This window comes from Nyctereutes procyonoides, unplaced genomic scaffold (genome assembly GCF_905146905.1).
Source record: "Nyctereutes procyonoides isolate TBG_1078 unplaced genomic scaffold, NYPRO_anot_genome, whole genome shotgun sequence".
Lineage (NCBI taxonomy): Eukaryota > Metazoa > Chordata > Mammalia > Carnivora > Canidae > Nyctereutes > Nyctereutes procyonoides.
In genome coordinates, this window is record NW_026575141.1 from 8,690,825 (window position 1) to 8,762,913 (window position 72,089).

The 72,089-nt window shown below is 38.1% G+C and overlaps 1 protein-coding gene across 1 annotated transcript; it reads left to right on the forward strand.

Moving 5' to 3' along the window:
• Positions 1–17,606: 17,606 nt before the first annotated feature.
• Positions 17,607–37,582, forward strand: GPR37 (G protein-coupled receptor 37). Its single transcript, XM_055307296.1, has 2 exons — positions 17,607–18,697; positions 34,863–37,582. Exons 1-2 carry the CDS (start codon positions 17,675–17,677, stop codon positions 35,679–35,681), a joined length of 1,842 nt encoding a protein of 613 aa, XP_055163271.1. The 5' UTR covers positions 17,607–17,674; the 3' UTR covers positions 35,682–37,582.
• Positions 37,583–72,089: the final 34,507 nt, after the last annotated feature.

Consider the following 72,089-nt stretch of genomic DNA (forward strand, 5'->3'; position numbering starts at 1 on the left):
ACATTTGTTTATACATGAAACTTGGATTTCCAAGTGAAAGACTATAACTATAAATATCGAAAAAAATTCAGCCAAACTAAAGTGCAAACTTTGTGTAATCAAATTAACTAGTTTGGCTGCAAGAGGCAGTTAATGAACCTACCCTGGCAATCTCCCACACAGTGGCATTACCTTCTAGAGTCAGGCGAGGGAGCTCTTCCCCATGGTATTCTGGCCTAATGCTCTGGAGAAACAGGTGTGAGAAGCCAGCCTAGTCAGAGGAAACACCCCACAAGTCTGGGCAGCATCATGGCCGTGCTGTGTTTGGAGACCTTGAGAAACATAATTAGGCCTATCGCAGATTGGGGTGGGAGGACTTTTTTTTTTTATTATTCTGTTGAAGTTTTCAGAGATTCTAAATTGTTTTGGAGGAATAAGGAAATTACAGTGTCTACTCAGAGCTAAAAATGGAGGGCTTTCAACTCAGGAGGTTCAATCAAGTTCACTCCCAGCCTGTAGTCTGAAGTGGCTGGAGCCACACATTATACTATGTGGATAAGCACCTTCTGACATAGACAGTGGATTGTGACTTTGGATTCTGGATCCCTCTTTTTACATATCCTTTAAGAGTTCTGAAGTACAAAGAAGTTCATGATCTTTGGATGGTTGAAGTTTGAACTGCCATTGCTCTCTTTAAAGAATGGTTTTAGCTATATATTTTGGGAGCTTAACAGAATTCTTCATTCTTTTTATTCTGCTTTAATTTGCACTATGATTGTCACGAGCCTCATTTCTTTACTTAAAGTATTATGATAGCATGGGAACACTTATTTTTGTTAACAATGAGAGGGAACATTGGATACTTCCCATCTTTAAGGCTATCTATAGAGTGACTATCCTGATAATATTTAGGCCTATCTTTAAAGCCAAGTTGATATTGAATTGTGATAGGGTGAATTAAATAGTTCACATTAAATATGTTCTCAAAAATAAATAAAAACAATCTATAATTATAAGTTATTGTATTGTAATGATGACATCTTTCAATAGGTTTGTAACATTCAGAAATTAGTCAAGGGGGATTTGTATGTTTTCAAGAGACATTAAGAAAAATGGAACCCAAAATGCATTTTATTAACAAATGGACATCTAGCTGTTCTTCAACTAAAATCTTTGGCCAGGGATGCAATTTGGGCCATAGAGGAAAAAGCGAGAGAGTAAAGAAACTTGATCCTGGGTCTACCACTAAACTAGCTATATTAATTCAATGTCTGTTTTCTACTCTGAGTCTCAGACTACAGAGGTGTCAACTGGGCAGAATGATCGATAGCATGTGGAAAAGTCATTTGAGGAGTTAAAATTATTGACACTTATATGGTTTTAGAAGAAATGAAGGCCTATATTATATGTGCATATAGATATACACAGACAGCTATAAAGAAATAATAACTATGGTAGAGATAGATGGTAGATAGAGAGTAGATAGATAGTAGACAGATAGTAGATAGCTAGATAGAGATACACATAGACTGGCCAGATAAAGCAATATGGTTATATAAGAAGTAAAGCGTACAAAAGAAAGGAGAAGGATGATTTGTGGGTTATAATTCTTTTCTTTTTTTTTTATGGTAAAGTTGCTTCCAAGTTTCTTGAGTTAGAGAGAAAAGTAAAATAGTTCTATCCTATGGAAATTAGTCTTGTTTGCTTCCAAACTGAATGAATTACTTTAATTTAATTATTTAAGTCAGAAAGCTTTCTGGAAACTAATATATACATTTTTACGAAAAAAAAACCCATTCTTCACTGTACCCTCAGACGTGGGGCTATCATAGATGCTCAAGAAGTATTTGATGAATGAATAAATAGAAAAATATTAGATATGACCCCACCTTCATAGTTTGCACACCATTAAGGCTATCTATATTGAAATATTTATAACCTTAACAAGTTATGTTAATACTGACTGTATTAGTAAGTTTCTCTAGAAAAAAACAGAGATTTACTGATGAATTGGCTCACACAATTGTAGAGGTTGGGAAGTCCAAAATTTGCAGGATGGGCTGACAAACTGAAGACCTGAAGAAGAGCTGATGTTGCAGCTGAAGTCTGAAGGCAGTCCACTTAGTCCACTAAGTCCTTCTTGCTTAGGGAAGGTCAGTCTTTTGTTTTATTCAGGCCTTTCACTGATTGGATGAGGCCCACCCAAAGTATGGAGGTGCTTTACTGAAAGTCCACCAATTTAAATGTAAATCTCACCCAAAAAACCCCTCACAGAATCAGTACTTAAAATATATCCCCCAAAATAACCAAACAACATCTTTTCAACTTAATTAAAAAATGAAATAATTCAGGGGCGCCTCGGTGGCTCAGTCAGTTAAGCATCTGCCTTTGGCTTGAGTCATGATCCTGGGGTCCTGGGATCGAGCCCTGCATGGAACTCCCTGCTCAGTGGAGAGCCTACTTCTCCTTTTCCCTCTGCTACTCCCCCCCTGCTTGTCCTCACTCTCTCTCTGTCAAATAAATAACATCTTTTTTCAAAAAGTAATGGAAAAATTCAGCTCAAAGCCATCTTAAAAGTGTAAAATTTTAAGTATTTGTTCTGTGTCTATTACATGCATAGCCCTTTGCTTGATACTGGCCTTACACGGGTGAATAAAATAGATTTCCCAAACTCATAGATCTTAGTTTGATGGTAAGATAAACACAATGTCACATTATGATTTTCATGTGCAATATGAGAAAAAACAACCTAAATTACCCTTCCTTAGTGTCACAATTACACAATTATGTCACTTCTTTTCTCTTCATAATGCTCGCCCTGTGACTGTGCCATCAGCCTTCTCGCCTTTTCTAGGAGTTGCATCCATAAACGTCATGCTTGTGTTGATCAGGACCTTAACACTCTTGCTTGTTAATTCGGATGAGTTACTATAATGCTCAGAGCCTCTGTGTCTTCATTTCTAGAGTGTAATAATTTCCACGTTGTCACAATAGGACGGTAATGTCATCAACAGAGAGATAAAAGGTTTCAGTGGCAAATGGCTAGGAAATTTACAGAGATAGCAAAAACAGAGAACAGTTACATAAAGCAGCGGTTAACACAGGTTTTAGAGGTTCAGGTATGGTTTCTCATGTTCCTCCAGGATTCAGTGGAATTGTACAGCTTCCAAAGACACTGCCTGAATGCAGTAAGAATCCCACCATGTGGGAGAAGCTTTCTTTGCCATTTTCAAGGGGATTTTTAATAGCCTGTTGTTGGTATCAACCAGACTATTGTGGAGACTCTGGCTACATGCCTGCCTCCTCACTAGGTGCAAATAACTAGTGCAAAATAAAATTAGCACCTTCCCAAATATTTATATGGAGATGGGATGAAGTGAAGTTCTATTACCCACGATCAGGCTCCAGCAGGCCTGAGCTTCAAGCTCTGTGAGGGCCCTTCCTGCAACCAACTAGCTCACAAAGATTTAATATGGAAATGTTTAAAGCATCTAGCATATATAATATGCAATCAATTAAAAACTAGAATTCTGTGACATATATAATATTGTCCATCATTCTGTAGGTGTATTCCTGAATTATTAAATTAAATTGAAAACAATATTCTTAAGAGCTGCATTTTATTGCTAAAGTCAACCATAACAGCAAGTCATTATATTATTATTAATGTATTATTCTGTATATTGTCCTTCCGTGTACTAAGACTATATTCAGATTTTTCATATTCCAAACCTCTGTGCATTTACTATATTGTAAATTCTCTAAAAGAGGAACACTATTCATCTTTGAATGTAATCAGATATTTTATTCATTATTTTGCTCAGAAACAATGGTGTCTACGCTTAAAGGTGATTGTTCAGACATTTAATGGTTTTAGTAAGAAAGATTCTTTTTTTGTTAAGAATAGTGAATTATACTACTTTTGAATGCAAATTCTACATTTAAAGAGGCATTTAGTTGTGTTATGTTACAAGTGAAAAACATGCAAAACTTGTGGTATCTACTGATTTAATATTTTCTTTATATATGATGCTATATTTGTGTTTTCCACAATGTAGATATGAACCATTTTATATTCAACTCCAATTACTCTAACTATAGGAAACTGATAGCAAGGACAGTTGTCTGTTGGTAAAATTCAGGAGTGATTAAACAGAGTATGAAAGCAAACATGACTGTGCCACTCAAATAGCTTGACACTTGCCCCCCTCCAGCAGATACACACACACACACACACACACACACACACACACACACCTGAACACTCCATTGACTTTATATATCACTGCTGATGGAAGCGAGCCCTTTACATGCCGGTGAGTTTCATCTTCATGATTTGGCTCCTATATCTCTCTTCAGCCCCATTGCCAGCACAGCACATTGGCACCCTCTGCTTTAGCCACAGGGACCTCCTTTCAGTCTCTCAACTCTTTCTGCCACCATGCCTTAGGACATGGATGTTTCCTCTGCCTGGAGTATCCTTCCCTCCTCATGTTGAGTAGTTAACTTCTAAGAATCCTTCAGAACTTCTTTATAGAGGCCATTCTAGACCTTCTGAATTGAGTAAAATACTCCAATCATAGATTCTAAGCATCACATAGCTCTTCTTCATCAAATTTGTTTCTAGTAAAATTTCACACTTACTTGTGTGAACACTTAATTGCCCTGTCTGCCTCCCCATCCCCATCAAGCTGTGGTCTCTGTGAGGGAAAGTCCTTGTCAGTTTGTACTCACCATTACATTCCCCTAGTTCCCAGCACTGTGCCTTGGAATCATAGAAGCTTGGTGAAGACTCTTTGTAGAAAGAGTGAAAAATGAATATGAGTAGTGCATGAAAGCATATAATGTTGGCCAAATTTCAAGCTCATCTATTTGTGCAATGGAATATCAGGAAATATAATAGATGGTTTAATCTATTTGTTTGGAATTTTGAAATCAAAAGATTTCAGTGAATGAAGTGCTATTTATTTCTGTGCTTGCTTTTGATTCCTTAGGGCACCTGCTCATTTGTCAAATGCCTTTGATGAAACTGTTTGCATTTGGTTTAATTTTTATTTGTTTTCTTGTCATCCTCTGGGAGCAGAATGCCTGTCTGACTCACCCTGACAGATCAGCTATGGCAGGTCTGCCGTACAGAAAATTCTCCACCCCAAAGGCTCTCCTGCAGGGAAGGTTCATGAGCAAATGCTGTCATTAGCAACCATGCATTGCTGAAGACATGCAGTGTGAAAATATGTCAGGCATTGTTTCAATGTTTAGGTTTTAGTAGAAAACTATGAAGAATTTTCAAGATATTGAATATAGATTAAAGCAAAAATGACCTTTAACCTAAATCCCTTGCCATTTTTATTTTCTGATTTTTGTTGCCCATCTTTTTAAAATTAATGCATTAGCCCTTGTATTTTTCAGGGAAAAGCACTTTCATAAGAGAATGTGTTAGCTACACTATTGGATTTCCCTTTGCATTTTACATGGTCTATTTCATACTTCTTGGTTTAAAGTCATCAAAAGAAACCTTCCCTAAAGCTAGAACCACAGACATATCAAATTTCCTTATATAAGATCTTTTTTCTTTTTCTTTTTTTAATGCACACATGTAAGCACACTGCACTGTCTTGTGCATAACAGATAACCAGTGAGTATTTGTTGAATTAATATTTCTTCCCCTTACAAACCATTCTGGAAGATAGTAATTCTTCATTTAATTTAGTCAAGATTTAATGTCAATTTTTTAATTTTCAAAACTTTAAACTAAAGTAATAATCCCTGGTTCTCCATGGGACAATGAAGTTAGATGAATGGACTGACTTGACCAAGAATGAATTTTCTTAAAAAATAGCAGTAATTAGAATAATAGGATTACAAGCAGATTTTTTTTTAAGATTTTATTTATTTATTCATGAGAGACACAGAGACAGAGGCAGAGACATAGGCAGAGGGAGAAGTAGGCTTCTTGCAGGGAGTCCATGTGGGATTCGATCCTGGATCCCAGAATCATGCCCTGAGCCAAAGGCAGACGCTCAACAGCTGAGCCACCCAGGCATCCGTCCCTATAAGCAGATTATTAATGGTACTGCCAAGATAATTGTCTTAAGGCTGTTTTATTTCAGGTTGTTATAATTCAGAATGTATCTATACTTTGTTGATAATTAAGAAGGTTTAGAAAAGGAAGGAAGGGTTTGAGATTCACTTGTGAGATAGTAGGAAATGAGTCACAGAAGGATTATTTATCCTACTACAACTAAAAACATAATAGGAATTTTCTTATTTGACTCAAGTAGAACCTATAGTTGGTTATAGCATTGAAAAACAGAATGTGAGGAGTCATTAAAAAGTGATTCAGGCATGTGTAAAATATTTTATTCTGAAATATGAATTTATTATTTATTTAAATTTATTTCTGAATCTCCTTCATTCACCTTCCTAACTACAGATTGCTTTTCGGTGGGCCCTTATCCTCACTGGAAACACAGCTGCCAACAGCTCCTATCTAAAGTTCTATCTAAAATGAAGCTGCTCCCTAAACTTTTTTCTTTCTTTCTTAGTTGGCAAAATTCCAGGCTTGGGATTCCTTGGGTAAACTTTGGTTAATTTGACAGAGCCAGTACCAGGACAATAACCTGCGTGGGCGTATTTCCCAGAAGAGTGTGTGTGGCTGGTGGTAAGACAAAACAAGCAGTTCTTGTAAAACCTTCAATCTTTTCATTGATATTCAAGCAATTAAAATAAATCAACAGTTACTTACTGACTATGCGTGCATGTCAAAGTGCAGTCTAATTGTGTATGCATTACCTTTTCCATCATTACAACAACTTTGCTAGTCAATGAAGTGAAGACCCATGACTTCTTCCATTTAGAACCTCTCCTCTACTGGGAAATGCCCCCGCAATTTTTCTGTAATTTCACTTCGCCATTACACATCTAGCACACAAGGTGTAGTTAAGTAATAAATATTATTGAATAAATAAAGGTTAACATGTATTCAAATATTATTAGACTCAGAATAAGTAGATCTCTAAGTGGAACATCACCTAAGTATTGTACTAATTAAGCACTCCTCAAAAAATACAATTGACGTTAAGCTTTTTTTCTTTAAGAACACAAAATTCTCAAACATTATTCCTAGCAACACTGAACTACTTGTTGTACCCTACCCTTCATCCTTTCTCTCTTCTCCCCATCTTTGCTAGAATCAATCCCCTGCTTGCACCATGAATTCTTCTTTCTCCCACTTCAATAGCTAACTCCTACCCTCCTGCCCTTTTACCATCCACCTCCTTCAAGAAGCCTCTCTGAGCCACCACTGACTGGTGGCCCTTTCTCCTCACTCTCAAAGAACTTGGTTTTTAGTTCAAGTTCTATTCTACTGCACTGCGTGATATAGGGTAAGTTAACTCACCCATTTTGATCTCGTTTACCTTACTTTTTTTTTTCCTTTTATTTATTTATTTGAGGAGAGAGAGAGTGCAGGGGGAGGGACAGAAAGAGAGGAAGCAGACTCCGCACTGAGCACCGAACCAGACAGGGGGCTTGATCGCAGGACTCTGAGATCTTGACCTGAGCCCAAATCAAGAGTTGGCCACTTAATGAACTGAGCCATCTAGACGCCCCTTACTTTCCTTATTTCTAAAATAAAAGGGGTTGTACTAGATTATTGAGGTTTCTTTGTAGTAGCCAAGTCTCTTATTTTATAAGTGAAATTCCTTCATGAAGTTCAATATATACCTTAATGGAAGTCTTGTCAGAAGGTGAATGTATCATCTTTTCTCTCATGAGCTAAAAAACATCTTGAAATCATATAAACTACCACACTCTACACTTCCTAAAAAGGGCCACCCTAGTGGACACCTTGCTTTCACCAGGGGACACCTCCCTTAAAAAGTAGAGCACTGCAACAGGCCTCAGTCATATAACATTATGTCCTCTATCTAATACAAGAGGAGCTTGTATTAGAACCTCTTTGTTTTTTGAGAGTCAAAATGAAAGCCTTCCCTTCTCCAAAAGGTAGGTGCTCAGGGAAGGATATTGAGTTCATGACGGGGTGAACATAAAACCAATCCTAAGAAAACACTTGGTAGGGACACCTGTGTGGCTCAGTTGGTTGAATGGCCAACTCTTGATTTTAGCTCAGGTCATAATCTCAGGGTTCTGGGATCAGCCTCCGTGTGGGGCTCCATGCTCTGTGTAGAGTCCCTGGCCCTTTTACTCTGCTCATCCACCAACCTCTCTCTCTCTCTCTCTCTCTAAAAGTCAATGAATCAATTAGTTAAAAAAAAAAAAAAAGCACTCTGTGGACCAGCAGGGGCCTTGGAAGTGGCTGCAGGTAGTAGCCTGATAATGGGAACAGTAAAGAACGAGTAATCTCAAGTACAAATTTAATTACCTTGGACCAAATCTTAACATTTTATTAATTTGACCATTCAAAATTGTTATGTTATCAGATCAGTTTATTTAGTGATAATACCCAAACACTCTCCACATACTAAGTTAAAAATGGCTATAAAGGAGATCTTCTAGGGGCATCTGGCTGGCTTGGTTGGTAAAGCATGAGACTCTTGATCTCAGAGATGTGAGTTCAAGCTCCATGTTGGGTATAGAGAATACTTAAAAATAAAAACCTTTATTTATTTATATATATTTTTAATTTTTATTTATTTATGATAGTCACAGAGAGAGAGAGTGAGAGAGAGAGGCAGAGACACAGGCAGAGGGAGACGCAGGCTCCATGCACCGGGAGCCCGACGTGGGATTCGATCCCGGGTCTCCAGGATCACGCCCTGGGCCAAAGGCAGGCGCCAAACCGCTGCGCCACCCAGGGATCCCTATTTATTTATATTTTTTAAAAGATTTTATTTATTTATTCATGAGACACAGAGAGAGAGAGAAAGTCAGAGACACAGGCAGAGGGAGAAGCAGGCACCATGCAGGGAGCCCGGCGTGGGACTTGATCCCGGGTCTCCAGGACCACACCCTGGGCCGAAGGCAGTGTTAAACCGCTCAGCCACCCCGGCTGCCCCAAAAATAAAAACCTTTAAAGGAGATCTTTTAAAAAAGGGAACTTAAACAAGCTACAAAGATTATATGGAAAAGTTTATGGTTTCCCTTTTGTTGACCAATCTTTAGGGTAGTTTTATGACTCTCACAAAGCAAAGCTTGTTTTAGAACCATTTATATTTCAATTACTAATCAAGAAAATAATTGCTAAAAGTGCCAAGACTCAAGGCTTAGATGTATCCATTGAACTGATTTCTTTGCTGGAGCTAAGCTTAAAAGGTTGCTGAGAGACAGCCACTCGATGTATTCTCTTTTAAAACCCTTCTATCTCGGCTTTTCACTTTTCATATAGAAATACATGATCTTCCTTACTGATTTTGTATGGAAAAATTGCATTCTGGTCAAATTTACTAGCATTTTTAAGTTTTAAGCAAAGACAATGCTTCTGTAGTGTTGAAAGCTTGGCTTGACTTGCTTTTATACTTGAGTATTATTTAGTATCAATGTTACACAGAAAACTGATTTAAAGAATAATGCTTGGTCAGAGATGGAGCCACAATACAATAGGACAATTTGTTTTGGAGAGTCTTAGAAGGAATCTTATTGATACAATATATTTGGACCCAAACAATAGAAGAACGAAGTAAAATCTGTATCTTTGTAAGATTACATTTTCTTTGGATAACTATTGAAAAGTTCTGCCTACCATGATTATTTAGAAGAATAAAACTAAAGTATTACAACTGCTAGGGAAAATATATTATTTGAGAAGTTATAAGAGACTAAAGGCTGAGGTTCTCTGGTCTCCTGGGATATCATTATTGGCTCAGTGCCAACTAAGTATCATTGCTTCTCAATGGATTTTCATCAAAGGGTGGGTTGTATTTGATAAAACATTTACCCTGGCGAAGAGCTGTGAAAGGTTAGAATGTTTGATTGTATATGCATTAATTAATCTTTAACTTTAATCCCTTTCTGCATTCAAGTTTCTTTCCAATTAAAAAGGAAAGATTTAGGGTAGCCCCAGTGGCTTAGCGGTTTAGGGCCGCCATCAGCCCCGGGGTGTGATCCTGGAGACCCGGGATCGAGTCCCACGTCGGGCTCCCTGCGTGGAGCCTGCTTCTCCCTCTGCCTGTGTCTCTGCCTCTCTCTCTCTCTCTGTGTCTCTCATGAATAAATAAATAAAATCTTAAAAAAAAGATTTACATTTATATGCAATGTAGTGTAGTGGTATAAACATATTTTATGCAGACCAACAGATACATATTTTTTTCTGGCATAAATAAAGGACCATTTTATTTTATTTTATTTTATTAGATTTTATTTATTTATTAATGAGAGACACAGAGAGAGGCAGAGACACAGGCAGAGGGAGAAGCAGGGAGCCTGATGTAGGACTCGATCCCGGACCTTGGGATCACGCCCTGAGCCGAAGGCAGACCCTCAACCAGTGAGCCACCCAGGCATCCCAGGACCATTTTAATAATTGTTTCATTTTAAATTTTGAATACTTTTAATATTGATATTTTTAGATAGATATAATCATATTAGTGTTTTATCCCAAACAGTACATTTTTTTCATTAATTCTAATATGTGGCAAAGGGAGAGGATAGAGTAGGTAGTCAAGAAAAGCTAACAGTAATTTAGGGACAGAGTTTACAGTGACAAACTGTAAAAAAAAAGGCACATTTTGAATCTCAGAAAATAATGATCTATTGGTTGTATGTTATAATTTCTGTTAGAGAAATGATCCTTTTGAATTCTCTGAAGCCAAAATAAAAGAAATATTGGGAAGTGAATTGGATGCTGAATAAAACTTATGTTCAGTGATGTATCTTAAAAATTGAAGTAGTCATTTCTCTGACTTTTATAATGTGTCTTAACTTCACACTAAACACTAAACACAGTATAATAGATTGTACAGGAATGCCAAGACAGGTAATACTTTACATGTTCTGTTTTGTATATTAAAAAATCAATATTATATATTATAAACCCTGTGGAATGCTGACACAGAAAAATCCATGCTCAGATCAGTTCTTTTTTTTTTCAGATCAGTTCTTGTACAGATAAATGATCTCTGATGTACACCAGACAATAATTAGCCAACATATTTTCAGATCTATATTTCTATAGTAGAACTACAGAAATAGATGAGTTGTGACTACTCCTATTTCAAAACTATAGTTATAGGCGAGATGAGCTTTGGGAAAAGAGTTCAATGACATTTGTTTTTCTTTTTGCAGTGAATGCTTTCTCAATTTTCTTCTTTTATTTGGGATTTATTTATATATTTTTAGAGAAAGCGAGAGTGGGGGCATGGGCAAGGGAGAGACAGTCCTAAGCAAACTCCAGGCTGAGCCCAGAGCTTGGCTGTGGGTTCGATCTTAGGACCCTGAAGTCATGCAACCTGAGCTGAAACCAAGAGTCAGCCGCTTAACTGACTGTACCACCCAGGTACCCCTTTCTCAATTTTCTTATAAAATACATATATTACTTCAGACTTTCATTTATCAAGCATGATCTCCTTCACAGCTTATGTGTTCTCGATGTCATTTAAATTTTGCTAATAGCAACAAATAGTTGGATACTAAAAGGAGCAAAGATGAATATTGTACAATTTCTGAAGTCTTTTCATGTTGCCCAATCATCATAATGACTTGGGTGGGCAGAGCTGAGAGCAGGTATGAACATCGTTGTTTTACAGATAAGAAAATTATTTCCAAGAAGATAAATGATTTACGTTGTCCCAGGCTCCACCAGGGTGGCTGGAGCTCTCTGAGGTCTTATTCATGGCCACAACAAGCCTTCACTTAAGGAGCCAGAGCATGGCAGCCATCCTAATAGAAAGGCACTATTGTTCAGGTTAAGGAGGGGCCTACTTAGGAATAAGGAGGTATCATCTCAGAGAGGCAAAGGCAGCCTGTCCTCCAGGATTTTCCTAAGCAATTCCCCAAGCTGGATACCTTAGTTCTGCAGCTTCCCATTCTGAAAATGATGCCCTCCTCAGGGGAAGCATGTGTCAGTTACACTGGGTTTCTGGAAAGGGTTCAAAGGAATTTTTCCCTATTGAGTTTGGATTCCTTTCTAGGTAAAGGTGAAAATTAGTGACACATTATTATGATCAAGAGTAAAAAGGATATACAAATAGCTTACCACTGTAAACCCAAACTTTAAACTAATGAGGTAAAAGGGGAGGCAATATCTCTGGTTTTATTTCAGCAACTTTTTTTTTCTTGTTCCATAATAAAGCCAGATTACTCCCTCCTGAATAGTTTTTTTAAAAGAAACAGAATACAGGGCTGCCTGGGTGGCTCAGCGATTGAGCCTCTGCCTTTGGCTCAGGGTGTGATCCCCGGCTGGCGGGATCGAGTCCCGCATCAGGCTCCCTGTGAGGAGCCTGCCTCTCCCTCTGCCTATGTCTTTGCCTTGTCTCTCATGAATAAATAAATAAAATCTTAAAAAAAATAAAGTACAAAATACAACATTTAGAGTAGAAGCTCTCTCCCATTCCATTCCCATCCCCTCTATCCCCAGAGGTCAAGTAATATTCTGAAGTTGATGTGTATTTTTTCCTTCTATATATTATGATATATATATATATATATATTATGATATATCGTGTGCGGTTTGCCATAGTGTTTTATGTTCTTTTTGAAAGTTATATAAACAGCAGCATAGTATAGTTGACGTTGAATCTTGCTTTTTTATTCTGACATTTATATTTCTGAGATTCAGCCTTGCTGATATGTTTAAGTCTAGTTTCTCCTTTTTATGAATACACTACAATTAATTTTTCCATTCCTATATTGATTGACATTTGCAGTGTTTCCATTCTTTTTATTCTTAAAAACAAGTGTAAAGATTTTCTTATGCCCACATGCAAGAGCTCCTCTAGGGCTTATTCTTATGGGTACTATTTCATGTTCAGAAGGTATAAACATCATCAACTTTTAAGGTACTGACAAATTACTCTCTCTTCCAAGAGCAGGTTATAACAGCTTTCATTTTTTCCTATCCTCTCAAATAGTTGGATATTGGCATTCTTTTTTCTAGTCAAATAGAGGTAAATGGCATTCCATTGTTGTTATAATTTGCAGTTCTCTAATTACTAATTAGATTGACCATATTCCCACATTTTTAATGGACATTCGAGTTTCCTCCTTTGTGAAATTCCTGATCTCATCCTTTGCCCATCTTTTTAAAATTAATCTTTTTTCTTATCTTTGCAAGTGTTTTTGTAAATATTGGAGAGTAGTCCTTTTGTCCAGTATAGGAATAAAAGTAGATTCCAAAGATTTCAGTGCAATGTGGATTATTTGAGAGAAAATGATAAATGATAGTAAAGAAACTCAAGACCACAACATGTGTGAGTATTCCCATATTTGTTCCTCTTAGGCCCAGAGCAAAACTTTAATAATCCTCCCAGGGATACTGCTGGGAGGACCACCTTGGAAAGCCCTCTTAGAAGTTTTATCAATATACATGCATATTTACAGAAATTATATTACTTTTGTTATGATCACTTATGTAATAACTCAGCTTTGAGCAGGTGTGCTAGGTGGTTACTTTATACGATATTTCTAGTGAGCAGTTATAAACCTGTACCATAGCATGTTTGTGTCTTTAAAAGATCCACTGGAGCTAGACTATCCTCTCACTAGTAAGCAGCACTAGAGCTTACTACTTCTTCTTATCACAGTCTGCTTCCAATTTGTGGCTTGATTTAACTTTGCTGATGGCTTCCTTGTTGGTTCAGAAATGTAAAACTTTAAGAAAATCATATTTATCATTATTATATTTCATATTTTGTCTTCTTCCATCTTATGAACCCTTTCTACTCTTATGGCATAATGACATTTCCTGTATTTTCTTCTCAAAATTTTAAACACTTAGTTTTCATATTAAGATCTTTAATCTGAAATATATTTTATATATAGTATGAAGGAAGAAATATACCTTTATTTTTTCTTCTATGGATCATCAATTTTTTTTCAGTACCATTTATTGATTAGTTTAACCATCCATTTGCAATGGCAGTTCTCTTGCTATATCAAATTCTCACATAAGTTTATGCATATTTCTTTATTTTCTGTTCTCTTTCCTTGACCTCTTTGGCCCTCCCTGCACCAATATCATGCTATTTTTGTTACTATAGTCATATACGTCTTGATATCTGGTAAGTTACAACTGGTAGCTTTATAAGTATTAAATCATTTTAAATTTTGTATGCAGGCTTACCTAATCTGCAAATAGCACCAATTGTACTTCTTTACTACAACTATTTCTTTTTTCTTGTCTTATTTCATTGGTAAGTACGGTGCTGATTATAGAACAGGTGATCTGTGTCTTGTTTTCATTTTAGAGCGAATGTTTCTGTTATTTTAACATTAATGTTAGCTGTAATTTTAAGTTAACATTTGTTATATTAAAGAAGCTTTTTTCTGTTTCTAGATTGCTAATAGTTTTAATAATGAATGATGATTGACTTTAACCAAATGCTTCTCCTGCATCTGTTGAGATTAATATATCTTTGTCCTTAATTTCATAAATTGCTGGATTTCATAAATTATTTAAAAAATTTCTAAATGTTAAGCTATCCTGACATTTCTGCGATAAGACCTATTATATCCTATATATATTTTCAAAAACAGGTGATGTTGAATTTGTCTGGCTTTCATTTGGGACTATTGGATTATATGTCTGTAAGTATTCAAAAATCACCTTATTAGAAAGGCTTTCACTGACTATCCTTATAAAAGAACATATTTCCCCCACCCATTACTCTATTTCCTTACTCCCCATTCTTCTCTCTATAGCATTGGTCATCATCTGCCATATTGTGTATTTATTTGTTTATTACCTGTCTCCCCAAAGAGAATATAAATTCAGGGGGAGCGGACCTTCATTTTGTTCATTGCTCTTCCATATACACTGTGAGCAGAATATCTGTTTGATGAATTAATGCACTTGAGATAATTATTGTGTATAAATGAATAAATTGATGTATAAATGGGTGCTATTAGCCCTTTTTTTTTCTTTTTCTGTCATCTTCTGATTTTGATATTAAGGTTATTCTGGCTTCACAAAATGATCCAGCTAGCTATCAAACATTTCATTTAAGTATAATTACTCTTAGGACTTGATAATGTCTAGTGCTGTCTGATAGGTAGAACATGATGAATGACTTGATTTCTTTAACGTTATGGTTATCTTTAGGTTTCAAAAAAATTCTTGCCAACTATTTTTGGTAGTTAATATTTTTCAATAAAATGTTGCCGTCTACATTTTCAGGTTAATTGGTATATCAGTTTATTATTGCTGCTGCAACCACCTCCCACAAACTCAGTGACTTAAAGCAAGCCAAATTCATTGTTTTATAGTTCTGGAGGTCAGAAGTCTAAAACGAACAGGCAGGGACTTTTTCAGCTTCCAGAGATTGCTGCATTACTTGGCTCACTGACTCACTGTGATGGAAAGGAAGCCTGCCCCTGAACCTGCCCTCAAGTCCTACCTCCAACTGGACCTCCTAGAAGGCACCCTGTCAGAGCTGTCTCCAGTGGAGGGCTTGCCGGAGACCTCTCAGGGAGTAAGGGGGAGCCTTGCCCCCTAGCATGGCGGCCTTGCTTCTTCCTCAGACTGGAGACCGGTGTCCAGAAGGTACTCGAGAGGAGCCCCAGGACAGCTGCCACCCAGACTCCATTGCCAGTAAGTGCTGCCTCTGCTCTGCAAAAATAAAGATATCTCTGCCACCTGAAAAAAAAAAAAAAGAAAACAAACAAACATACAAACACCCCTCACTCTGACCCTGTAACCTCCCTCTTGTAAGGACTGTTGTGATCTCAGCGGACCCACCTGAATAATAATTCATGTTACTCTTCCCATCTCAAGATCTTTAACCGAATCGCATCTGCAAAGACCCTTTTGCAGAGTCAGATAACATCTTCACGTGTATTAGGAATCAGGATGTGGACCTCTTTTGGAGGGACAGTTTTCTATACCCGTCATAATTGGCATCACGGTTTTCATTGTATTTTCTCCTGTTTTTCTAGATGTTGCCCCTTTTCACTTCAAAACGCATTTGCTTCTTCCTCTATCACTTTCTCTTTTAGCCAATTTGCCTATTTTACATTCTATCCGCCTGTCTCATTAACTACACCCTCAAGAGCCGGGGCAGGAGCGCGAGGTGTCGTGCGAGGGCTGGAAGTTCAAGTTCACTCGCCCCCCTGTCATTTCCCACGAGGTCATCGGGCAGAGCTCCTTTCTTTCTCGCAGTCCGGGCATTCCAAGCCGCCCCCGTGAGCCCGCTTCCCCCGTCGGCGTCAGGGGTAACGGCGCAGCCTGAACGTGTTCCCGCCGCGTCCCACTCTCCCACTCTCGGAGCTGCTTTCTCTGCGCTGGAAACCTCTGAGCTCCCTCTTCCTCTGCGGCCCAGCGCTCGGAAATGCCGAGGGAGGTGAGCCGCTCGCCTCCCTACTCCCCCGGGCCCGAGGCCTGGGCATGCGCCCCGGGTCCCCGGGACCTGCCGAGCCGGTTCCGACGCCTGGGGAATTAACGGGGCCCGCCCGGCTCCAGCCCCGCGCCTCCGCCCCTGTTCCCTCTCCGCTCCCAGCTCCTACGAGTCAAAGCCGCTACAAAGGGCTTGAATGAGACGCGTGTGCGCTTCGTGAGTCGTCACCCGCAACCGCCAGGGGATCCAGCCTCCGCGCGCAGCATCTCTCGCAGGAGGCGGCCCGGGGCCGAGCGCTGGCTCCCGGCGGCGCGCGCAGACACTGGGGCGGCGGCGGGGCGAGGCCGGCCACCCCCCTCCCGGCCATGCGCCGCCTCGCCCGCGGCCGCTCCAGGCACCGCGCTCTCCGCCCGCCCGGCGCCCGCTGTCGCAGCGACGAGCTCCCTCGGCCGCGGGCACCGTCCCCACCCCCGCCACCGAGCGCCTTCCCCGCAGCCCGCGCCGCCCCCCGGTCAACTTTGAGCGGGAGGAGCAGCAACTTTGACAGTGGCCGCGGGTTCGGATCCCGCGTCTCCCCCGGCGGCAGAAGCCTCGCAAGTGGCTGGGGTTAGGCGGGGCGAGTTTCCCCGGGCGCATCCGCGCTGCGTGCAGCTGTTTGCAACCTGTTTCCAGCGGGCCGGGAGCGGGGTTGGGGCTGCCAGTCATCCGCGAAGGGGCAACTTGTTTTTCTCTCCCTTTAGCGACCTCGGCTTACAACTGGCTAAAGCGGTTACTGAAAGGCTGTAAAAAGGCAGCGCAACTGTTACCAACGGGATAAAGCGGTATGGAAAGGATGTAAATGGGCAGAGCAACTGTTACCAAGAAGGCAGCCACCCAAAGGCAGGGAGGAACGTGGGGCTTGGTTCGGGCTTCTCCCAGTCGCAGCATTAACCGACGACCAGGTGCTGGTTGCGACTTTTCAAGGTCGGCCTCCGGGGGCAGCGGTTCCCTCTCTGAACCGTGGGGATACGCGGCGCTCGGGTTGGATTTGGCTGCGAAACGCACGGGAAGCCGAAAGAGGAAGGATTGTAGAAGGGGAGGGTTTGTGACCCAAGACCCATCCCCCAACCTCTCCGTAATCTCCCGTCCCCCAACGCCGGGGCGGGGGCGGGGGTGAGTATGTGACATGTGTCCGACTCTCAGCAGCAATTTCGGCAGCAGGTGTCGGTGCTAATCGCGAGCCACGCCGCCGGGCGCGCCCTCACCGAGCCATGCGGGCCCCGGGCGCGCCTCTCGCCCGCACCTCGCGGCTGCTGCTTCTGCTACTGCTCAAGCTTTCCGCCTCGCCTGCCCTCGGGTCCGCTCCTTCGCCCGGGAACGAGACTTGCCGAGGACAAAACTGTTCGCCTGCACTGAGCCAGCGTCGCAGCAGGGACGCGTGGGGAGGAAGTTCTGCAGGGGACCTTCTGCCAACCCGAGCGCCCAGGGAGGAGGAGCGGCAGCCGGCGGCGCGCGCGGCGCCCTGGCGGGACCTTAGGGCCGCCCGGGGCGGTGCCCCAGGTGCGGGAAGAGGGCCGGAGGCGTCGGCCGCAGATCCCTCGGGACCTCCAGCCAGACCCTCTGGAGCCTGGAGGTGGAGAGGTGCCCGGGGCCAGGAGCCCCCCGGAACTTTGGGAAGAGGGAACCCCCCGGCTCTCCAACTCTTCCTTCGGAGCTCAGAGGGGGCAGAGAAGGGTCCTAGAGGCGCTGGCATTTCTGGGCACAGCCAGGAGCCGAGTGTGAGGACAGAACCTGCAGCCAGCGACCTTTATTACTGGCCAAGGAGAGGCGGGAAACACCAGGGTGCCCACCACGACACCCCACCCAAGACGGTCGATGGACCGTCCGGGCACGAAGGGCGGACGATCGCACCCCCTGGCAGGGCGCTGGCCCAGAATGGGTCCTCAGGGGAGGGCGTCCACGAGCGCGGGGGTCTCCGCCGGGGCAACAGCACACACCGGCGCTTGCGACTCAAGAACCCCTTCTACCCGCTGACCCAGGAGTCCTACGGGGCTTATGCAGTCATGTGTCTGTCTGTGGTGATCTTCGGGACTGGCATCATTGGCAACCTGGCGGTGATGTGCATCGTGTGTCACAACTACTACATGCGGAGCATCTCCAACTCCCTCCTGGCCAACCTGGCCTTCTGGGACTTTCTCATCATCTTCTTCTGCCTTCCGCTCGTCATCTTTCACGAGCTGACGAAGAAGTGGCTGCTGGAGGACTTCTCTTGCAAGATTGTGCCCTATATCGAGGTAATGTCTTCCAGGGGGTCTCAAACTACTGGCTTTACCCATCTCGGGGATGTAGCATCCGAATTGCTGCTCCACGCACCCACCTAGCAGCTGAACCCCTTTACTTTTTCGCTGGGTCCTCCTCCACTTCTCCTGTCAATCATTAAGAGAGAGAAAAAGAGAGAGGCAGCTTTGTTTGCTCGCTTTCAAACTCTTCTGCTCCTGGATTTTGAAATAATTATGTTTTCATCATGTATAGAATTGTTTGCATTTTAAACTGATCTCTCTGAATATGGCATTTATATATAGTTTTGATTTGGCACCAGTCAGAGAGTCGAGGGTTAATAGATGGCCATTGTATGGTTGTCATTACCAGAACTCAGCAGCAACAACAAAAAATCATGTATTGTTTCTCAGGTAGTGCTCCAACATGATTTTTTTCCCAAGGAGATTATTGAATCTTTCTTAAATATCAAAATGGAAATACTATTTTATTTAACAAAGGAAATCTGCCTTTGTCGGTTGGCTTCATGATATATTAATAACCTCCCAAATTAGTTTAAGTGTCCTTTGGCAGTCTGCCATGCTATCCCATCTAAATTCTTATGTCATTTCTTATTTCTCTCCTTTTCCTTCTCAATTTCTTAACAGTTTTATTTATTTTTTATGGAAGAGTTTAAGCAAAAATAACACTTTGGCCATCATGGCACTGAATTTACATACATATACATATATATATGCACACACACATACATATATATTTGAGCATGCATATATAGTATGTACTTGTCACTTGTTAGGATATAATGGATTGGTTATTTTAAGGGATTGGCTAAGAGTAGAAAAATTTTTTAAGAAGAAGGGGGGCATATAATAGGTTCCAAACTTTGGAGACAAAAATATTGCTGAGTAAAATTTTATTTTTTCGTCTTACAGCTAGTGTCCTGGACCGTTATTATGGTAGTTGGTATTTGCTCTTTAAATGGCCTCTCTTTAAACACCAGCTCTTGGAAGGAGCCCAAGTGCTTTGTTGCCAGTTGTGTTTTTAGCCAGCTGGCCCTTGATTTCCTCCATTCAGACTGCCCATTTCATTTATGGAAGCAGAAGAAGGGAAACTGTAAATATTCCAGAGCCCCTGATCCTGTCTGGCACCAGAGCCAGTGACACTATGTTCAACATTGTTCCAGGGCTCAAAGCTAGGAGATAAGTAAACAGAAAACAGTACCTACTTAGACGAACAAGGGAAGAGATAGTAAATAAGACCCTCTGTTATCCTGGCAGGGATCAGATGCAGAATCATTCCATACTGGCTAAACCAGCTGTTGCTACTTTACCAAAACCTAGGGTTTCTTTTGTTGCCAGGCTCCACGTAGCTCTGAAATATCTATTTTATTTGCAGACAGTTCGTTTTTTAATTGCAGCGGAGGTAGTTGAATTTATGTAAAAGAGATGTATCTATCAATTGCCTTTTCAAGGTCAATGTTTAAGATTTCTCTGATTGTTTTCTTGAATAATACAGAAGAAATTGACATATGCAAGAATGAGACAAAAGTAAAGTGAACAGGAGAGTTACCCCCAGTAACAGAAGTGTATTGGCTTGTCTAAAATGGGCATGATGAAGGCTTTATATATTAGAGGAAAAAACAAGGTAAAGAGGACAGAAAAAAAGAAACTGGGGAAAGAAAAAAAAAGTTAGTTCTTTAAAAACCTTCAAAAGAAAGGAATTCCATCCAAATTCAGAAAAGAATATAAAAACTTTGGTAAGTTTATGAGACCTAAGAGTTTTGAGTGATGGTATAAATACCATCCAATGACATTTATCATGTATGTCTTTTAATTTTCTTTCTCTTTAGCTCTGATTATTTTTTAAATATGTATTTTCATTTTTATTTCATATTTTAATTTAATTCTCTGATCCTTAAGAATATTTTTTACCTTTTTTATTATTAAAACAACTATTGGTATTTTTTGCTATCTGTATTTCCCTCTGTTTTTTATAGTCCTTTATTTCTTTTTTAGTTTTTAGTGCTAGGCTTTATTCCCTCCCAGAGTTGGAAAAAACTTTACTCATTTCTTCTTAAAAATTAGACTGTAATACACATTTTTACTATTAAAGTAATGAATGAAAATCTTAAGATGTAGTGTTTCTACATTCCTATCCTATTCTTCTGAAATAATTTTATAATGCATTAGTATATTTTGTAAAAAAAAAAAAAAAGATTGGATAATACTATCAGCTCTGTAATTCCTGATTATGAGACTAAAAAATACAGTCCAAATTTCAAAACAAAACATTTCTGCCTCTAGGAGGCACTGTGATTTTCACAGAACTAAGAAGATTTAGTGCCTGTTCCATGTCAGGTTCCCCAAGAAACAGAACCAAATGTGGAGATTTGCATTGCAGGAAGTTTACTGGGGCATGTGCTCAGGTTCAACACCTAATGGGGAATGAAGGAGGTGGGATTGGGCAGAGGGAAAAGTTGAACTGTGATCCAGATGCTAGAGACCTTGGCTGACACCACAAGTAGCTGCAGGGCTGGAGAGCCTTGCACTATGTCCTGGATAGAGGGAAGACTGCCCAGACTTTATTCCCCCAAGGGACCGGTTACTACATGGAAGTTGCTCCTAGGAAGGGGACATAACCTTGATCTGGGGGAATCTCTCTGAAAGGCAATTCCTAGAGCAGGTTGCAGCTAAGAGCCACCAACCACCAACAGTCCCAGCAGTTGGGGGAATCAGCACTTCATACCTGAAGGAATTTTGTGGAGAGGCAATCTAGGTGGAGAGCCATAGCCTGCACTGCAGTAGCTTTTGAATTTTTCTAATGTTAAATTAGAACCAGATGACACTCTACTCAAACTTCCCGATTTTTAAGATGAAACAAGAGGCCCAGAGAGGAGAAATGATCATCCTAAGCATTTATATCTAGTTAGTAGCAGCCAGACCTTTCAGTCTCAAGTTTGCTTATTAGACAAACATCTAGAAGGCAGAAGTGTCCAATGACTGTTTTCTTTTTATGTCTGCTCCTTGGCATCTTTCAAAAAAGATTTTTATATCCAATGGGTAGGGAAACATAAGCCCAGTTAACATGCTTTGCTATATGATGAAATTTATAGCTTTTTATATTCTTAAATTTCATCTTGTTTCTCATAAATTAACAGTAAATTCCAGAGTTTGAAAATTTTTAAAAATTGCAACAATCTGAATCAATTGCACTTTTACTGTGTCAAAGATGATTATTTTAGTAATCAAATTAAGCTATGTAGGTTACATTTTATATTCTTAAAATCACAGTGTTTTAGATTGGTAAAAGCCACTATACATAATTACATTTGTTTAAACTCTCTCAAAAATCTTCCCCCAATCAAATCTGTTTATTTTTGACCACAAGAGTTCTAAAACTATTTGATATTTTATCTCCTTTTATTATCTAGATTTTACCTTCTCTCTCCTTACTTTTTACTTTCTTATATTTATTTGTTGGCTTTTCCTTTTTTTCTACCACACATCTTATTATTGATTTATAATGTATGATCTACCTTTTTGATAGTAATGTTTCATCTTTTCCAGTGTTTTTATTTTTTAACATTTCTTAGACATTTTAAACTTTTATTCACAATTTTTATTTTTTATGGAGGTATAATTGACATATAACATTTTATTAGTTTCAGGTGTACAACATAGTGTGCTTTGATATTCGTATAATTGTGAAATGATCACTATAATAACTCTAGTTAGTATCTGTCACCTTACATAGTTACAACATTCTTGATGAAAACTTTTAAGATCTACTTTCTTTCTTAGCAACTTCCAAATATGTAATACAGCATTATTTTATAACTGAAAGCTTGTATCTTTTGATACCTTTCAAGAACCCTCAGCCTTTAGCAACCACAATCTCTTCTCTATGACTCTATGAGCTCAGTTTTTTTTTTTTAGGTTTTTTGTTGTTGTTGTTTTTGCTCTTTTAAGATTCTACATATAAGTGAGATCATTTGGTATTTGTCTTTCCTCGTCTGATTTATTTCATTTAGCATAATGCCTTGAGGTCCATCCATGTTGTTGCAAATGGCAAGATTCCATTCTTTTTAATGGCTGAATAATATTCCACTATATTTATATACATTCACACACATGCACACATATGTACATACATCATATTATCTTTATCCATTCATCCAGCAGTGGACACTTAGGTTGCTTCCATATCTTGGCTATTGTAAATCATGGTGCAGTGAACATAGGAGTGCATATATCTTTTCAAGTTAGTGTTTTCGTCAGCCATCAGAAAGGACTAATACCTACCATTTGCTTCGACGTGGATGGAACTGGAGGGTATTATGCTGAGTGAAATAGGTCAATTGAAGAAGGACAATCATCATATGGTTTCACTAATATGTAGAATATAAGAAATAGTGAAAGGGACTATAAGGGAAAGGAGGGAAACTGAGTGGGGAAAAATTAGAAAGGAAGACAAACCATGAGAGTCTCCTAACTCTGGGAAATAAACAAAGGACTACGGAAGGGGAGGAGAGTGGGGAGATGGGGTGCTTGGGTGATGGGCACTAAGGAGGGCACTTGATGGGATGAGAACTGGGTGTTATACCATATGTTGGCAAATTGAATTTAAATAAAAAAAATAGTTAGTGTTCTCATGTTCTTCAGATAAATACCCAAAAGTGGAATTGTTAGATCATATGGTAATTCTATTTTAAAAATGTTGAGTAATCTCCAAACTGTTTTCCATAGTAGCTGTACCACAGTTAATTTTATTAATCTTCAGAAATTTTCCAATTTTCTCTCCTTTCACTTTTGTCTTCTTTTCTTCTTCTACCATAGTTCTTTTTTTTTCCCTACAACTTGAGTATTAGCATAATCTTGAGGAGATAGTGGAACTTGGCGGAGAGTTGAGTTTGTATAGAAAAATAGGAGACGTTTCTTCAGAAAAATCACATATCTTTGAAATTTACATTCAATTCTTGTTTTATTTCAATTTGTTGGCATAAGGCTTGAGGAGAATAGCCAGCTTTCAGGGTCTGTTGCTAGAAAGTAGTTTTATCATATTTAATGTTGCTATGAGTGGGAATATACTGGGAACTATTGTAGTTGATAACTTATCTATTTCTATTTTAGGATTCTGATGCTTTTGTGGCTTAATGATAAATCCCTTAAGGATCAAGGGCAGATGGAATGGTAGGAAAAAGGGATAGGAGAGAAAAGAATCTGAGTGAGTGGTGGTCATCCTAATAGACACATCATTTTAAACTGGTTTATTAGCTAGTCACCAGAAAACAAAACAAAACAGAACTATACTCACAGTGATAGTTGTATGTGGAAAGAGAGAGGTAGGGGAAAGGGAAGGAGAGAGATAGAGAGCAAGAGAGTGAGAGAGATGGATAGATACAGAGGTCTGGGTGTGGAGTGCAATAGGAAAATGGCAAAGGAGTTCTCTACCACACTTTAAGGATCTAACAAATGATTAAAGCCAGATAATTTGGGCACTGAATGGTAACTGGAATAGATCTTTGCTCATTAGTTGATGAAAGCCAACCAGAGTCAGTGTATCATTGGATTCAGATCCACTGCTAAATATTTATTTCTGTTTGGACATTAATTTGGAAGTTTTGAATGAGGGAGGAGCAGAGGGAGAAGGAGAGAGAGAATCTTAAGCAGACTGCATACCTAACACAGAGCCTGAGGTGGGGCTCTATCTCATAACCTGGAGATAATGACCTGAGCTGAAGTCAAGAATCTATGCTTAACTGACTGAACCACCTGGGTGCCCCTAACTGTTTTTGTTTGTTTGTTTGTTTGTTTGTTTGTTTGTTTGTTTGTTTTACTGAGATACAAGATTCCTGCATGAAGGTGGAGGATGGATAAAGGGAATGAATCTCACCAGAGCCTCTGGACTAGGGATGATTTGTGAAAGATATACAATCTTTTGTGATGAAAAGAGACAATTCTCCAATGGCTTTAGAAATACTAGTTTCAAACTGAATGAAACAAATGGCTCTTTAATTGCCTCAGATTGTAGTTAGCACTTATAGGTAAGAAAGGAAGGGTCGTGGAAGCTGAAGATGATTTATCATACAAGTATGTGATTCCACACAGATTTCTCTAGAACCCCTACATTCAAATAATAGCACATTTACCATGACAGATAGTAAATTTGCTTGAGTTGTGGATTAGCCATTAGGTATTCTGATGGACTTTTAAGTGGAAAGATACAATTTTATGAGCAATTTGAAAGTCACTAATAATATTCTCAGGGAAAGTAAACCCAGTATATGTGAATGGTGCTCAACAAATATTTTATGACTTCCCATTAATCCCTTTACAATCATTTCCTACATTTCTATACAAGTAAAAATACTTTGCTGATGACTTTGCAGAAAAGATTTAAAATGTTATAGAAAGTATAGAAAGCTCTTATTTATAATGCCATTTATGAACATACAGATTTTGGGTTCTATATAAGCAATAAAAGTTTTATTATATCCACATGTGAAATTCAAATAATTGCCTTCACTATTGATTATACTGAGAATGCCATTCTTTTCTGAAGCTTATTAGTGAAGTACATACAGAAACGGATTTTTCTTTACTTCCCTTCTAGAGCTACTCATTGGCACTCAGCTTGGAAGAACTATATATAAAACAGCAGCAACTAATAACTGATTAAAGAACAGTTTGAATAATTCATTATTTTCTATAATCCTTTTCCATATATGTCATCATTCATTCATTTATTTACTATCCATTTATTCATCAAACATTTATTGAGCTTTTCTACTGTGTGAGTATGATGTTAGGTAGGGATGGGAGAAAAGGGGGAAAAATTTCCAGAGATGAATAATATAGATGCATTACTGCTTTTAAAGTTATAGAGAAGTGATGTTCTAATGTGTAATGAGTACTATAATAGAGATTTAAACTAAGGATTATGGAAGGTCAAGAATGGGTCCTGGAATGAGTCAGCTCACAGTTGTACTTAATTAGGACCAAAGATAAATAAATTCAAGTGAAAACTGTGCTCACTCTAATTCTTTTTCATCATAGTCTTATTATAGTCTTCATAAATTCTGTACAACCTAGATCCATTGTGAAAAGATGCAAATATAAAAATCTTTTAATTCTTGCTTTCTTGTTTTCTCAATCTTTTGTGGGATAGGAGGCCCATAAGAATCATTGGGGCAAGATAATTCAGCAGATAGGACAGCCCTAAAAGTTTCATTTAGGACACAGAATCCCAAATTATTATTTAGAATACAGTGCCTGAGATCTGTGCTTTGGAATTATTAGTCCTTATTAGCCATAAGGAATTAAATAAATTAAATTTTAAAATTTTACTTAAATGAATGGTTCATTTAACAGTGTAATAGCATATTAGTAACAGTGGTAATAGCACATTAAATTGAGTCCTTCTGAAAATTTCATAATGTACCTATTGTTTAATTTGACCTTAGAGAAGCCAGGAAGAAAGGGTGAAAAAGGAGATAACATTGGACCCTATTATAGATACTTTAGACCCTATTATAGAAAGGGAAGCATAAAGAATTGACTTTCCCAATTCTTGGGATTAATCTTTCAAGAATGGAAGCAGAGTGAGGACTTATTCTGAGTTCCCAAGCACTGCCAAGGTATCTGGTTATATCAACAAAGCATCCTTCAACAGCAAAAAGGAAGGAAATATGTCTGGAAAAGCAAAATAGATCTGGGTTTATGACTCCCAGGCTAAGTAGGTGAGGGTCTATCTACCTTGCCTTTGACTCTTACACTACATGGACCTTGATAGAACGTTTCCACTTTTAATAGCTCTTTAATAGCTCCCCCCACTAGATTGACGGTGTCACACTGGAGGCACAGGGATCTGTGTCTGGGGCGTGTGGACTGTGGGAGTAAAGGAATGGGTAGGCTGCTCTGCAGTGAGATTTGTCTCTGGCATTGCACTTCTCCCATCCTCTGGGGATCCTCCTGTCCTTTTACTTCCCAAGAATTGACCTGCCAAAGTCCAATAATTAACTCAACCTTGTTGCCAAGACTAACTCTTAAGTATCCTAATTAGAATGGTGTTCTTTGTGCCAGAGGAGATGATCTCATCTAAAATTTCAAGGTAGAGTGGAAAATGGGGTTGCTGCAACCTCAAATTTGAAGTCTCTCTATTTGAAAAGTAGGTTTATATACTTTCAATAAAACTATAAAACACAGGATATAATCACAGGCTTATTCCTGAGACAGAATACTTTTGGTTTGTGGATTTATGATAGTTTTCAATGTTATTTGTCAGCACACTTGAATGGTTCATAGCATTAACAAGGCCAAGGTCACTGATTTGATCCAGGACTGGAATGAGTCATTTTCATTAGGTCTATGACTATGCTTAGGGTTGCCATTTTTTACTTCCTGTTCATCACTCCCTGCCCTACCTTCACTGTCTTCTTGGTTCCAATCTCTCATGTATGGGAAAAGCATCTGTTAACTGATTTGCAGCAAGATGTGAGATTTAGAGATACTTGTTTTTTATAGGAGGATTAAATAAAGAAAGAGTACTTCCTTAATAGAGTACCAAAGATGCAACCTTGGTTAAGAGCTGAGGAATTCTGTCTTAATATATTGTCTCTTCATGTCATTCAAATCACAATTACTAAACCACAAATGGACGAGGAATGTGTTTTTAGTTTAGGTTTACCATCGTGCAAATTAATATCATTATAGAACAAAGGAAAATTGGTGAAAATTTATTACTGTTCTTTGAAAACTCATCAGAACCCCTAGGTGAACAACAGAAATTCCAGGTCACTTTAAGATTGATTAGAAAAATTATAATAATACCAAAAACTGCAGGTTTGGGATAAATATTACATTTTGAAATGAATATTCAATTATTGAGAAAAAATAGACTATATCAATTCCTTAAGATCTGTTGATTTTAATAGATTGCTTCCCTCTTGAGACAAATGATGTTAATGTTGCTTCATTGGTATTTTTTATATTAATGAGCATGGGCATATTTATAACCAAATTACAATATTTTAGACAAGTTATAGTAATTTTTTTTAAAGATTTTTTTTTTATTTGACACAAAAAGAGGGAGCACAGAAGCAGAAGGATCAGTAGGCAGAGGGAGAGGGAGAAGCAGACTCCCTGCTGAGCAGAGAGCCTGACATGGGACTCAATCCCAGGACCCTGGGATCATGACCTGAACTGAAGGCAGTCACTTAACTGACTGAGCCACCCAGGTACCTCATCCCCCCACTTTTTTTTTTACTACAAAAGAAATATACTGTGCTACAGAAGTCAGATGTCACAGTTGGTAGGAAAAGTGTCAAGGTGGGACTATAAAGGTAAAGAAAGATTTATAAAATCAATCCAAGTTTGAGGGTGATATGTTAGCTTTTAAATAGTCTCAGTTGTTTTTAAAATAAGGAAGAGCATGTTACCAAGCTTAAGGTAAAGAATGAGATTATAATGGCAGCTGATGCCTTGAAGTTATTTTGTTTTTTCCATGACATTCGGAATCAAGTATAGATGAAATATGTTGGGTATCACTGAAATAAATAGATATTTATAATATGTGGGTGTGTCAGATTAAACCTCACTGATTTTGATAAAGGAAAGAAGGCTTCTCTTTGACTGGACTAAATGGCTTTATTTTATCTTAGAGATCTATGCATGTTTGTAAGGGGTGAGGCAGATCTCTCCTACTCTCTGTTTTGGTTTGGAAACACTAATGGAAGGGTGTTACTACCATAGTATCATGACTTGCATGCATTCTGAAATGAAGACCTTTTGATAAAGGCCATCTTATTCACAGCAGAGGCTCTGATAAACATGCTTTCCACAGTGGTGATCAAAGGAGTGTCTCTTTCTGGAGAAGTTGCCCTGAACTGTTGCAAGGATAAGGATTATGGAAAATGTAAGAGGAAGCCAAAGGCATACACAAACTCAAGCCATTTAGAGTTTCAAAGGAAACTCTACCCTGTGCTCCTCCTGCTTTTTTCCTGACTGATTGTTAGGCCTGTAACCACAGACTTATAATAGATTATCATTCATGATCCAAATGAATGGGTTTTCTTAACAATCATGCCCTTGTTTTGTGAGTTACTTGTATACAAAAGACAGCACAGAAATAGATGTACTTAAACATCTTTTTGAGGTAAAATATAAGTTAAGCTAGAGTATAGTTATCATGACTTTGGTTAGAAATTTCCCTATTTTATAAAAATCATTGTATTCTAGTTGCTTCACTTTACTGAAGCATATCAAATCAATTTCATGTGAAAGAAATTTTGCTTGAAGTGCATTGGTCTTTTCTCCCCCATAATTGTTATCACTGATTTATATCAGAAAGCTTAGCAAAAGATACTATTTATTTGGTAAGAGTTATACCTTCATAACTTACTCTCATTCAAAATGGGGCAGTTGGGTGGCTCAGTTGGGGCAGTTGGGTGGCTCAGTTAGTTAAGCATCCTACTCTCAATTTTGGCTCAGGTCATGATCTCAGGGCTGTGGAATGTAGCCTTGCATCAGGCTCTGTGCTGGGTGTGGAGTCCTCTCTCCCTCTCCTGCCCCTCCCCCACCATCTCTTTCTTTCTCTCTCTCTCAAAAATAAAAATACAATACTTGAAAAAAAAAGTTTCTTATTTGTCTGTCTGCAGTAAACTCCTGAAAAATGGAGCAATAGTTAAGACAATAGCCAAGGATCTTCCTACAAAGATCCTTACTGTGTTTTATAAAGTGTCCATGTGTTCTTTCTTCCTATCATTTTGAGTGAACAGGAATTTAGTGTAGTACAAAGTGAATATGATGGCCCAGGTTTTCTCATAGCCCGATGTTTGCATTGAATTAGAAACTTGAACAGTGGGAATACCACTTGGGCACCAGTGGCTGCCTTCCAACCTGAGTACTCTGGGCTGACTCTGTGCCTGTCCCCACCTTGGAGCACTGCTGCAGGCTCCTGTGGCTGCCAGAAGACTCACCGCTGTGGATGTTGACTGGTAGGGGCTGAAGGACGGTGACTGTTGTTCCTGTGGGGTACAGAGAAGAGCAGACCATTGCTGAATGAAAGATTTTAGAGTTGTTTATTTTTATTCTTTTTTGTGTATTTTGATACCAAAACCCTCAAAATGCTCAATATCTCATTTTCCCAAATAGTTAAAAATTTCTGCTTCCAGCTTTCCTCTGATCTTGAGTCTCAAAATTAATAGTCTTGTCTATTAGAAGTGTTTACAGTTCTGCTTTTGTTGACATTAATTATTTCTCCCATTGCAGTTTAATTAATAGGAGATTGCATCTTACTCATTCCATCTCTCCGGATGTTGCTTCAAAAAACTACCCCTTACCAGCTTTACTCCCAAGAGCAAATTTCTTAGTGACATTGAATTTTAGCAATCAGATATGGTCATTAAATGCAGGGGATCCAGCATTTATGACACAGTTTTATAATTGCATATAATTGTACCATTCATCTTGGTAGAATTTCTAGTGAGCTATAAGTAAACAAATACATTTCAAAATTGGGATTGAAATCTTTTCATGCTACTCCAACATTTAGCAATTTTAATGGCATGGATAGATTTCATACCTGAGAAAGCAGAAATTAGCCCACCACCCATGATCCAGATGATTTTTATCAATTAATTTCCGAGGTTGATCCTTTACAAATGTTTAAAGCCTTCTATAAATAATTTGGGAAAGTACTGAGCAGGAGCTTTGTACCTTTCTTGCTCTTTCACATCATAAAATCAAGTGTAGAAGTGAATTTACAGAAAAATATCTGAAGTAATGGCACTGCAGGCGGTGGCAGCAGGAGGGAAGAGATATCTAGGACTAGCCTTTGGGCTGCGGTTGCTGTTGGCAACTATGTAGTAAGCGCTATCTGCATTTGGGGCAGCATTTTCCTCAGAGGCCCCAGCTCTTGTGACCTTTGCTTCAGCTGGCTCCTAATTGAGGAGAACACTATCAAAGAGAAGTAGGATTTGACAGTACGAAGCTGGGTACAGGAGCCTCTTGCAATTTGTGTATGAAACCTAGGAAGCTTCCCTCAATATGTGATTCGTCAAGAGGATTACAGATCAAATATGTTCTTTTAAACACATTTGGTGCTCAGTCTGATAGCTTTCGAGAATATGGCTGAAGAACTAACTAAGAATCTTCAAATAAAGTACAGTGTAGAATTCCTGAGCAAAAGTTGGAGCACATGTAAATTTTGTTTAAAAATTGCCCTGGCTCTGCTATCATGTGCAATGATATATACAGGACCTAGAAAATTTTTTGCTTTTTGAAGCAGTGAACATCTTTTAATTAAAAGTGGATGTGCAGCACAGGTTATAAATATCTAAGGAGAGGCAATCTAACACACTTGTCTTAATACGTGTCCACCCACATTCATTGGCTAGTCCCTCTCACGAAATGCTCTGTAACAGACTGGGAGTTAGGTATGCAAATGCTAGCTCTTGTGATAATTGGTCCAGATTTTTACTTTACTTTTCTTTTTTTTTTTTTTTTTTAAGATTTTATTTATTTGAGTGAGAGAGAGAGAGAGAGTACAAGCAGGGGTAGGGGCAGAGGGAGAAGAAGACTGCCCGCTGAGCAGGGAGCCCAATGTGGGTTCAATCCCACGATCCTGGGATCATGACCTCAGATGAAGGTAGACATTTAACTGACTGAACGACCCAGGTGTCCCTGGTCCGGATTTTAAATCTCTCTGTGTTTAAAATTAAGGAGATTAATCGGGGGAGAAGATGCTATCTCTTGAGTGTTGTGTGTTCTTTGTAAAAAATGATAGAAAACTACCAAGCAAATGTATGTGCCACGCCTCTAAGAGATTGCCTTCCATCAGACTCTCTAGTAGTTTTGTCTTACCAAGCATCCTTTCAGTAGAAATGTTATTCATAATTTCAAGAGAATGCACAGCTTAAACCTCTGTAGCTTTGTTATTTATGGACCGACTCTGGATACGTGGGTGACAGAGAAACATGCACAAAGACTTAAGTTAGTAAAGATGGCACAGGAAGCCTTGCTGAGGATTTGGGTACATTTGATAGTTTGAGGATTTTTTGTTTTGTTTTACATTCTTACAGAGAAATGAATCAAAATATTTGAAAAACTAATACATAAATGTGAAGTTTCAAAAACCCATAAAATAAAGTCCTGCAATTCCTAAATAATACTTTTGATGCAGACCTTTAGAAGGAATTCTCCTTCTCAGATTTCCATGCGAAGTGTGGCAATTACTGACATTAAACATAGTAATCTGATCTTAAGACAGTTGCACAGTGCAGACCTCAATTTTAGAATTATTTGGAATCTCTGTCATAGAGGCAAAATAAATTTCCATCAAGAAGACCAATTCATTAATTTGAAAGTTAATATTAAAAGGGTGTATGGAGAGATGACTTTTTATGGCAGTCATATTGGATGAATATTTCTTTTTAAGATTTTATTTATTTATTCGTAAGAGACCCAGAAAGAGAGATAGAGAGAGAGAGAGAGAGAGAGAGAGAGAGAGAGAGAGAGGCAGAGACATAGGATAGGCAGAGGGAGAAGGAGGCTCCCTCTGGGGAGCCTGATGCAGGACTTGATCCAGGACCCCAGGATCACAACCTGAGCAAAAGGCAGATGCTCAACCACTAAGCCACTCAGGCATCCCTGAATGGATATTTCTTATATTGGTATTTATGGGAAACTTTCTGAAGATTTTGTATGAAAATTGTGGTTATAAGCTGAACTGTGTAGTCTTGATCTGCCCTGATCTAGATTGGGAGTCATATTTTTTCTTCAGTTTTGCTTTTTATATGCTTAAGCCCTCCTTATCTCTCATTTTCAGACTGTTTCCACTAAGAGTTATGAGAATAGTCAGGGCATGGATGCAATGTCCTTATTTTCCATGGTGGAACCAGGAGACACTGACTAATGTTTAGTATGTAGTAAGGAGGCAGACATTTGACATTGGAATTCTCATAGAATCCACAAGCAAGTTGCCATCATTCTGGGGACAGTGACAGCTTGAATGTAGCAGATAAACAACTAATGTGTTGAGTGTCAAAACTGTTATAACAAATGTTTTTTTTTCCAACATGATCCCTTTGAATTCTAAAAAATTAGACATGAACATTATATATATATATATATATATGTTTCCTTGCCCCTTTGCCAAGGCATGACCTACTCCTGTACTTCTTAAACATTCCCACTAGCAGACAGAGGAGAGTGAATTCCCATACCTGAGAGCCTAGGGTACACCCCAAAACATCCTTCTCATCTATAGTTTTAGTCTCCTGTTTCATCTTAAACCTCATGAACATTTTACCTTCTACTCTCTTTATTTAAATATATAAATAATGACATTTATTAAACATTACATTACTCAATTTCCTCTAGTTAAGTAAGTTTGATGCTCCCAGATGATTACTGTCTTTATCTTGTGACTTTGAGAACTACCTTCCCCCCCTTTTGGTTGACTATGACCTCCTTGAGGGGAAAGGACTGTTTCTTGTTCTATATCCTCCTATCTAGCAGAGTGCTTAGGACAAAGTTGGTATTAATAAATGTGTGCTTGTGTTAAACACATGTCTGTGTACCCCATTAGAGTGTGTGTATGATGTTTGTAAATATTTAACAGACTACTGAATGATACTATGTTTACATTAGGAACATGCATTTTTATTATCTATGTGAAAAATGTACATATTTTTCATTCTTAACCTTTAATTGTTAATTTATTTAGATGTCTGGGCCATACACATATGAGAGTTTGGATACCGTGCTTTATGTGGTCAGCCTCAAATTGTTTACTGATCTGAAATTTTCCTATGGCTGGTACATCTACACATTGTATCTGGCTCCTTTTTGCATATTTTCATGGTTACTTTTTATATCTATTTTTTGACATTCTTTGTGTTTCTCCTATAACTTTAAATTTGATAAATGTACTTATTTCATGATAAATGTACTTATTTTATGCCTGATCCTGTAACTTGCTTCTTTTGGCACATAAGTTCATAGTGGCAGATTGGCTTTTGCATATTTTGATTTTTAATTGTAAATCCATGTTCCCTCAAATTTTATCTGTGGGTTTCTGAGGCCTGGTTTTAAAGTGCATTCTTCCAGAGAGGTTTTGTGTTTTCTTCTTCTGCCAGGTGCCTGGGACAATTTAAAATTGTAATTTGGTTTTTTTCTGAGCCACATAAATGGTGTGAATTCTAGCTTTAGGCCAGTGTAAATTCGGGCTCCTGGTTAGAATTTGCTCTTCTTTTTTTTATCTCCAATTCACCTAGATCCAAATGATATAATGCAGACATGTTTCTTTACTAATTCCCTCTACTTTTTCTCTTTATACCCATGAAGATGTCACTTCATGGGGAGTTCCAAAATCATAAAAGGATCTTTGATGTAATCCCCATGTATACTGGCTAGCTTTGTTTCCTACCTCTGTGTACTTGGGCACCTGCCCCATGATCTAGCTAAAACCAACTTAGCTAGATGAAACTCTCATCAGGCTTGGCAGATGTCACTTCGGCAAGCATGCAGAATGGAGGGGAAGGGGTCACTGATCTGCTTGGCATTTGTTTTTTCATTGATTTTGACCCCTGGAGAATTTCCCTTTCTTCTTTTCCATAAGTGTATGCATTTAAAGATAATATTGAAATACTTTATTTTGCATTTAGGAGAAATTGGAGATCTTTACTCATCTCATTTGTTGGAAATAATAAACTCTTGAATGTTTGCTCTGTGTGAGGCATGCTATTGACCCACGCACTGGAAAACATGACCATCCTTTTCAGTAATGAAAATGGGATACACTTACACTCAACTATCCTTACTCCTTATGTAGAACTCCTGGTGGCTTTTTTTTTTTTTTTTTTTTTTTTTTGTGGTGACTGAAATTCTTGGAGTGTCTGTGCTTTTCTATAATAAAGTGGTATTGGACTTAGCTTATGGATCCTTCCAGTTATAAAATTTTTTGACTCCATAATCTGAACCACTAAATTTCTTTTCTTTTTCTTTTTCCCTCCTATTTTTATCTTTACAGTAATTCTAAAGTCACCAACCCAGTTACCCACGCCTCATTCCAGGAAATTGTTCTGTTTTGTTTTGTTTTCTGTTTTGGCAATCTGTATTTACTGCCTAGTGTTTTGATCTTTCAGAGATCACCCAGAATAAGTGTACTGTGTTCCTCCCACAGGTTGCTTCCCTCGGAGTCACTACCTTCACCTTATGTGCTCTGTGTATAGACCGCTTCCGTGCAGCCACCAACGTGCAGATGTACTATGAAATGATAGAGAACTGTTCTTCGACAACTGCCAAGCTTGCTGTTATATGGGTTGGTGCCCTACTGTTAGCACTTCCAGAAGTTGTTCTCCGCCAGCTGAGCAAGGAGGATTTGGGGTTTAGTGGCAGAGCTCCTGCGGAACGCTGTGTTATTAAGGTTTCCCCTGATTTGCCAGACACCATCTATGTTTTAGCTCTTACCTATGACAGTGCAAGACTCTGGTGGTACTTTGGCTGTTACTTTTGTTTGCCCACACTTTTCACCATCACCTGCTCTTTAGTGACTGCAAGGAAAATCCGCAAAGCTGAGAAAGCCTGTACGCGAGGGAATAAACGACAGATTCAGCTAGAAAGCCAGATGAACTGTACAGTAGTGGCTCTGACCATTTTATATGGATTTTGCATTATTCCTGAAAATATCTGCAATATTGTTACTGCCTACATGGCGACAGGGGTTTCTCAGCAGACAATGGACCTGCTTTATATCATCAGCCAGTTCCTTTTGTTCTTTAAGTCCTGTGTTACCCCTGTCCTCCTTTTCTGTCTTTGCAAACCCTTCAGTCGGGCTTTTATGGAGTGCTGTTGCTGTTGCTGTGATGAGTGCATTCAGAAGTCTTCAACAGTGACCAGCGATGACAATGACAACGAATATACCACAGAACTTGAACTCTCACCTTTTAGTACCATACGCCGCGAAATGTCCACTTTTGCTTCTGTTGGAACTCATTGCTGAAAGACAGCCTTTTGTTGGTTACATTTACTTGTTTGATTTTCATATCCTGTGAAAGTTTTTACTTCATATTTTTCCCTCCTGGGAAAAAATGCAGCAAAAGAGAGAAATATTAACTACTGTAGAACTGATTTTGCAAATTAATATTTGTGCTTTGAAAAAAATGTTTATATTTAGTTATTTAAGAAATATGAGGAGGCCAATAGTTTTAGGTCATTTTATTTGGTATGGTGCTAATATTTTATTTGAAAAAAGTTACTGCACCTTAATTGCTAACTTTCTTTCTTTTAAAAATATAATCAGTGTATATTGATTATAGCCATGTGATTTTGTAGGTTATTTTGAGTTGTGATTGAAAGTATATTGTATATGTTATCGTGAGATGATTTGTAGTTAAAGAACCATTCACAAAGTAGCGCCAAATAAATTATACTTTATTCTTTAATATCATTGTCAATCTACTTTTAACCAAGAGTCAATAAATCTTTTAATTGCCTTAAATACACAATTACTGGTTCTACGCACAATTTAAAATCAGCTTTATTGCTTTAAAATTCTATTTTCCTTTAAGGCAGGTAATCACCATGTTATAAAGCAGTTTCTAACAGTACTATTTTATATGCATGATTCATATAAAACTATATTGTATGTTCAGACAAAATTATATTTTTAATATTCAGATACAGATGTAAAATTACTTCCAAATATTTATAAAATATGAATAAATAGATAGCAGAGTAGGAAGAAAGTATCTTTTTTTGGTTATTTATCTCTGAACCAGCATGTAGAGCCACAGGTTTTCCCAATACAAATTATGAGCAAAATCAAGGATAAAACACAATGCACTTGTCATCTAATTTCCTCTGAATGTTGACCTTTAAAGCACTCTGAATTCTAACTTTTCTCCATTTAAAAAATGAACTTGGTTAAATCTGTGTGATTTAATTTCTTTAAGTAGAATGAAAGTACAATAGTGGAATAATAACATATTTATATATCTTGATTAGAACACTTGAATATTCAACCATGTTTAAATTGATATTCCATAAGCTTCCAACAAAAAACTAACCTTCTCCATTTGAATTATTTGATTCTTTCCAGGAGTTTAAGTTCTCACAGTCGTGTAGGATGTCTGCCTGTAAGGTTTGAGAATGAAAACAAGGCACTGTTGTCTTCTCGCAGATCCCTGTAATAGGTCTTTGGAAAACGTCTCCAGGATGCCTACACTAGGTTTTGGCTGCTGAGCAGATTCAGTAATTGTGATTACACAGTGTCTCTCATGATATTTAGTCAACTTTATAAATCAAGAAACACTGATTGAGCACATGATAAAGAAAATGTTCTGTGCTATTATCTGTAGTAAATAAAGGTAACCAGAGCTTAGTGTCAGACTTTACAAAACTAGGCAGGAGTGGGATGACAAAGCAGGAATAAAACAAATGTGTAAACAACAATGGTGTAAGCTGGGACATTAGGGAGGTGTGATGTTCCATGATTGGTCAGAGAAGAGAAAACGAGCCCACCAGATTAGAGGAGATCATGCAAGGCTGTAAGATAACTGGATGGGTAGTCCATCAGAAAGTTAATAGAAGGTAGGTAGTGTGAGAAGTGGACATTCCACGAAGAGGGAGCCAATTAAACAAAAGAATAGAAGGAGGGCTTATCAGGTGTGACTGAAAAATAAAGAGTCCAATTTGGTTTCTGTTCTGTGTGGGCATAGAAGCCTCACGGAATATGCTGATGAAAATATGCATCGAGACCATTTTATAAAAGGGTCATGTTTTGAAAGATGTTTAGATGGAGTCCTTCAAGCAATGTGGGTTGGCTTTTATGGTTTTTGAGCATTGGGGAAACATCATCGTATCTCCGTAGTAGGAAGATCAATCTGAAAACTGTTTAAACAGGCTATTGGGAAGAGGCTGAAAGTGAAAAACCAGTAAGAAGCTATTACAAAGGTTAACCACAATGAAGGCAGTTAGGACTAAATTTTCTTTTATCCTTGACTTTTGACTTTTCAGTAGTTGAAACACATACCTTCTTATTGAATCCTATTTCTGTCAAAGTAGAAACTTTGATAACTCCAGTGAAGTTTTCCTTTTTTTTTTATTTTTATTTTATTTTTTTTTCAGTGTTTTCCTAAGTGTAAAGTGGTTTGGGAGTTTTCTCCACAGCTTTGCTCATTGTTTTCTCACAAGAATTCCTACAGCATATATATATATATATTTTGTTGACCTGTTTGCTCTACTTCTTTCTAATCCAGAGTCTGTCCGATGTTTTCCCCTCTTCAAAGTTTCCTTAAAAAGAGAAACTCAGGGATCCCTGGGTGGCGCAGCGGTTTGCCGCCTGCCTTTGGCCCAGGGCGCGATCCTGGAGACCCGGGATCGAATCCCACGTCGGGCTCCCGGTGCATGGAGCCTGCTTCTCCCTCTGCCTGTCTCTCTCTCTCTCTCTCTCTCTCTCTGTGTGACTATCATAAATAAATAAAAATTAAAAACAAAAAGAGAAACTCACACCCTAGATTAAGTCTACTAGCATTCTGATTGGTCAGAAATCTCTACAGATGGTGTTTGAGCTACTGAACCAAATCACTTCTGTGGTTTCAGGATAGTCAGTGAAACTGTTTTTAAAAATATTCTACATCTATGCCTATGTGTGTACATATATCTGATATATAATTTCATATTATAATCAACTTAGCATTTCTTTGATGATTCACAATTCTGAAATCTTCAAATTTATGATTTCAAAAATCAACTCATTTATATTCAACTCAAAGAACTTTTATTAAACTTCTTTGCACCTGGTGCAAGGGTGGGCAGTTAGAACACAGAACTAAGTTTTCTTAATCTTAAGGTTCCTGCCATCAAGTAGTTTATTTGCTGAAAGGGGCATATTTGTAAGCAAAAAAAAAAAAAAAAAATTAGTGGGATAAGTGCAGCCTGCATGAAACATGGAGTGGATGTTGGGAAGCTGAAGGTGAATTGACTCCCTCTGAGGGCTCAATGATTAGAAGGGTGTAGGAATGAAGGCTTCACAAAGGAGAAAGATCAAATGCTTATTGGTCCACATTTTAGATCTAAGTGATTTACATCTGAATCCTTATGAATTTGTGTTTATTCTAAGGAAATGATGATACTTGTTTTTAAAAATATATTCTTAATAATTCTTTTTCCTCATTATTTGCCTTTTTCTCATAAAAGTGGAATTAGAATAAAGGTCCACATCTTTAATAATTATGGTAAGATTGATTTTAGTGTGTTATAGAAAGTGTGCAAGTGATAGTGTAGAGGATTGGTTAAGTAGTGGCTCTTTCATTATATCTCAATTCATTTTTTCAGCCAATAGTGAGTACTACTATAGGTTAAACACTGCTGTGGGTGCATTTGCTATAGAAATTGGATAAAATAAAAGTACAATATATGTATGGTATGTTTGATATTGAAAAGTAACTTGGAGAAAAGGAGTAACAGTATAAGGCAGGGTTATGAAGGTGACACTGGAGGCAAACAAAAAAGATAGCTATGTAGAGGAAGAATAGGCGGTACAAAGGCTCTGAGGCAGGAACACACTTGGTAGGTTTCAGGAATGTAAAGCGGCCAATGTGGCTGGAACAGATTGAGGGAGGAGAAGAGAAGTACCGGATGAGATCAGAAAGCTAAAAGGATGCCAGATGATGTAGGGCCTGGTAAGCTATTGAAATGACTCTGTGTTTATTCCTGGTAAGACTGCAATGAATGGTTTTGGAGAGAGAGAGGGAGGAGTGACATGACACTGTAAACAATTATTCACTTAATTTTAAAATTAATATAAAATTTTTATTAAAATATACAGTAAATTCACCCCTTTTAGACTAAAGTCCTGAGCGCATATTATGATGCAACCACTACCGAAAAGTATTGAACAGTTCTATCAGGGATCCCTGGGTGGCGCAGCGGTTTGGCGCCTGCCTTTGGCCCAGGGCGCAATCCTGGAGACCCGGGATCGAATCCCACGTCGGGCTTCCGGTGCATGGAGCCTGCTTCTCCCTCTGCCTGTGTCTCTGCCTCTCTCTCTCCGTGACTATCATAACTAAATAAAAAAAATTAAAAAAAAATTGAACAGTTCTATCATTCTAGAAAATTCCTGCATGTGTCTTTGTAGACAAGTCCTTATTTCAACCCCAGTCCACCTGCTCATCTGTTTTCTGTCCTTATATTTTCCCTTTTGCAGACTGTTCTATAAATGGAATTATGCCATACATAGCCTTTGAGTCTGGCTTTTTTTCACTTAGCATAATATATTGGATATTCACCCGGGTTGTTGTGTGTTTCAGTAGTTTCTTTTTATTGCAAAGTAATATTCCATTGTGTGGATATATCACAGTGTATCCCTTTCTTTCCCAGTTGAGAGACATTTGCAATGTTTCAAGTTTTTGGTGATTATGAATAAAGTCACTATAAATATTGATGTATAGGTTTTTATGTAAACAAGTTTTTGTGTCTCTGTTAAACAGCTAGGAGAAGAAATCTGGGGTCACTTGGTAAGTCAATTTTTTAACTATGAGAAACAACCGTTTGCCAAAGTTGCTGTACCATTCCACCCTCTCACCAGAGAGCTCCACTTTCTCCATATTATCAATACTTGCTATTGCCAGTTTTAATTTTATTTTAGCCATTCAAATAGGTGCATTGCAGTGCCTGTGGTTTTTGCACTTCTCTAGTGAATTTTATTTTTAAAAAGGATTAACCAACAAAAATCAAGTTTATTTTTTTTTACTCCATGTGGAGTCACAAATTAACAGTTTCTGGACTTACTTTATTTTTTCTCTATTTTGAAAATAAGTTACAGATAGTAGTGATGTTTCACCTATAAACGTTTCATCTTGTATCTCCTAAGAACAAGAACATTCTCCTGCTGAACTCAGTATCATTATTAGAACCTAGAGTTAAATGTTAGAAACACTCATATTTCCTCATATGCAATACATTTTCAAGTTTCCCAAATTTATCTGCAATAATGTCCTTTATAAGAGTTTCCTTATAGATCTTCCTTCCTACCCGCCCCCCCCCCCGCCCACTTCTTTCTTGGTTCTTTCTACATTTGGAACATTATTGTCCTCTTGGGTGGGGGTTCCTAAAAACAAAAGCAGAGAAGGATTTAAGTGCCAGTGACTTATCTGTTTCTTCTTTCCTGTTTTTGAGGAATATTAGTCTATAGTTTGTATGTTTTTCCTTATGATATCTTTGGTTTTATTATCTGAGTAATACTGGCTTCAAAGAGTGAACTGGAAATATTCCATTCTTAACTTTATGAAAGAACTTTTGAGGAGTTGCTGTTTTTCTTCTCATATATTCAATAGAACTCATGAGCAAAGCCATCTTGGTTGGGGCTTTCAATTGTGGGGAGATTTTAAATTACTGATTCATTTTCATGGTGTGTATGGCAATGATTATATTTGAATCCTTTACCTCTCCGAGTCTTACAGACTTTATTCATATAAGGATTTCTGTTTCAGACTGAATATTTCACACTCAGAAAGTTCCCTGATTCTGTAAAAAGTCTTGGGTCTTTATCACATGAGACACTCTTTTCCAAGTTAATTCTGAGCCATAGGATCAGAACCTAAGTCTATGGTGAACTAAGCATCCAAGTGGTTCTATTGGGGACCTCATTTCAATAAAACTTGCCTTAGATGTTCTAAAAACTGTGATGAGTCTTCGTTTGTTCATTTTAGCCTTTTCACAATTTCTAACAACATGTGATTAATTTATAATTATATGAATATTCTCTCCTGTTTGATAATCCTAGGGAACCATAATATTGAATAGATGAATTAGTACATATATGGAACAGTGTCTTTCATAGAGTAAACACTCACTGAATATTGGCCACTATTATTATATCAATGCCATCAATATTATTATGTACCACAGTTATGTACCAGCACTATGAACTTCAAAAGAAACACATTTAGTGAGTACTACTCATACTCACCCAAAATGTTCCATTTTAGGACTATCTAGATTAAGACATGGCCTGACACTACAGAAGATGCCATTATCATCAGATATTCAAAACACAAACTTACACTCCTGAAGACTAGTCCGTACTCCTAAAGCAAGCAGTTATACAGCCTTATGTCTTTGGCATGCGGCATATCTTGTATTTAAGGGAGAGGCCCTACCCTCCCTCCATACTTCACTCTTCTCCCCTGTAATCATACCTAGTCCTGAAAATCATTCCTAGTCCCTGGAAAATATTTCGCAGGGAGCTTGGTTCCTTTAAGAAACATTTAAGATACTCCTATTCGAGAAACATTTAAGAAACATTTAAGATACTCCTCTTCAAGAACTTACTTCTCCAAACTTTGCCTTTCATTTTGAGGAACGTTGGGCTTTGGGGGTGCCTGGGTGACTTGTCGGTTTAGTGTTGCTTTCAGCTTGGGTCTGATCACAGGATCTTGGGATCGGCCCCACGTTGGGCTCTCTGCTTAGCGGGGGAACGTAGTTCTCCCTTTCCCTCTGCCCTGATGCTCCTCTGATCGTGCTTTGGCCTCACTCTCTGTCAATAAAAAATAATAATAATATAAAGAGTTTTCTCTTTTTTTTTCAAGTCTTCAAGGATTCTCTAAGATCAACAGGTTAAAAGCTTCTTCTTGATCATTGGATTTCATCTCACATTTTAAAGTTACTCATTACTTATGTTCGTTTGTTGGTTCGGCTTTCTATGTTGTCTTTCTAGGAAGCTATTCCAACATATCTGATTATGGCTGGGAACATTTTCATAAAGAGGAACAAAAAAACATGTTAAAGTTTCTACAATTTCACAATCATGTTTTTTGAGTATTCCTTCCTCCTTTTTCCCACAAATTTAGATATTTTGGTTTATTTCTATGTCTATTTGTATGCTAGCAGCACTTAAATGCAAATTATTTTTCCTGTATTTTTCTTGATAAAATAAGCAAATATTTTTCAAAAGATATAAACAGTTTTGGATGTCTTCTTTCTGAGAGTAGAAAATATATGTTATATTTTCTTTGGCCTGATTTTTAGTGAACGCAACTGAAGAGTTATTTAACTGAATCCCAGTAAATTTGGGATTTACGGGGATTTTAATATTACATTGCTTTGATACTTATATTGTTTTTTTAATTTGAAGTTACCCAACATAGGGCTATGTAATTGTCTGCAGTTACACTACGTCAGAGCTCAAAATGATCTCAAACTTCCAGAATTACCAGTCTTTTCTCTACGTATACAGAATGGATCTTTTTTTTTTTTAATTTTTATTTATTTATGATAGTCAGAGAGAGAGAGAGAGAGAGAGAGAGAGAGAGGCGCAGAGACACAGGCAGAGGGAGAAGCGGCTCCATGCACCGGAGCTCCGATGTGGGACTCGATTCCTGGGGTCTCCAGGATCCCGCCCAGGGCCAAGGAGGCGCCAAACCGCTAGCGCCACCCAGGGATCCTACAGAATGGATCTTCACGGAATTAACTGGGATTTACAGCAAGTCATGTAATTTGACCCTGGTTAAATAATCAATTTAGCATTGGAATCCTAAGAATTAGGAGATCTCCTTCCAAGAATAATTCTTTCCTACTTAACCGATACAACAATATATGAAATCTTAATCTGGCAACAGATAGTAGGTGTTCAATTAACTATTAGTAAAGAAATAAATACAATTTTAACTGAAAGAACATGCAGGAAACAGCAGTTAAGCCAAAATCAGATGGACACCAGGCTGAGTTAAGAGCAGCAGCAAAAGAAAAACGAAGTTCAAGTTTTTTGAAAGAGTGTTCAAATTGTAAAATTAGCGGTCCGCGCGTTAATCTAGTGATATCATATACATACTTATGGCCGTGTATATAGGGCATATGTTTCTGGAGAAATCATCCTATTGAGTGCTACCATTGAATCTTCAAAATTCTCCATCCAAAGCTACTAAGATATCCAAAAAGTCTCCTTAATATTCTTCCCATTTCATTCTTTTCTCCATTCATTGCATGCATTCATTAAACACCAGACATTCTGACTTAAATCCTGAAGACCTTTACAGTATACCAAGTATATACAATTCAGACCCTTTTGGCAGCACCTTCAAGCATTAAAACATTATTTCTCAATCAAGTATTTTATCGAACGATGAGTAATGCCTAGAAAGTTCAGGAAGGGCAGACGGTTGGCTCAGCGGTTTAGGCGCGCGCTTCGGACCGGGCCTGATCCTGGAGTCCTGGGTTCGAGTCCACGTCGGGCTCCCACAAGGAGCCTGCTTCTCCCTCTGCCTGGGTCTCTGCCTCTCTCTCTCTCTCTGTCATGAATAAATAAATAAAATATTAAAAAAAAAAGTTCAGGAAACAAGTGCCCTGAGAGTGTGTCATAGGGGAACCTGACCGAGGGCAGTGTCCAGGAGCACTTCGAGGAGGTGCCCGAAGAGGCCTGAGGGCATCCGAGCCCAGGCACAAGGTCGTTTCGCTTATCGGCCTATTCGCCGCTCGGCCGCCGCAGTTTCTCGCCTCAGGCGCGCTCTGGAAGTAGATCTTCGGCTTGTGCCGAATCAGCGGAAGCGCAACGGTAGGTAGCTCAAGGCGCGTCGGAGTGCGCGTCGCTCGCCTGCCTTTCTCCCACCCCCGCGCAGGCCTTTCGTCGGCTCGGGTCATCCCGGAGGAAGGGTGAACGCTGTGTAATGGGACGTTTTAGGGGTATGCGGGAGAGAGAGCACAGTCACGTAACTTTCGAGGACATTGTTATGACTTCTGTTATTGTCGTTGATCTTTGAGTGTGCCTAGTGTATACATCTAACTTTATTATATAGGTGTGTATGGCCCGGGAAAACCCGTATATATGGAGCTCGGTGTGTAATATGTCTATGCATATATAGTGGTTTCAGGCATCCGCGGGGAGCCTTGGAACTATTTCCTGTGGGTGAGGGGAGAGCGCCGCAAGTTCCGAAGGTTCTTTGTGCAGACAGAACGGAGCGAGGTAAGCCCCAGAAGGGCCCAGGGAGGCCGGCGTGAAGTGGCCTGAGGCCAGGGTTTGTAGGGGACAGATTGCTGGTCTTCGGCGGTGGGTTTCCGCCGTGTGTCGGCAGAATAAGCCCACTTCGTCAGGGTTGGACTGTCCTTGCAGGGTTCATAGGAGACCACCTATCATGGTTACTAGAAAACCGACTTCCTGTACATTGGAACGGAACAGCCTCACGATTCTCAGTCTCGACTTTTCATTTCGTTTTGCTGAATTGTGTTTTCATGCTTGCGCCCCTAATACTGCAGTCTGAAATAGGGTGGCGATTCACTGGCTGAAGAGATTGCGTTGGTATAAGTAGAAGAGATCATTCGCTGTCCTAGTTAGGAGATCTTCGATTCCTAGAGCTCTGGCGCTACATCGGTTTTCCATTGCATTCTGAGCATTTGTAGAGGATTACAAGTCTTTGGGCCTCAAATGCTCAAAACTTAAAGATTGATTTTTTTTTTAATTTTTATTTATTTATGACAGGCACACAGTGAGAGAGAGAGAGGCAGAGACACAGGCAGAGGGAGAAGCAGGCTCCATGCACCGGGAGCCCGATGTGGAATTCGATCCCGGGTCTCCAGGATCGCGCCCCGGGCCAAAGACAGGCGCCAAACCGCTGCGCCACCCAGGGATCCCTAAAGATTGATTTTTTTTTAAAAAAAAATAGTACATCTTAAAGTGAGCGTTCTCTTGAACTAACAATAATTTAATCAGTCACACGGCTACTTACTCATGACATTTCCTTTTCCTGCTGGTCCAATTGTTGTCAGTTCTACAAATTGACTTCAAGACTTTTTTCTTGGATTTTTAAGAGCTATAAATAACTCATGCAATACATTCTGTGAAATCGATAAAGACTTCCTCATGAATGCCTTGCTATATGGACAGACATGTGATTTTATATACACTGAATTTAAGTATAACCCTACACGTTTAAAATTTTTCTATTTAATCATAATTTATCTTCCTAAGTTTTCAGAAAAATAGTCTCTTGTAATTTTATTTATCTGTATTTGTTTTGATGATTATTTAGAGATTTAGGTCGACTGGGTTTCTTTTCCCTAATCGAATAAACTATTCTGAAATTGATAAAATTTGAAAGTTTGTCTGGGACAGAATTTGGAAGTTTAAGGGAATAGTGTCCCTGAGAGAGAGAGAGAGAGAGAGAGAGAGAAATAGAGAAGGAGAGAGATGAGAGAAAACATTTGAAATGTCTAGAAGAGCTTGTGATTTCAAAGGAGCTTATAAAAATGACATAATCATATTTTTCTTCAATCTTCTTCTTCCACTAATGAATTTTATTTCTGAATGTCTTATCATTCTAATTCTGTTTACCAGTTAAGTGGGCTCTGATTGCTTCCAAGGCATGATACAGTGACCGAAGTCATGAAGCATTTTGGTAATGGAGAAATTATGTTGGGGTTTGCTTTAGTCATTCTAAAAACACATCCATGTTTTTGTTTAAAAACAAGTTTTAAAGATGTAGATGTATTTAAAATTTCTCTGCAGCTTGGTTCCATCACACTGATATTTCAAGTTTAAAGTCTAAAAATTTTAAGAACAGTCTGTAAAGATTAATATGTTCTTTTGTGAATTGGTGTGAGGACAGGAAGGACAACATGAATCACATTTGACTCCCTGTAAGTCCTGAGTGTCATGTTTTCTTTTATTTTGAAAATATGCTTTTGTACCATATAGTTAGGCTAATGTGGGCAGAGTTCTATTAAGTTTTAATGCTGCCTTCACTACTCCTGGAATGAAGGCTTTTTTTATTGTTTGTTTTTGTGTCTCTATATTTGATTAGCCTTAGTGACTTGGTGTTAAGGCAGGCTTCTATCCTGATTTACTCTGATTTGAATTCCAAATTGATTGAACAAACCCCACATTAATAGGTTGGCATTATTCTATGGACATAATACAGTGATTGTTGGAGAAGTGTGGCTTCAAAGTCCACCCAGGGTGTCAGATAGTAAATGGGCCTTTTGTTGCCTTTGGGGGGTTGGATTATTTTTCTTTGTCTTGCTGATTTTGAGATTGTTGGACAGAAATCTAACTTTTTCTTTTCTTCATTTTGGCAAGAGATTAAAAAATCTCAATAATGTTTCTTTAAAAGGCTTCCTTGACTTCCATAGAACTTTGTTTCTGAATTAACTTTTATCTCCTGAAAACCTTGGGGCAGGACAAGGCAGGCATTTACGTGACATTTGCAACAATCAGAAAGTTCGCTGGTTGGGACTGATCTTTGGTCACCACATTTCAAAAGATTGGATGCTGTAATGCCAACTGATTGTGTGATTGTTTAAACCTCACTCAAAGGATTTTAGCTGAAGAGTCTTTGTCTCGGGCAGGCCTGTGAGACCCAGCTGCATCTGTCTCTGGAATGAATGCCTTTGTGTAAAAATGGTCAGCCCTGCTCTGATATTTGATCAGCCCCTTTGTATCTCAACCTATTTCTACATCAGCAAAGCGTGCATATAATGCTGGTCTTTGTAATCTGTTTGAGAAAATACGTGGGTGATCAGAGGTTCCCCCTGTACTGTCACCTTTGGAAGATTAAGTCTAGTGGAAAGAAGTGTAATGTGAATAATTATAAGTGTTAAGTGAATGACTGATCCATGCCAAACTGAGTGAGGACTGGGAATTCGTTTTCACTTCTGCGATTCCCTGTCTCCAAGGTGAGCTGACTTAGCTGCTCTGATTGATCAAATTAACTTTACAAATTTACAAGAGTTTCATTTCCTACAGATCCAAGGACTTTGTTATCAGGCACTAGGCACTGAAAAAGGAGAGAAAATATATATATTTTTTATTGTTAGAGCCTTTGGAAGAGAAACTCCTGCAAAGCCACGTCCTCGCTCCTGCTATATACAATGATATGGGAGTAAAAAGTCAAACAAAACTGGTGATACTATTTCCTGATCTAGCAGCAGGAAATGCACTCAATGTCTTTCTGTTTTAACTCATGATCTCAGAAAGTCACAATCAGTTCTTACATCATAAGAAATTAGGAGCAATGTTTTTCAACATAAATATAGTTGGCGTTTGGGACAAGACAGTTTTTTGTTGTTCTTCCTCGTGTAATTTTCCCAGTGTTGCAGCAAGTTGACTATACTTGACCCTTCAAGAGCTAAATACCACCATCTCCTAATAGTTTTGATGAGAAAGCTCCTCCCTTTTCGTTCCTGTCTCCCATATTTACAAATGTCTCTGGGAAACTGGAGTGGTGCCTGAGAACCATGGTTAGGTAGTATGATTAGTGAACTATTTTGAAAAATACAGAGCATAGCCACTATTCATAGTTTACCATGCTTAATAAAAATTAGAATATGGGGGCATCCCTGGGTGGCTCAGTGGTTTAGCGCCTGCCTTTGGCCCAGGGCACGATCCTGGAGTCCGGGGATCGAGTCCCGCGTCGGGCTTCTGGCATGGAGCCTGCTTCTCCCTCCTCATGTGTCTGCTTCTCTCTATGTCTATCATAAATAATAAATAAATAAATAAATATTAAAAAAATTAGAATATGAAAAGTAACATTTGGCCCTAAAACTATAGAATATATAAAGACAATTCCTGCTTTTTTTTTTTAATATTTATTTATTTATGATAGTCACACACAGAGAGAGAGAGGCAGAGACACAGGCAGAGGGAGAAACAGGCTCCATGCACCGGGAGCCGGACGTGGGATTCGATCCCGAGTCTCCAGGATTGCGCCCTGGGCCAAAGGCAGGCGCCAAACTGCTGCGCCACCCAGGGATCCCTCCTGCCTTTTATAATATTCCAAAAGGGTTTAAATTTTTAAAGATTAGTTACTTATAACTTTATACACACTTTTCCATGGAAACCATTAGGCTGCATCTCCAAGAATTAAGAAGTTGCAGAGTTTTTGAATAGAAAGGCCAAAGGCGGGGGATCCCTGGGTGGCGCAGCGGTTTGGCGCCTGCCTTTGGCCCAGGGCGCGATCCTGGAGATCCGGGATCGAATCCCACGTCGGGCTCCCAGTGCATGGAGCCTGCTTCTCCCTCTGCCTGTGTCTCTGCCTCTCTCTCTCTCTCTCCCTGTGTGACTATCATAAATAAATAAAAATTAAAAAAAAATACTAAGACCCTAAAAACATTTAAAAAAAAAAAAAAAGAAAGAAAGGCCAAAGGCTTTTTGAGGTCTGGAGTTTCCATGAGTTAAGGGACTCTATCGAGTTGGATTTGCCAAAGTTCAAATTCTGTTTTTTGACCTTGAACTCTCATTATTACCTAGGACAATTTGACTAGGTTGACAAGCTCACTGGCTCAGCTATGATAAGAATATCAATTAATTTGTATATTTGGGGCTATGTAAGCATATTCTCATATCCTCTATCTATGGTGCTATGTCCTAAGATCAAAGAACCTGAGGATTTGCATTAGTAACCATGTAATGACTTGGCGAGTGAAGGGAAATGACAGTCCAGAAGGCTAGCTCCTCTAGGCCATGAAGATGCCTGGGCAAATGTCCTTTCATGATTGAAATGCCCATGTCCCTCAGAACTCTGATTCTCTCTTCTTTGGACAGTGATAGATAAGCTACAAGAGTTTACTTCTGTATATCTCTGTGCTAACTGCACTGATTAAATTGAAGGCTGTTTCTAGCCAAGTTTACTGTTCCCTCATGTCTAGGAAATGATCTATTGCTTCCTATTTGTGGTTGACATTAATTTTACCTTCAGAGAGAAATAGTCTTCTTTATATCTCAGAGTTCTTCCTGATGACTCAGGAAGAAATGAGTCATCTCCTATACTGTAGATACTCATTATATAGATAAAATAGCATTGATGACAGCAAATATTTATAGACCATTTACTTTATGCCAGAAATGGAAATAAGCCTAAAAAGTTAGAGAATAGGTCTTTGTTAGTACACATTTAAAGAATTCTAGAAATACCTCAGTGAACTAAGAATTATATAATAAATTTAAACAGGTTGCTGTAAAAAAATAAACAGGTTGCTATAATATTTTTCATGCGTTTATGATCTTATACTGTTCTAAGTGATAAAAACATTGTGCTCCCATAAACACTTGGTCATACTTTTGTCTCAGCCTCATTTTTCTTCCACTGAATCATTCTTTCCTCCATTAGGCATCAAGCAAGCAGTCTCCAAGCATGAAACATCATTCACCTCATTTCAGACAGACCCCGTGACGAATTATAGCTTCCTCAGACATTAAAAATCCATTGATCAAGAGAAGTTGTAAGACATGGAAGAAAAATTAATCCATATGCCTCTTAGAAAGAAAAGAAGAAACCGCTTTTCTAAATGACCTTTGAACTAAACAGTTTTAAAAGTGCTTGCCAATTTCATGTGGCTTCTGAGGTAAGTGTACTAAAGAGTATATTCTAGACTTCCCATAAACATTTATTTTTTATTGTGAGACAACCATGAATCCAGTGGATTGCTGCTCCCAGCTCCAAAGGTAGGCTCATTGATTCTGACTCCATCTTTCTCTCCAGAATAATTTGTTTAGTTACTTAACTTGTGCCTCAGCCAACTAGATCATAGCATTTTCCTTGCCATTGTGACATGTTCAGCAGTGGTTTTAAATTTGTTCAATCCATGTGTCCTAATTCAATGCATTAGGATTCTGTGTCTATTGTAGCAGATTATCATAAATTTAATAACTTAAACAATATGCATTTGTTCTATTACAGTTCTATAGGCCTGAAATCTGATACCTGTCTCACTGGGTTAAGAGCAAAGTGGTGGATTTTTTTTGTTATTTTCATCCGAAGAATCCTATGTGTGTGTGTGTGTGTGTATGTATATATATATATATATATATATATATATATATATATATATATATTCCAAATAGTTCATTTTGGTATACCATGATTTTTGAAACTTGTAGGAAATAAATCAGTTCAGCTGTCTAGCAGCAAACTAAGGATTGTCACAAAGGCAAACAAATAGTTTACAGTACTGATACAACAGAAGTATATCACCACTGAATTGACCTAGCATAAACTTTCCCAGGAAGGACACCCCAGAATTGAGTAAGGCAACCTGGACCCAATCAGATCATCCCTTTGGGCTATACACCTGCTGAGTAAAGAAATGGAAGTTCGGTCACTTGAGTTTAGAGTATTGCACAAGCTTGCCATCCATCCTATTTTTAGAAGTTTAGCTAACATCAGGAGCCAGAAAAATTCTAGGCCATTGGGGCTCTTCTATCTTACTGCAGAATAGAGCATGTTTGTCATATAATACAACCTCAGAGGTGGGAGGAGATTCTTTTCACTCCCAGCATGAGAAAACACAAAGAACCTCAGGGAGAACACATCACTAAAGTTTGAAGGAGAAAGGAATGGATACAATAAAGAGATAATGACATCAATGTTTTCTAAGAATTGCAATTATATTTCTTTTCATATAGCCATTTTTGATAAATTCAGCTTAATTAAAGCAATACAATAAGTTGAAGATATAGATATAACGTATGAAGAATATAGTGCCATAGACTGAGCAGTATTAGTATACTTCCTTCTGCTATTTCAGGTGACTAAGGAACTAGGTTTGTTTTAATTTGCAAAGTGAGAGTCATAAAATTAGGTCAACATTGTTTGGAAAAAGAAAAATACAGAATTACACTTTCAAATTAAATTCCTCCTCCTTTTTGTTTTATTTTCCCTTGAGAAAAAATTTTAAACTGTAAAAAATCATAATTAACAAGGCAGTGTATGAATATGAGGAAAATATTCAGAAGTAAAAGGGATAATTATTAACATCAGAGATTACTGGTTTTCAATCATGCTGGAGAATCAAACTGTAGTCATATATTGAAAAGGGCAGAAGTACAGGTATTTTTTAAATCTTCAATAATAAAAATGTATAATTACCTCCAACATATTTCAGAAAACATGTTAGTAAAATGTTGCAAAGCAAGACAAAAAAAGCCTCATTAGTTCCTATAGTTTTTGTTTCCCCACGTAAATCATCTTTTTATCTAACATCCCTCCCGATGATTTTCTGTGGACCATGATTTTGAACTTAACTTTTTTTTTTTTAAAGATTTTATTTATTCATAAGAGAGAGGCAGACCCATAGGCAGGGGGAGAAGCAGGCTGTTTTGCAGGGAGCCAAATATGGGACTCAGGACTAGGATCCTGAGCCAAAGGCAGATGCTCAACCACTGAGCCACCCAGGTATTCCTTAAGCTTAAATTTTAAACTTCTTTTTTTTACCAAATTTTTTTTACCATATTTCTAAAATGGTACATTATTTTTTTTTCTTTCCAAGCTAGCTGAGGAGGATGGGGGAAAAAAAAAGATATCCAAAGTTCTACTGACAGGATTTTTATCATATAATACAAAGTTTTCAAAGATTCAAATCACATAGTGCTTATGGATAAACTGGGCATTGACACTTAATATTTTAACATTCATGTTTTTCCCTCTTAGAAATAAGTTAAGGATATGGTGGTTTAAAAATGAATATTATGAAAGTAATGATTGCAAAGGCAGACATTTAAGCCTTAAATCTGCTGTCTTGGAAGATACAATTTTTGTATTCTCTTAGAAGACTATGTCTGCTTTTAATTACATGTCTGAGAAAATAAACCCATTTAAAACCCATTTGTCAGTTAAGTTTGCCCCGTGGGCGGTCTGTTTGTCATCCCTGTTCCAAAGGCCATTAGCCCATAACCTCATCGCTAGTAAATAAATTCACTTTACTCACAGTTGTATACTCCACGGGTTGCTACAATTTCTACATTACTTTCCCACTCATGCTACCATTCATTGCTGTTCATTTGAGCATGAGTTTAGTTATAGATGGGAGGTGTGAGGGAGAAGGTGGCATTGGGAGGGTTTTCCTCAGGTAATGATTCGCAATGTTGTACTTATTTCTTAGACTGTATACTATCAAGACCTGAAGTATCAGACCTTATACTACCTTCAGAAATGCAGGCTGAACAAGGGTGCCTGCACATTTGCCTGGAAGAAGAAGGAAAACAGAATTCTCTTCCTACCGCCCAAATCTTCTCAAATGCTTATTCCACAAAATATTTGGTAAAAGACACGTTGTTGTAAAGTCCAGGTATTTCTTTTGTGATACTTGTTTCCTTCTTTTTTTTTTTTTTTTTTTTTTTTAATGCTTCTCTATGCAAAGCTATTCTGGGGAACTTTTGCTTTCTGAATAAGATCTCTGCTGGATTTTTATTCAATGGTTAATAACCAAAGGCTCCCATTGTACTCTGGTTAGATTTTTGCAAGTTGCAGTTTTTGGCCTCTGGGCAATTTTCCTGCAGCAGCTGGACATTCTCAAATGACACTGTGATACCTAGAAGGGTAAAAGAAAAAAAAAATAGATATTTTTCAGAAGAACTTTATCTTATACTGTAATGCTTCACAACATCTACCTTAGTACTGGGCACAGAATAAATGTTTCTTGATTGATTCGTAACAGGAGTAACCTTAAGTAAGGCAGAAATATAGGACAATGTCACTGGGATGCTATGAAAATTTCTCAAGATATCTACTAGTAAATATCTTCTATCAGTATTAGGTTGCTTAAAACTTACATCATGAGTGACTTTTTTGGACTTTCTCCTGAAGATAAAATGTAATTGTTACCCAAAGTGAGTGCTATTTAATTAGCTACCATTATTGTGAACTACAAAATAATTGTAAAATCTGTAAAATTAAAAATGGATATGAAAGTTACCTATTCTGTGCAATGGCTGCTTAAGGCATGAGAAGGACACTGGGTCTATAGGAAGTGGACAAAGCTCACAAGGATACAAGAAGAGGCTATCTGGTGGAAAATTTTGTCAGTGACCATTTGTCTTCTAAAATTTGGCCAAGATTTTTGATATCCTAGTTTGCAATGGATCTGGAATCTTCAGAAAATTCACCAGTGTTCAAGTTACATCTTCAGTTATATATCCAGAACAGTCTGCAACCTATAAGTGAGAATGAAAGATTGATAAAATATTTAGCATTCTCTAGTTTGCAGAGTATGGTTGGAACCGTGGAGGTGTATATCCTCTCCCACTGATGTCACCTTCAGTGAACTCCAGATATAAAGGAGAAGGCTGATGTGTCCTTCTGACTGTAAATGGCTTTCTTGAGTGTTTTTAACCTAATAGAGTATCTAAAAACCAATTTGAGAAATTTGAATAGGAGATTCATTGCAACCACAAAGCACTTGCTATATTCCAAAGGGAGTCAAGTACCTTTCATGGTTAATTATAAATATTATAAACATTATCAGTATCTCTGTCACATCTTATTATTAATTATGGATTATTGTTTGTTTTCTCAGTTCTAAAACTATGCATTAGAGATTCCTTAATTACCCTAGAGACTTAGTGACTATTTTCTGCTGTCCTGCTTCAATCTTCTCTCCATGAATACTCAACTTTTCATCTTGGGTTTCTTTAAACTTAAGATATATCAAATGGATACTTGACCAAAATACCCAAGTTTTTTGTTGTTGTTTTGTTTTGTTTTAACAAGTGGCAGTTTTATTTTAAGGTTAACAGGTTTTGGTGACTCTAACTTGATGTGTATTTTTGTTTGTTTGTTTTAAAGATTTCATTTAGGGGGATCCCTGGGTGGTGCAGCGGTTTGGCGCCTGCCTTTGGCCCAGGGCGCGATCCTGGAGACCCGGGATCGAATCCCACGTCAGGCACCCGGTGCATGGAGCCTGCTTCTCCCTCTGCCTGTGTCTCTGCCTCTCTCTCTCTCGCTCTCTCTCTGACTATCATAAGTAAAAAAAAAAAAAAAAATAAATAAATAAATAAAGATTTCATTTATTTACTCATGAGACACAGAGAGAGGCAGAGACATAGGCAGAGGAAGAAGCAGGTTCCCCGTGGTAAGCCCAATGGAGGACTTGATCCCAGGACCCCGGGACCATGACCTGAGCCAAAGGCAGACGCCCAACCACTGAGCCACCCAGGCGCCCCAATACCCAAGTTTTATAGTACTGTGCAAATATGCCCTCAGCTAAAGAATTAAATACCTCTATGAATATGTATTTTTTTTAAAGCAAACATCTTCTGAGCATTTCAGTATTGTACAACTGGGCTTCGCTGGAGCTGAATGTATGTATAAGATACAGATCCCATTTCATTTAATAATGGAGCTCTGCTCTATACCTGGAGGTCTGTTCATGCAGATGGAAGTCACAAGTGAAAACACTGCTGCAGTATCCTGACAGAGCTTGCCAATATATTAACTTTACAAATGCATACTAACCTGGAATAAGAAAGATATCAAACAGGCATATTAGGACTATATCAGGAGAGCATGTTATTGCCAGAACATGTCTAACTTGATGACGTGACTATTGGCAAAGGCTCTACAAATGATGAAGTAAACTTTAGGGTTCTAGGACCACAGAATATATATACAAATAAATTATTCTAGAATACAATTTATATTTCTTTAATGACAAATATGAACTTATCAATTATTAATTTGTGTATATAAATTAAGTAAAATGTATTGCAACTATTATTAAATAATATCTTCTAAGTTTTTCTTAGAGGAAATAAAAAATTATAATTGCACTTATACTGTACATATAAATGTCTAGAAGCATTTTTTTTAATCATAGCCATAGAATCATGTAGATGTAGATGATGAATCATGAGATTTTCAGTTTTGTAGATTAAAAAAGTCAAATATTGGCAGTTACTATAGCTCTCAACCTAATAGTTGAGAGACCCAAAACTTTTAACAATTAAACAATTTGCACAAGCTCATATAGTTTGTAGTAAGCAAGCCAGCTTTGATCCAAAGTCTATCTATATACAAATCTCATGACCAGTCTGTTTTCAGTATTCAGTCCTGTTCAGGCTCAGTGACATCTCCAGCTATGTGGCACTTACACTGCAGTAAAGGAACCTGAACATAGAAGTGATTCCACTTTTTGTTGGGACACAGAGGCATATTACAATCTATTTTATGCTTGAACTATTCCAGTCTGTGTCAATCTATTTTCCTTCCTTTGAAGAAAGTCTTGTCCTTGGTTATATCCTAAGTGGGCAATGAAGCAGCAAAGTGGAGAACTTATCCCAGTTTCTTTAGAAACCAACTAATGGGTACATTCAGGGGTTTATACAGGAACAGATGAACCAAGTACATTAAAAGACAAAGTTCATCCATATTATCTTTTAAAAGCCAATAAAATTGATTTTAATTAGTTCTAGATGTGCTTATTGAGACCTTGCACTATTGTGTCATACATATATCTTTTCCCCCCATACACATGCTGTTTGAAGCAGGAAACAAAAATAACCTTGGGTCTTATCATAATTCATCTCTGTATGTAGCTTTGTGCTTGAATTTATGTGCCATAGCTGGCTTCCTTGTTTGCTTCTTTGCCCCAGTAATTCAAAATACATTGCATTAAAGGAGGAGGGGAAGAGAAAGGGAGGCAAACCAAGAAGCAGACCCTTAACTAAAGAGAACAAACTGCTGGTTATCAAAAGGAAGGTCAGTGAGGGATGGGTGAAACAGATGATGGGGATTAAGGAGGGCACTTGCTGTGATGAGCACCTGGTGTTGTGTGGAAGTGTTGAATCCCTGTATTGCACACCTGAAGTTAATACTACACTCTGTTAACTGGAATTTAAAAATTTAAAAAAATATATTGAATTAAAAAAATTAACTTGAGATTGAAATTAAAAAGTAAAACTTTTTGTTTTCCTTCTAGTAGATTTAGGTATATATGCATATATTTATTTTTTATATTTATCCTCCTTTCCTCTTTTTTCCAAAGGTCTCCGGTATATGCAGCTATTTCAGAGATACTTTATTTTGAACTAATAAACACAGACCTAAATTGGTGTGGGTTAGAGTTTTCCTGAGGGAGGAAAGTTAGATCATGTCAGTCATGATTTCATTTTCTGAAAACAATTTTACAGATCCATTCTGTTCTGCAGTGGCTACTATCATGTCTTTTGTTCCCTTATCTCACCAAGATTTTTATCTCTTTGTATTTGTTTGAAGCAAAAAATAAATGTTTCCATAAAAGAGGTCCATTTAAAATATAATATTTGGCAAAAATGGGCTTAAGAATATCCTACAAAGAAACAACATTTAGTTTCTTTTCTTACATTTAGCCCTAGTAACTAGTATTATAAGAAATTTTTTTAAAAAGGATATTAAGCCTAGAGCATAAATAGGGTATGTATTTTATTTCATGATTGTGAAGAATATCAGATGAGTTGTCGGATGGCAGGCAATTTAATTAATATCGTCCCAAAATAAGCTATAATGATAGCTGATGATATGCAATTATATGGATGTGACTTAAATGGAAGTAATACCTAAAGCGAGATATGGCAAACCTGTTATCTGTGAGCCAAAACCAGCCCGTTGTTAATTTTTGTGAAAAGGCGCATTCATTTGTTGTATTGTCTGTGGAAGCTTTCATGCTACAATGACAAACTTGAGAAGTTGCAATAGAGATCAGAGAGCCCACAAAACTGAAAATATTTACTACCTTGCTCATTTATCTTTCTGACCCAGATCTATAGCAAAAGTATTTAGAAAGAAGTCCTATGAAATGAATAAAAGGCTGAAAATAAAATACAGTCCTATTTTACATCTAAATTAGAGGATGTTGAAGAAATCTTAGGGTCTTAGGCTAAATCGGCATTCCTGTAAAGGACTTGCAGTTCAAAGGAAGCCTAGCAAGTACAAGTGAGAGGGTATATGGAATGCAGTCAATAGGGTAGTTGTTTCATAATTAACTTGATTTGACACACAGTTTTCAGTATATAGTTGTGCTGAGGGCTATGTTTTTTTTTTTTTTAAGTACTAAAAAGTAGTCTTTTGAAACTTCAGTGATAAGAGTTGCAAATGAGTTTTCTAACATAAAGCTGCCTGCCAACATAATTGTCTGCTGGCTTTGATACCAAAGAGTTAAGGGGTTTCTTTTGTTTATTCTGAGTCTTTGGGGGAAATTGGAGCTTATATTAGTCTGGATAGGCTAGGTTATTGTGCAGTAGTTTAAACAACTTCCAAATGTCAGTGGCCTAAAAAACAAAGGTTTAAATCTTATTCAAACAATGTGCACTGTACCTCGGGTAACTTTCCAGGCACCTGTCCTCCACATGATAGCTCAGCTTTGCATCTCAATATCAGTATATGCTTCCATGATTGCAGTAGCCAAGGAAGAGAATTCTGAAAAATCTCCAATGGCAAATAAATGCTCCAGCCCAAAGAAGACCTATATATCACCTCCACCTGCATTCTATTTTAAAAAGTCATATAGCCATTCCTAACCTCAAAGACATAAGGAAATATAATTGTCCTATGTATCCATAATGGTGATTATAGGAAATTTTGAGGGACAGCAAAGGGCAGTCGGACAATAGGCTGGCTCAATAATAGTTTTCCATATTCTACCTCAACTCCTCTTGACAACCACCCAGGAATGTTTTCAGAAGATCATATATTTGGCATTTCATGAGTAGGAGAGAATCAGTGATAGGCAAGTGTATAGACTGATAGTATTGTTGCAAAGATCAGCTAGACTTCTGAATTATTGGTTATTATATGTTTCTCTGGTTGATTTGTCCACTTCTTTTAACTACTAGTGTTTGTTAGAAAATAAGGTTCTGTTCTTACTAGATTCTCAGTATAATAGCTAAAGTAATGCTATTATCTCTGCACCTAAAGGCTCAGCGTCAATAAAAAGCAAAGCAAAACCAAACTGAACTAGTTGCTCTTCACCCTGGATTCTACATGATAAGGGATAAAGGAGGAAACCTCATGAATGGAATTATGCCCTGGTAAAATGAAGCCTGAGAGCTAATTCACTCATCTTTCCACTGTGTTAGGATACAATGAGAAGTTAGTTACCTGCAACCCAAGTGAGATACCTCACCAGAACCTGACCATACTGGCGGCATGATCTCGACTTGCGTCCTCCATAACAGTGAGGAATAAATGTGGTTTAAGCAACCCAGTCTATGGTAATTTGTTATAGCTGCCCAAAGTAAGGTTGCTTTACCACAAGTATGACATCATATAGCACTCATGAGATAACTTCAATCTTCTCACACAGAACTGGAGAAACATATTATTCATGAGGGTCTTTTTATTTGCTGCATTAATTTTACTGAGATTTTGTTAGAATATCAGGTGATTTTCTTAAAGGAGTTTTTTCCTGTAGTGCAGATGGAAATGATTGGTGGTGGGTTTTGCTGTTCTAGATTTTGTAAACCACTCTATACTTGTCCTTGCTCATTCACACATAATTTATTTTGTTCATCAAACTTCCTTTTCCTCAAATCTCTTGTTCTTCCTTAAGTTGAATTTTTGTTTGCTTCTTTTAATATCCATATCCTAAAATGGCCCTCAGATTCTTTCACATTAGATTTCTTTTTCTAAAAATACGAAATGGAAGTACTTACTTTAAATAAATTTAGAGTGATTGCTCTTTATGAATTAAAAATCAGTGCTGACAATTTCACAGCATGTACAATCTTCCATGTTTTAAGTTGAGATTACTTACAAAGAAGGCATGTGAATTCTATTCTATGAGTCACTGGAGTCCTCAAATGTTAATAGATATTAATGAACTTAGTTTGTGTTTCTCATGTTAGAGAATAGGCTTACAATTTGAGATATAGCCCAAACTAATTGGATCCTTATCCTGTGGTTTAGCTTTTAGAACTTCAATATCAACTTAGGTCCCTCATTAATTTTATATATCCCTTCCCCAGTATCCAGCCTGGAAAGGACTGAAACTAAAAATAGCTTGAGTTTGATTAATATACTGAAGGTGATTGATGGGGCAGCATGTAGAAACCTGCTTTAAAAGGTGTCCAAAATTCATAAGTCTTTGTCTTTCTATAAGAACAGATCAATGACCATCACCAGTAGACAATTGAGCATGGGTCTCTCAGTTTTCTATTAACATTGGGTATTATAGATGATGCTCTCTCACATCTAGATACTCATTTAATTCATAGTTGGCATCTTGCTGAAGATTAATGAGTGAATGTGAGATGATGGGTCTGTGATAGATTTCACTTATGATTGTTTTTTGACTGTTTCACTTAACATTCTTCTCTGGCCAGGTATTCACCAGCTAGAGTCATTGAACTCAATCATTGCAACATTTTAAATTTGCACACATTTACCAACTACACATTTTTAAAATTTTCTTTAAAAATTTGTATCAAAGATATAAAACTGGAATTTTTTCTGTTTTACCCAGTGGAAAATTTTCTTTTTGTGGTATAAATCATTGAGTGACTATTTCAAGTTTGGATTCATTATAGGTATACGCTTATATTCGTTATGTGCTTTATAACTTAAAAAACTCACAAAGGCTAGTCACGCGCTAGCTATAAATTCCCCCCCTTTTTTTTTTTTTAAAAAAAAGACTTTTGAGGTCATGATTTTTTTAAAATTTTTATTTATTTATGATAGTCACATAGAATGAGAGAAAGAGAGAGAGAGAGAGAGAGAGAGAGAGAGAGAGAGAGGCAGAGGGAGAAGCAGGCTCTATGCACCGGGAGCCCGACGTGGGATTCGATCCCGGGTCGCCAGGATCGCACCCTGGGCCAAAGGCAGGCGCTAAACCACTGCTCCACCCAGGGATCCCATAAATTCCCATTCTTAATTGCTTAAAGGAAGATAAAAGAAAGCAAGGAAATAATTGGTAAAAAATAGACAGTTTTGAAACTGTGACTGAGTGTTCAATGAAAATGAAAACAGATGCTTAAACTTAAGCCAAATAGTTGAGTAAAACTTAAGATTTCAGCTCTAGCATCCTGTCTTTTGCAATACTTTTCCTATTATGATTCTTGTTGGCTGATTTCAGAATATCTGTATATGATATTCTGGCCTCTTGTTTCCATGACTTCCTGTCCATCAGTAATGTCCTTCACACAACATTAGTCACTCACATACTTATACCTGGATATTTGAGTTCTCTTTCTTTTTCTCTTTCTCTCCTAGATGATTGTGGATTTTTTACCCTCACCTTTCTCCTCACGTGGCCAACTCAGCTTCTACCACCCTCACTCTACTGAGAACCTTGCTTTCAAAAAAAGAACAAAAAGAAGACAACTTTCCAAGCCTATATGGCCCTTCCTACTCACCTAGCTCACCACAGCTTATGTGCTCTGTCTTCATCAGTATGGATTCTGTCCATGCTCTTAATGGAACAAGTATTTCTGTTGTGCGCTAGCTTCCATCCTCTCTCATCTACTCAGTTGCTTTGGCTATCCCCCTTTCTCATATTAGTTTTCCCTCTCTGCTATATCGCTCCCATCAATATAAAAATGTTATTATTACTTCTTGTTAAAAAACAGGTATTCTCTTGATCCTACTTCCTCTCCATCTATGGTCACTTTAAAACAGAACTGTTCAGCAGTGTTGTCTATAATCTGTGTCCAACTACTTTCCTCCCCATCTCTCTTAAACCAGCTGTAAACAGGTATTTGTTCCATCCGTTCCTCTAAAATTTGTATTGTTAAGATGACCAGACACTTCCCTATCCACTCAATCAGCAAATCCCCTTATATCTAGCTTCACATTATATCTGAAATCTCATAACTTTGTATCACGTCTATGGCTATCACCCTGGTCCAAGTCACCTGGATCATAACCCACCTGGATCATTGCAACAGCCTCCCAACATTGTCTTCCTGCTTCAACTCTCATTGTGTTCCCTCTCCCATACACCTGTTTTCAGCACAGCAATGTGATCTGTTGCAAAGTAACAGGTCTACTTATTCTTTGAAATGTTCCAGTGCTTCCTATCTCCTTCAAATTAAAAATGAGTGTAGTGTCCTGTGGAATTGAATCCCCTCCTTAACTTTTGCACCCTATTCCCCTAGTTAGCTCCCTCTACACTTGTCCCGCTCACTTTACACTTGTCACCTGGGCCTCTTTGATGTTCCTTTAACACACAAGAACGCTTCCACCTTCGGATTTGGCTCTGGTTGTTTTCTTTTTCTCTGCCTAGAGTTCTTCCCCAGCTAGTTTACCACACCTACCAACTCACTTTCTTCAAGTCTTCAATATCTCCTCATTGAAGTCTTTCCTGACCATCCATTCAAATTTATATGTCCACTCTCCCTACCTCCCACTCCTGCTGAATTTCTCCTCAGCATTTATCTTCATCTGGAATATATATATTTTTAAAGATTTTATTCATTTATTCACAAGAGCCAGAGAGAGAGAGAGAGAGAGGCAGAGACACAGGCTCCATGCAGGAAGCCCGACGCGGGACTCGATCCCGGGACTCCAGGGTCATACCCTAGGCTGAAGGCAGGCTCCAAACCGCTGACCCAGGGATCAGTTTTATTTAACTTTTTTGACTCACTTTTCACCACTGCAGAGTAAACTCAGTGGGAGCAGGAATTTTTGTAATTTTTTGTTGTTGCCATATCCTTAGCAGAACAATGCCTGGCAAATAGTAAGACTTTAATAAAATGTCTTAAATCACAAATGAATGGTATTGGATATTGTGCTTGGTTGGAATTAAATGGCAGATGTGGCAAAACTACCAAGGCATTTCTCTCTTACAGTGTTTCCCTCCATGTTCCAATAGGACACTCCTATACAAAACTGATCTCAGTCCTCCATCTGTCTCTTTATGACATTTTTTGGTTTCTTGAAAGCGTATCTGATGGTTTTAATTTTTATATTTTTATCACCTGGAAAAAGGATGCATGAAACACATGTTGAGTGAATAAGTATGAGAAAGGACAAAGAATGTCTTATCGAAGAGCAAAGACCCAGCCACATCTGTGTCAGACCATGCCAGAAGATTGAGGCTCTAATGTGCTCATCAATGATGTCATGAGGATAGTGATGCCCCCAAATTATTCTCTAGCCAAAAATGACATTCTTTGCTTCTCTGAAGTCTATTGTGGATAGGCTCCATTGCTATAGGAGTCAGGTAACAGCAAGTGAATTTAATTTTTTTTAAAAAAAGAAACAGAACGCCTGGGTGCCTCAGCAGTTGAGCATTTGCCTTGGGCTCAGGGCATGATCCCAGAATCCCGGGATCGAGTCCCACCCCCATCGAGCTCCCTGCATGGAGCCTGCTTCTCCCTCTGCCTGTGTCTCTGCCTTTCTTTCTCTCTGTGTCTGTGTATTTATAAATAAATAAACAAAATCTTTAAAAAAAAGTAGGAACAGAGCTGATTTGCAAGGTCACCTTTAGTTGCCGTGTTTAGGCACAAAATAATGCTGCTTTCCATGTGTCATCATCATTGCCATTGTCATTTATATATACCAATCGAATCCCTTTTACTTCTCTAGTGAGAAATATTGAACATTTACCACATACTTGGCATTATAAGAGTCAGAAGGAGTACAACACAGCAATGAAGAAAAACCAGATATGTTTCTGGCTTTTTAGAACTTAGAGTGATTTCATATTATGGTAATTGCTACCATGATAAAGATGCAGTGTTCTTCAAATCTAAAAAATTAAATAACAGCTTTATGGAGAAATAATTCCCATACTATGAGCTTTACCCCTTAAAAATACACAATGCAATAATTTTTAGTATAGTCACAGAGTTTTACAATCATCACCAGAATTTGAGAACATTTTTGGCATCCCAAAAAGAAACTCTAGTACCCTCCCAAAAAAAGAAAGAAAAGAAACTCTAGTACCCATTATCAATCACTCCCCAGTCCCTACTCCCCCCATCCTCTGGCAACTATAATCAAGTTTCTGCATTGATGGATTTGTCTATTCTGGATATTTCGTGTAAATGAAATGTTCTTTTTTTTAATTTTTATTTATTTATGATAGTCACACACACACAGAGAGAGAGGCAGAGACATAGGCAGAGGGAGAAGCAGAGGGAGAAGCAGGCTCCATGTACCGGGAGCCCGACGTGGGATTTAATCCCGGGTCTCCAAGATCGCGCCCTGGGCCAAAGGCAGGCGCTAAACCACTGCGCCACCCAGGGATCCCTAAATGAAATGTTCTATAGGCTGTCTCTGTTACTGGCTTCTCTTAGAATAATGTTTTCAAGGTTCATTTATGTCATAGTGTATATCAGTACTTTGTTCACTTTTTTTAAAGATTTTATTTACTTATTCATGAGAGACACAGAGAGAGAGAGACGCAGAGACACAGACAGAGGGAGAAGCAGGCTCCATGCAGGAAGCTCGATGTGGGAATTGATCCTGGGTCTCCAGGATCAAGCCCTGGGCCAAAGGCAGGCACTAAGCTGCTGAGCCACCCAGGGGATCCCACTTTGTTCATTTTTATTGCTGAATAATATTCCACTGTATGAACAGACCATATTTTGTTTATCCATTTATCAGTTGAAGGACATTTGGGTTGTTAACCCTTTTTGGCTGTTACAAATAATGCTGCTGTGAACATTCATGGACAGGTTTTTGTGTGCCCATATGTTTTCATTTCTCTTGTGCATATACCTAGGAGTAGAATTGCTGGATCATTGGTCGCACTATTTTTTTTTAATTGGAGGATAGTTGATATATAATAGTATATTGTTTTCAAGCATACAACATAGTGATTCGACAATTATGTACATTACAAAAGATAGCTTCGTGGTTAACACTTTGAAAAACTGCCAAACTTTTCCAAAGTGGCTGTACTATTTTATAATCCCATCAACAATAATATATGAAGGTTCCAATTCTTCTCCATCCTTGCTTGACACTTGTTGTCTATCTTTTCTATTTTAACCCTCCCAGTTATCTAGTGGTGTTTCATTGCAGTTTTTGGTTTGCATTTCCCTCATGACTAATAATATTGAGCATCTTTTATGTGTTATTGCCCATTAAGAATATGATATTCTGAGAGAGTATCTGTTTTCAGGAAAGGCCTTTTTAAGGCAAGCTAGTGTAATAAAATTTGAATTGTAGGTAGGATTTTGGCTGGGATAAACATGAAGGAAAAACTCCCCATGTTAAAAGAACAGCCATTACAAAGATCCTGAGGCTCAAATGCATTTGTCTTTTAGAGGGATTGAAAGATCACTGTAGCTGGGTAGAGGTGGGTGAGACAGAGGGTGGCATGAAAAGTTTCAGGAAGTCAGCAGGAACTGAAGCACACAGACTTTAGAAGATATAATTCAGCAAATTAATTTTCATTCACAGTGTTTAGGGAAGACAGCAGGTTTTTTTTTTTTTTTTTTTTTTTAGATTTATTTATTTGTTCATGAGAGACACAGAGAGAGAGAGGCAGAGACATAGGCAGAGGGAGAAGCAGGCTCCTCACAGGGAGCCGGCTGAGAGACTTGATCCCATATCCCGGGATCACGACCTGAGCCGAAGATAGGCGCCCACCACTGAGCCACCCACGCATCCCAAGATAGCGGGTTTTTAAGCACAGAAGTGAAATAATCCGATTTATGTTAGTAATAACTGATGCACATAGCACTTACCATGTCCTGGGCACCATTTTAAATGCTTTACATGGGATCCCTGGGTGGCGCAGCGGTTTAGCGCCTGCCTTTGGCCCAGGGCGCGATCCTGGAGACCCGGGATCGAATCCCACGTCGGGCTCCCGGTGCATGGAGCCTGCTTCTCCCTCTGCCTGTGTCTCTGCCTCTCTCTCTCTCTCTCTGTGACTATCATAAATAAAAAAAAAAATGCTAAATGCTTTACATGTATTTACTATATCTGTTACCTTACGAAGTAATGTATTATTTCCAATTGCTGCTGCAACAATTACCATAAACTTAGTGACTTTGGGACGCCTGGGTGGCTCAGCGTTTTGGCGCCTGCCTTCAGCCTAGGGCGTGATCCTGGAATCCTGGGATCGAGTCCCACATCGGGCTACCTGCATGGAGCCTGCTTCTTCCTCTGCCTGTCTCTGCCTCTCTCTCTCTGGGTCTCTCATGAATAAATAAATAAAATCTTTAGAAAAAAAACAACTTAGTGGCTTAAAACAACACAGTTTATTGTCTTATGGTTCTGGAATTCAGAAATCAGTTTCACTGGGCTATATCAGCATGGGTGGGTTCATTCTAGAGGCTCTAGGGGAGCATCCATTTCCTTGCCTATTGCTGTTTCTAGAGGTTGCCACATTCCTTAGCTTCTAAACCTGCATCACTCTGAATGCTGTAGTCTTCTCATCTCCTTCTCTGATCCTCCTCCCTCCCTTTTATAAGGCTCTTATTACATAATCCAGGATAATCTTCCCATCTCAATATCCTTGATTTAATCCTTCCTGTAAAGTCCTTTTGTCATGTAAGGTAACATAGTCACAGGTATCAGTGATTAGGATGGGGCATCTTTGGGGGGGGACCATTATTCTGGTAATTAATAGTATAAGGTATATACTATGATTTTCTGCATAGTAACTTGTTCATGGTCACGTAGATTGGTGACAGTACTGGGATTTAAACCAGAGATCTCACAGATACTAGATTGCTACAAATGTATAATTATTTATTTTTTAATGGCACTGCCCTGTTGAATTTTGCATCAGAATATGGTTAATAAAATTGATAAATGAACTTCCTATGTGCTTGTCAGTAAAGCTCAATATGCTTGGTTCCTTTTAAACTTGTGGTTTTTTTCTCTTTTAGTTTTCATAAATGCTTTTCTAGCTGTTAACATTAGTGTCTTGTTTGACCTTTCCCAAAAGCTGAGCTATTTCCTGGAAAAATCTAAATGGCCAATTTCTGTCTGTTAGTACAAGAAAGAAAATTTGACATTTGTGAGAGTTGATCCTAGTCTATAAACTGAATATCCCAGTGGTATTTGTCAGTATTCACAAATGAGTATAGTGAGGAAATGTCCAGGATACTTCTGTCACCTAAGGCCACTTCAACTCTCTGAGACTAAATGTTGATTAACAATTTTTGCCTTGAGCCAACGCCTGGTTGGCTCAGTGGTTTAGTGCCTGCCTTTGGCCCAGGGCGTGATCCTGGAGTCCTGAGATCGAGTCCCATGTTGGGCTCCCTGCATGGAGCCTGCTTCTCCCTCTGCCTGTGTCTCTGCCTCTCTCTCTCTCTCTGTCTCTCATGAATAAATAAATTATATCTTATTAAAAAAATTCTTTTTGCCTCAGAGGGTTTGGTTGTTCAGAGGATTTAATCGGGGAAAAAGTATATAGTATTATATAAAAATAGGAGTACTCATACTTAATTCCTATAAGGGGTGACACCCTAACTACAACTTGACTCTTAAACCCTGAATAGGTTAAACAACAGGAGTTTTCTTTTTTAATTTTATTTATTTATTCATGAGAGACACACAGAGAAAGAGAGAGAGAGAAAGAGATATAGGCAGAGGGAGAAGCAGGTTCCCTGCAAGGATCCTGATGCGGGACACGATCCCAGGATCCTGAGATCACAACCTGAGCCAAAGGCAGATGCTCAACCACTGAGCCACCCACGTGCTCCACAATGCACAGTCCTAAAGTTCGGAAACTCCTTAAGCTTAGTCAGTAAATTCATAAGTTGAATAAAAAATGCAGCCTACAATGTACTTTGGAGTTTAATATCTGAATTTATATGCTTTTAATAAATTGCTATTGGTAGAATAATTACTTTTGTCTTTTGGGGGAAATTTTTGCCTCAAATTTTCCTCATCTGTAATTTAGCCTTTCCATTATAATTATGTTAAAAATAAATAATAGCTTTTTATTGTTTGGAGGAAGCAAATACTGGAACCAACAAATATGCCCCTTATTAAAACACAATGTCTTATAGCACATTGAAACAAGGCTTTGCTCTTTGAATTGATTAGAACTCTCATAAGTTACACATATATTAAGTTGCACTTTCAACATTCTGAAGGTCAGAATGTTTTGTGAAATGAAATACATATATTTATTGTCAAAAACGTTGGCCATACAGTGAAAGACGTCTTTGTAAAGGAAACTTTTACCCCTGATGATAGCAAAGCTCATTTATATATACAAATTCACATCTTACTTTTGGAAGTATGTAAAATGGTTTAGAATCTGACTGGGATCAGGGGGAAAAAGGATTATAGAAGATAATAGAAGCTCATCTTAATTGTTGTATATCCATTTCTTTAATTATAGTTTTTTTTTGTAAGCACTTGTTAGGCCACACTGAGGTGACATGCCATGTCAGGCTATACTGTCTGGTCCCTAAGGCACAGTATGTGGCAGGGAGGGTAGGAGGAGCTTGAGGGGTTTTCTGCATATGTGTTTTTCTCTTCTTAATCCTTCCTCTGCCTTCATCTTATGTCCAAGGGGAGCACAGTTTGGTGCATTTCGTTCTTGTGATACAAGCAAGGACTAAGAGTCTAAGAACTTGGTTTCAGAATCAGCTCTGCCTAAAATCTGACCTTAAACCAGTCCCCTAGCCTTTGGCAGGAACGAATCCACTGCATTACAGACTGGAAGAGCTGGACTGGGTGATACCAAAAATGTCTTGGTGATATCAAATAAGTCTACTCCTTATCGGTGATAAGATTTTCCAGGAATGAATTAAGTGAAGGCACACTGATATAGAGTGCACATGGCCCAAAGATGACCAGCACAGGGTCCTTCCTACTTAGGCTCTCCAGGTGGGAAGCCTCTGCCATTCGCTGAAATCATGCCTCTCTCCAACTGAATGCAGCCTCTTCCCCCCCCCCCCAGATGCTCTGTTTCACTTCCAAACCAAATTTAAACTCTGCTCCTAAACTCTCCTGATCACTGAAGAAAACATTTTTTTTTCCTCCTTTGGTTTTTTATTTCTCAGAATGGAGAAAGTGAACTAAGTTTTTCATTCCTCTGCCTCCTCCATGAACATCTATGTGGGCCCTATGGGGTCAGTAACCCTCCATGTTTTACTTGCTCTCACTTTTGGCTTCTCTTGTTTATTCTTCCTTTTGTCTTTTCTCTCCCTGCTTTTTTTTTTATGACCACATGTGAATTGTTTTTCTCTTCTCTCTCTCTTGCTATTCACTTTCCATATCAGGCAGTTAACACAGTTAGGTGTCTTACCCTTTACAGATTAGCTCATTTGAGCTGCTGCTTCTCTAGAAAAGATATTTGTATGCTGACTACTAGCAAATGTAAGGGTATAAAAAGGACCTATCCTCACTCATTTCTACTACTTTAACGATCTAATAAATATCTTATGAGGTTTTTTTTTTTAGTTTTTTTTTAAATTTATTTATTCATAGAGACACAGCTAGAGAGAGAGGCAGAGACACAGCTAGAGAGAGAGAGGCAGAGACACAGGCAGAGGGAGAAGCAGGCACCATGCAGGGAGCCTGATGTGGGACTCGATTCCGGGTCTCCAGGATCACGCCCTTGGCTGCAGGTGGCGCTAAACCGCTGCACCACCGGGGCTGCCCTCTTATGAGTTTTTACTATTGAGATGATTCCAGATTGAGAGTGAGAGAATGAGTGGTCAAGTTATTTGTATTTCCTTAATGAATATTAATTAAACATCTCATCTAAAATAGCAAGAGAAATAAGCCTTTTCATATTGAATACCAGAAAAAATTGAAGTCAATTGAAGATGCCATGTCATAAAGTTGAGGGAACTTTCAAAGGAGTAGAATGTATTTGTTTCTGCTATGAAATGTAGTCTCAATTGTGTTCCAGTGATAATTCATAAACATAACATTTGAAATAGAAAAGAATATTCTTCTTCAATGAAAACCTATTTTGGCTATTTAGGAGATGTGTTCCAGACAGAACCTTGCTACATAGCAGGCCGTTGAACCAGCAACATGAGCTTTTTAGAATGCAAAATTAAAGTCCATTCCATGCCTGGTAAATCTGATTCTGCTTTTTACAGACATGCCCCAGGCAATTTTCATGCACATTCAAGTTTGAGAAATACTGCTCTAGATAGCCCTAATATGATAAAAATATAGAATTAAAAACATTCCACACAGGTGTGAAAATACAGACATGGTTTTTATTGGTAGATTTTACAAATTTACAGAGGAAATTAAATTAATATTTGTATGTAAAATTAAATTCATATTTGTATGTAAAAATCACTCCGATTTATAAAAAATTACTGTATTTTTGTCACAAATAATCCTAATTGTCTCAAGGTGGAATTGGAATTTAAAGGTACAACTATTTACAGGTTTTCATTTGACCAAAATATATGATAATTCAAACAATTACAGGTCTTCATACTTGAGAGATTGTAATATATAAGGAAATTCATGGCCATGAGTCGACAAAGATAATATATGTAAGTAATACTATGCACTGATATACCCCACAGTTTAAAAGAAAGTTGTCTTTATCCTAACATCATTAGTTTCTCTTTATTGTGACCCCCACTTGCATTAAGGGTTTTCATGAAGACTTAATCACACTGTTCTTTGTGTTTTCCACCTAATTATAATCATACTACCCTATTCAGTAGAGGGCTAATTGTTTCAAAATAGAGTTCTGAAGCAAAGGCCTCAGGTGTATAGTTAAATGAAGTGTTAATTGGATGGCAGGTGCATTAACTTGGGAGTAAGAAAATCAAGGGGATGGTGGTGACGACTAAGGTAGGAGGCCAAAGGGTCATTTTAAGGATTTACCACTGTATTTTTTAAAGGTATGATATTTTTTTAAGGTATGATATTTTATATAGTTTTGTAGCATGGGATCTGAAAATTAAGTGAGGTCTGGGAGAAATCAGATTGTGGTCAAATGCTAACTGTGATCATAAGCCTACTCCTTTTGTATGGCATTTTTCTGCTTACCTGTGCAGATCAGCAACCCAGTTTGAGGAGTCCCAGCTACTGGCCCCCCCCTTGGTTATACTCCCTGCCTAGTCTATTCAGACCAGTCCAGGTGGGGGTGTTTCCTTTTTTCTTTCATCTTTATTGCCTCTCCCCCAAACCTAATATATCTATGTATCCACCAATTGTCAGTACCACTCTTTTATCACAAAATGAGTGTTTCCTTTTGTCTATTTCCTAACCTCATCACTTAGCATACGTCCTGAGACATTTACCACTTAACCTCCCCTACTTAAGACACAAATTAGGGTGCATTTTTGGCATGGCAAAGGGAAAGTGAATCAGAAATAGAGGTTTAGAAGAACCCAGAATGATATCCTGGACATCATAGTAACTACCTCTCAAAGCCAACCACTTGTGTCTATCAATATCCAGTTAACTCATGTGGATACTCTATCTTGCTAAAGAGGACAGTACCACACATAAAACCACTATTTTCAAATATAGTTGTGAACCATACTGGTGAAAATCAGCTGGGGGACTATTAAGAATGCAGATTCTTGGGTCTCATTTCAGTTATTCAGAATCAGAATCATTAAGGATAACCTTCATAAACATTTTTACAGAGACCTTCAGGTGGTTTATTTGAACAATTAACTACTAGTTATACCCTGTGAAAACAGGGTGCTAGATTCAGTCGGTCTATTGTCAAAGATAACTAAAGCAATGCCTTGCAGGCTATTTCCTTGTCTCTAGGAAAGCAAGCAAGCAAACAATGAAATTCTCACCTATTTCAGTGTACTAAAAAATAAAAAAGGTAAAATTTTTAGTATGGGAAAGATGGATGAAAATTGTGTAGGCCTTGTATTTTTTTAAACCCTCCCTTATTCCTCAACATGGGATATCTTGAAGGAACCTTCATCAATTAAATAAAAATATACTACAACCACTTAGCACCTACACTCTCTAAGGATGGCTAACCTAACTGAGAGATAATACAAAGGTAGGTTAATGTCTGTGCCAACACCTTATCATAGTATTTCATTCACACAAACATAGTATTTCATTCACACAAACATATGGAGATCATTCTAAAAAGAAAAGTTTTCTGAATTCATATGCCATGATATATGCTAACTATAACCATAAATGTCAATGAGGCCACAGGAGAACATAAACAGTTGAGAGAAAATGAGAAAGATGATGAATGGGAGTTCCATCTGAGTAAGCAGTTGTAGATTCAATCGTTGTAACCTTTGGGGGCTAATTAACAAGGTCCATCGGGTCAGGCTGGTGCAGTGAATGCCCCAGGATACTGAAAATATAAGGTTTTCATATTTAAAAGGCAAGTCAGATATTTAAAATAAGCTTACTTCTTTGGTTGGTTAGAAACACCATTTTGCTAATTAAACTGTTGATTGTTAAAACACTATTAATAAATGCTAAAAATTTTAAAAATCATTTGCATAACCCATATGAATTGCATATGCTAGGAAATAAGAAGTTATAGGAAGCTGTCTATTATTTGTATTCCCTTGGTACTCTGGAGAGTTTGCAGTAAATGACAGGAGAAGTATATATAATACATTAAAACTTGTTAATCTCTTAAGAAAGTTTTGATATGTGTAACATAGAAACATTTTTAACAAGATCACTAAAATGTTACTATTTTCTATAAAAAGGAAGATGTTATAATATGGTCAATTAAGAGAAAAAACCTTTTATTACTGATGTTAGGAAGCTTCAAAGAGTCTGTCACTGATTATTAACTGCTAGTTAAGTGCCTTTTGCAAATTGATTTCAAAATTTTA

Coding starts and splice junctions, on each gene's coding strand:
- GPR37 (XM_055307296.1), top strand. CDS start 17,675: ATGCGGGCCCCGGGCGCGCCTCTCGCCCGCACCTCGCGGCTGCTGCTT. Junction 18,698..34,862: donor AGATTGTGCCCTATATCGAG/GTAATGTCTTCC, acceptor TTCCTCCCACAG/GTTGCTTCCCTCGGAGTCAC.